The sequence below is a fragment of the Thamnophis elegans genome, chromosome 4 (genome assembly GCF_009769535.1).
Source record: "Thamnophis elegans isolate rThaEle1 chromosome 4, rThaEle1.pri, whole genome shotgun sequence".
NCBI classification, from domain to species: domain Eukaryota; kingdom Metazoa; phylum Chordata; class Lepidosauria; order Squamata; family Colubridae; genus Thamnophis; species Thamnophis elegans.
Window position 1 is genome coordinate 8,009,655 of NC_045544.1, and position 72,089 is coordinate 8,081,743.

Consider the following 72,089-nt stretch of genomic DNA (forward strand, 5'->3'; position numbering starts at 1 on the left):
CGAAGGCTTACATATTTGTGTCGGGCACTGTGACGCAACTATCTAAGAGTGAATGTTGTGTTATGATGTCAAATATGATGCAATTTTAGTTTGCTGAGAATGCTAAGAAAAGGCCTGTCTCTGATCTTAGAAGAATAAATCTCTGAATTAAAGATGGCTAATGTGGATTAACAAAGATTCAAAATCTTTAGTGATTTTGTTAGTTGTTTAGAATTAAAAAGCAGTATCACAAAGGTGTGGATTTTATTCATATTTTCAAGAGAAGGTATGTTTCCTGAAAGGAAAGAAGATTTGAGGTGGAACATCAAATTCATTGTGATATGTAACCTTTTCCCATATTACAATGAAGAAGCCTACCACAAATTAAAACAGCTCAGGAAAAGCAATAAAATGGAGTGAAACCATTTAAAAATATTATTTAAACACAACTAACAATACAAGTGCTAAATTAAACAGATGAGTCTCAATTTTATTCCAAAATGGTTAGAGGATGGGGACTATCTTTTGTTTTGAAAAAGAGTAGTAAACTACCGTGGCACGACAAAACCGCGGTCCACTAAAGCGCGCCCGATTAAAGCGCGTACCTGACGTCATCAGCAGCGTGACAAATACGACCGCGGAGAAAAAAGGGCGCTTTAAAAAGCGCTTTTAAAGCAAGCCGCTTCATGTTAAGGTAAGGGTTAGGTTTAGGTTTAGGGTTAGGGTTAGGGTTAGGGTTAGGTTAAGGGTTAGGTTAAGCGTTAGGGTTAGGTTTAGGGTTAGGTTAAGGGTTAGCGTTAGGTTTAGCGTTAGGTTAAGGGTTAGGTTTAGGGTTAGGTTAAGGGTTAGGTTTAGCGTTAGGTTTAGGGTTAGGTTTCGCGGGGTTAGGTTTAGGTTTACCTGTTAATTTTAGCTTTACAGCTCACAGCGTGCTTTTTTTGTCGCGCTGTGATGATGTCAGGTACGCGGTTTCATCTAGCGCGCTTTAGTTGACTGCGGTTTTGTGGTGGAACCGTAAACTACAGCATGAAAAAATGTCTTTCCAAAACGTAGAGAGTTGGGATTCTTCCAGGAACTGCTTCCCATTTCGATGTAAAGAAATACTAAATTAGCAGTGTAATGCTACTTCTTTGTCCATAACTCTAAGATTGAGGGACGTTTCTACATTTAAAACTGCTTGAAACTACAGCCGTGTGAGATAGAGGGAATAACTATAGGCCAAAGTCATCCAGCTGGCTTTCATGGCTAAGATCGGAATAGAACAGGGGTGTCAAACTCGCGTCATCATGGCAGCGTCATGTGATGTGTCAGGACTTTTTTCCCCTTGGTTAAACTGGATGGGGGGGGTCAACAGGGTTCCACCACAAATCCGCGAAGCCCTTATCCGCGGAGACATAAGCGCGAAGACTAATTTGCGCCGTTCTAAGCGCTAAGGAAAAACGCGACCCTACTGCGATGACATAATCGCGGAGGGCAAATTCGCGCATTCCCAAGCACTCAGTACCCTAAACCTAACCCTAAACCTAACCCTAAACCTAACCCTAAACCTAACCCTAAACCTAACCCTAAACCTAACCCTAAACCTAACCCTAACCCTAACCCTAACCCTAACCCTAAACCTAACCCTAACCCTAACCCTAACCCTAACCCTAACCCTAACCCTAAACCTAACCCTAAACCTAACCCTAAACCTAACCGTAACCCTAAACCTAACCCTAAACCTAACCCTAAACCTAACCCTAAACCTAACCCTAAACCTAACCCTAAACCTAACCCTAAACCTAACGCTAAACCTAACGCTAAACCTAACCCTAAACCTAACCCTAAACCTAACCCTAAACCTAACCCTAACCCTAACCCTAAACCTAAACCTAAACCTAAACCTAACCCTAACCCTAACCCTAAACCTAACCATAAACCTAACCCTAACCCTAAACCTAACCCTAAACCTAACCCTAAAACAAACCCCTAAACCTAATCCTAACGCTTACCTTAATTGAAGTCGGCTTTCTGCCGCGGCGCCATTTTAAAGCGCCCTTCTGTTGCCGCGCTGTTGTCGTGGCGGTGATGACGCGCGGTGATGACGTCGTGGCTTTAGCGCTGCGATTTTATCACCGCGATTTTGGCGAGCGCGGTTTTGTCGTGCCACGGGTCAGCAGGTGACGCATCCTTCCCACAAGTTTGACAGTCCTGGAGTAGAACTTACAGTCTCCTGGTTTCTAGACCAGCACCTTCAATCAACTCTATGAAATTGCATGTTAATATTGATGTTAACCCACATGTACATCATTTGACCACCTATTCTTAATAATGGACCAGATATTTTTTTTTTTCAATATTTCATGTATTTGTTGCATATGGCTCTGGATAAAAGAGATTCAGTGTTTAACAGGTAACAACCATGGTATTTTATGAAAACATTAAAACATTAAATGAGTTTGGAAAGCACAGTGTAAAGAAAAAAAAACCAGATGTGTTGTGAATGCACTTCGTGCATGTGTTTACAAAAGGGGGGAAAAAACATCAAATACTCAAGTGTGATATAAATATTAAATAGCCATTATTAACCAAATTTGTGCAGTTGAACAACAAAAAGGACTTTGCTATGCAAAACAGTTGAGCATTTCATGCTTCAAAAATGATTTAGAAAAGATAGGTCAGCCCTTAAACAGAAGCCATGGTAAAGATGCTGCTGCTTTAAGAGTTGCATTAATTTTAATGGAGCTGGATCTATGGACAAGAGCTATTTTATCCTGTATGGTTGCTAGGAGTTGAAAATATCTTGATGGCACTTAATCAATCAATCAGCTAAAGATGCTGCTGCATTAAGGTTACATTAACTTTAATGAGTGACCTTCTTAGGGAAGAGAATTCTTTTCAAGCTCTGGGGAAAGGCTGAAACCATCACATCTCACTGAGAAAGAGGTTCTGAACACATGCAAGATCCAAAGCACATTCTTCCAACCACCTTCAAGCTGTGCACAACCAAATAAAATACAAAATATGTTTTGCACATTTCCCTACAGCAGGTGGCACCAGCAGCACAGATTAATGCCTCATTTCTTTCCCCAAAGACATATGTTTTACAGACAATACAGAGGCATCAGGCAGGAATGACTCACAGAAAAATCAGAGCAGGAGGGGAAAAAATAGAGAGAATACAAAACCTTTTATCGATTCGATACTTTTTATAGGCTCCAACTAAAATGGCTCAGAAGTGGACACAGCCTTCTGAGGTTCTCCAGAATTTTTCACAGGTGAGAAAAGACAAAACAGCAAAAACACCAGGAAGCAGTGAAGGTGTCCCAATAATTGAGAGGGCAGGCAGTCGGAAGATTTGCTGTTTAGATTCATTCTCAGAACATAGATCACAGACAGAATGCATTAATAATTATAACAGGCAGATTACAACTTAATACAGTAATCTACAACTAAGAAATAGGAGCTGACTTCCCATTTCTTTAAATGAAAAATCTGTTCGCTCTTAAAGATGGGACACACTGGCTGTGGCCTAGTAGAAACAGAAATAAAGAAAAACATAGAAGGCTGTATATTAAAACCTGAATATGTGTGTGTGTGTGTGTGTGTGTGTGCGTGTGTGTGTGTGTATGTCAGTGGTGGGTTTCAAATTTTTTTGGAACCTACTCTGTGGGTGTGACCTCCTTTGTGGGAGTGGCTTGCCAGCCATGTGACCTGGTGGGAGTGGCTTGCCGGCCATGTGTTTTCTTTCTTTCTCTCTCTCTCTCTCTCTTTCCTTCCTTTTGTCTCTCTGTCCCTTTTTTCTTTTTTTCTTTCATCTCTCTCTCACTCTTTTTCTTTCTTTTTTCTTTTTTTATTTATTTATTTCTTCCTTTCTTTCTCTCTCTCTCTGTGTCTGTCTGTCTGTCTGTCTGTGTAGCAGTGATGGGTTTCAAAAAATTTTGGAACCTCTTCTGTAGGTGTGGCCTGCTTTCCGGGTCCACTGGTGGAACCTCTTCTAACCGGTTCGGTAGATTTGACGAACCGGTTCTACCAAATAGGTGCGAACTGGTAGGAACCCACCTTTGGTGTATGTGTATGTATGTATGTGTATGTGTATGTGTATGTGTATGTGTATGTATATGTATATGTATATGTATATGTATATGTATATGTATATGTATGTATATGTATTTTGTGTCACAACCCCTGGTATGCCCAAATATGGGAGGAAGCATACTGCTTCCTTTCTCTGTCTATCGGCTCATCCCAAGAGACCATCCAGACAGAAACGCAATATTTTTACTAATATTCGAATCCCAGTAAGGGTATGGCTAGCTGATGAGAGCTAAATAGCTTGAAATAGATCTATACTAGTCTCCCTTTATTTATTTATCAGCACAAATGCAACACACACAGAGAGAGACATACACACACACACACTTACATATATATATTTATGAATAAAACATGAACTCAAAGGAGTACTTTATATGATAAAAGAATTAAGCTAACTTGTAAAGCATTACCTAATAGCTGTACTGGTTGAAATCTTCCAAATGGAAAATCCATTTTCAGATTGTAGAAAACTAACTCAGGAGCTGAAATCTCCCTATAGGGTTCAGATTGGCTGCTGAGATTTTCAGTATATCTCTGATTAAATTAGGAGCAGATGCCTATGTTTCAATGAAGAGTAGCTGCTGATAATATTTTTTTCCCCTTTAATGCCAAGGATCTTTGGGACATTATGAAAAAAAGTAGAACTACTAGCTGCTTTGATAAGTCCTAAAGGACCTGGGGAAAAATCAATCTCCATCTGCCAATGTGAACAATTGCTTTTGTGTTAATAAATTAGTTTGGAATTGTTTTTAATGTGTGCATTCATTTCACCTGTTTGCAAATCCACATTCACAGGTAGGAAATGCCACGTGGCAAACTATGCTACTTCAGCCACACTGGCGTATTAATCCCATTTGCTGGGACTGTATGATACACTTATCTTTAAAGTACTAGATGATGGTAACAAAATAATAACCACAACAACTTTAACAATAAGCAGCAATAGGAGCTTGAAAGCTGTTTCAGAATTAGCCACTCAGTGGCAATTTCTTCTTCTTCAGTAAGCATTAAGGGCTGTCAAATGGCTTTTCTTTCTATTTAAGGCTGTAAAACATTCTTCAGAAGAACAGTTTGTCCTTAGCTTGGCATAATGTTATAATAAACACTTGCCACTTACTGTTCTGCAAGCTGTTGTGCTCCCTGGGAAAGCAAGGAGAGACAGCAGAGGCATTCCTCACTTAAGCAGCATGTCACTTGGGAGTCTGCTGGCTATTCTCTGCCTGAGAAAAATAGGTCTTGCGGAGCTGTTTTAACAGTCAAGGTATAACAACATCCATCCAATGCCCGCAAGGCCAAAAGAGCCTGTCGTTTTCAATTGTGAAGGGTTTTTGTATGTATGTATGTATGTATGTATGCATGCATGTTTTCTGAGGTTTTCGCGGGTGTTAGTATGTAGGTCTTTGGTTATTCGGGTTTTGTCCCGCGTAAAATTAGAAGAGTGTGTGTGTGTGTGTGTATATATATATATATACATATACATATACATATACATATACATAAACAGTGGTGGGTTTCAGAAATTGTTCGAACCTACTCTGTGGGTGTGGCCTCCTTTGTGGGAGTGGCTTGCCACCCATGTGACCGGATGGGAGTGGCTTGCCGCCCATGTGACCGGATATGAAGATGCCGACGACACTTGTCAGAGCCACCTTAAATTACCTCACACACAGCACTGGCATGCATAAGAATAGGATGTAAACTTGTTTCTTAAAAGGCATCTTTGGTTTACGTTAAAACAACTTCAACACACACAGTGTTCTGATTGCACCACAAACGCAGTAGTCATCTTTACCTTTCACAGAGGCACTCAGTTTCATAAACATGAGCATGATAGTGTAGAATAATCATATCCAAGGACCAGTGGTGGGTTTCAACATTTTTTGGAACCTCTTCTGTAGGTGTGGCCTGCTTTCCGGGTCCACTGGTGGAACCTCTTCTAACTGGTTCGGTAGATTTGACGAACCGGTTCTACTGAATAGGTGCGAACTGGTAGGAACCCACCTCTGATATACATACATACATACATACATACATACAAAAAGGAGCTAGGCAGTTAATAGCATAGGCACAAGGAACTGAACAAAGTTTACACACCAACTGACACCTGCTAAGCCACAGGTGTCAAACTTGCACCATCATGTTGCCATCACATGATGTATCGTGATGATTTTTTTTCCTTTTGCAGAGCTGGAGTGGGCGTGGCCTGCATGCGATGCATCCAGCCCAAGGGCCTCCAATTTAACACCCCTGTAAGCTGAATACAATGCATTGATAGTGGTCCACCATTGGTTTGAAAATTCTGTGGTCTGGAGAAAAAAAAAGAGGAGACAAGTTTGGTTTTGCACATATCAGCCTTTCAAGGTACCCCAGGAAACAAAGATTAAGAATACTAATTCCTAAGAATACTACTCTGATTGGAAGGTTAAAGTAACAGAAACTTACAAGTCTGAAAGCATTCCCCCCCACCCGCTCCCCTGCCTTTCCAATCCAGAAACGAGAGAGAGTCAATTCTGAGATGCTTTCTCAAATTACATTTCTGGTTTGGACTCAGATTTTGTTTAGCAGACATTTCTCTAGGCTGCTGCCCTTCCTCCTCTCTCTCAATGATACTCTAGGCCAGTGTTGCAGAACTGAAAATAGAGCATGGGGGCAGGGGGGAGCGCTGGAAACCAGAAGAGCAGCTCCCCGGTGTGCATGCGCGGGAACATTGGAAACCAGAAGAGCAGTTTCCCAGCATGCATGCACGCACCAAGAACCTGTGATTTCGGTTTCTGGCATGCTCATGCACATGCACACCAGTCACCTGGTCTTCTCATTTCTGGCACACATGGATGTATGAAGATCATCTGGTCAGCGTGCATCAGTGGTGGGTTTCAAAAAAATTTAGAACCTCTTCTGTAGGTGTGGCCTGCTTTGTGGGAGTAGCTTGCCAGCCAAGTGACTGGGTGGGAGTGGCTTGCCAACCATGTGACTGGGTGGGAGTGGCTTGATGACCATGTGACTGGGTGGGAGTGGCTTGCCAGCCATGTGACTGGGTGGGCGTGGCCAACTTCTAAAATGTGGTGAAACTCACTTAACAACGTTCTTACTTAGCAATCAAAATGTTGGCTCAGAAACTCTGGCTTTGAAGTGTGCAAGTCTTAAAGCTGTCAAGTTACAAGGCCTTTGCATCCCTAACCCTTTAGAAAAAAAACCCAGGAGTGTTGAAACTTGAGAGCTTTAAGACTTGTGGACTTCAACTCCCAGAATTCCCCCTCCAGTCATGTTGGCTCAGGAACTCTGGCATTGAAGTGTGCAAGTCTTAAAGCTGTCAAGTTACAAGACCCTTTCACTCCTAACCCTTTAAAAAAAACCAGGAGTGTTCAAACCTGACAGCTTTAAGACTTGTGGACTTCAACTCCCAGAATTCCTTCTCAAGTCATGTTGGCTCAGGAACTCTGGCATTGAAGTGTGCAAGTCTTAAAGTGTCAAGTTACAAGATGCTTGCACCCCTAACCCTTTAGAAAAAATCCCCCAGGGGTGTTCAAACTTGACAGCTTTAAGACTTGTGGACTTCAGTCTTCTTACCTCCATTCCAGTGGTGGGATTCAAATAATTTAACAACTGGTTCTCTGCCCTAATGACCATCTGGGTATGTGGGGCTCAGTGGTCATGTGACTTGGTGGGCGTGGCCAACTCAAGGTCACTCGGGTCGATGGGCGCTTCGCCTTAGCTGTTATAATGTAATTAGGGTTAATTGGAGAAGCAGTTTCTGTAAGCAGGTCAATAAAGATTAGGCTAGAAACAACACCAGAATGTTTCCTTCCTGCCTTCCTTACAGGATTAGCCCTGTAAAGCGGGAAAAAACCAAAAGAAGATTTCTTCCAACAACCGGTTCTCTGAACTACTTAGAAAGTTGCCAACCGGTTCTCCCAAATAGGTGCGAACTGGCTGAATCCCACCACTGCTCCATTCCCCCATTTGGTGTCGTTAAAGGTGCTGGCCTAGAAATCGGGAGACTTGAGTTTTAGTCCTGCCTTAACCCTGAAAGCCAGCTGGGTGAATTTAGGCCATTCACTAGGAGACTGTGAGTTCTAGTCTGCTTTAGGAATGAAACTTGGCTGGGTGACCTTAGGCCAGTCAGTGTCTGTAAGCCCAGTTTACTGCACAGGGTTGTTGTTTTGGGGAAGTGAGGAGAAGGGAAATTTGGTATGCTCACCACCTAGAGTTCCTTATAAAGCAATATGGTAGGATAAAAAATTTAATAAATAGTTGCCTCTGTGTATTTGATATTTCTTAATAAAAACAAATTAAAAAGGTGCAATGAAAATCAAAATGAATAATAACTAATAAATGAGATGCCAAATAAATTATATTCTTTCCCTAGTTTACATTTTCAGGACATACTGGTAATACGTGCCTTTGTATGGTAGTTTTCTCCCTCCCTCCTTCCCACTTAGGAGGACTGGAATCTCAGAAGGTGGCTGAGAAATGTATGAAATAAATGAATGAAATGTAAACAAAAATCCTCATCAAATATGTCAAGAAGTCTTAGGCCAGTTCAAAGCTGAATCCACAGAGGAGACACTGTGTACCTTCTCTATAACACCCTTAGATATTCTTCTACAAACATAAGCCAGATGCACCAGAGGTCTTTTTTCAGTATACTTTATGTAAGGTTTTTAAAATAGACTAAGATCATTCAAAGTTCAGGTAAATCATGTCCAGTACTGTCAAGAGATTTCTGCTTCTGGACTTCGTGCCACGTACTACAGTAATAATTTTAGGCAACGATATAAACAGACAAGAGATTTAAGAAAAAAAATTAAAAAATAGTTTTGAAATTATGAATGATCATGATTTTAACCAGGTGACAAGAGTATGCCGAAAAGTATTGTGGGAAGTTATCACCCAGCCCTCTCCCAGAAAAATGAAATATCCTAGGAAATATTGAAAAGGAAGAATATTTCTCTGGATATGAAAAGAAAGAAACATGTTTTAAAAGACAGAATAGTTGCCTGTAGCTTCCTGCCCATCCCCACTGTTAATGGGCCATTAAGAAGGCCAAGCTAGTCCCTTTACATAATAAAGACTTCTCCACTGCAGCCCCAGGGGGATGGGAGTAAAGGCATGATAATATTGGCCCTTTACTCAACTGACCACATGGTATCTGAGAACTCAACTAAACCTGGATTCAAAACACAGCCCAGAGAGTTCCCCTGCATGGCCCTATGGGAGTCTGACAACCAATCAGAATATATTTCTTACACAGGAACAGGAAACAGATAGGTGGGACTGAACAGGTTATAAAAAGCCTAGCAAGCCCCTCCCTCAGCCCTTCTCTTCTTCTCCACCAACATTGAAGCATGTGGTCACCTTTTCTGTTCAGGGCTCAAGCCATGTGGTCCTGTCCACCATTAAAACCATCTTTCCAAGAAGCCTCCATGTCTCCAGTGTCTTTTTCCCCTCTTGGAGCTGAACCCAGAAGGACATTTCTTTCATCGGTATCATATTTAAAAAAAAGGATTTCTGATGGGATTTGATTCCGGGATGTTGTGATTTAAAGGTTAAGCAAAGTTTAAGAGGCAAAAATTATTTCTAAATATGAGATTTTGTGAAGGAGGTGATCCTGCCCATTAAAGGGAGGTCAATTCTTGCAACTGGGATTTGGAAAAGAAAACTGTCTTTGTAAGTGATTAGAAAGTGCAAGTTCTAAACTATCCTCGTCAAAGGTCATTAAGCAATGGCCAGTTACTTTATTCGTGTCTACTCAGAGGCAAATCCCACCAAGTTCAATAGGACTTACTTCCTGAGTTTTATGGAGAGAAGGGTTATTAATAGCTGACTCTCAAGAGTTATTGCAGGTACAAAGTACATTTCGCAATCCATTACAGAAGATAGAATTACCGCGGAGAAAAGTGCTAGAAAGTCTTGAGGAAAACTCCATTATTAGAGGCCACTTGACTCTGAAATCCGTACGCTGGCAAAACATTAGCATGAAATGTACTATTGCATTCAGGTCCTGCTTATGGGCTTTTCATACTGTACATATCTAATTGACCACTCTGGCTGATCTAAGCAGCCTTTATTTTAAAAAAGAAATACACTGGTTGCTTTATCTGCTTTTCCAAAAGAATAGAATACACGGAAAACCTAAAATCATGATGATGCACCAAATGTGAAATTGTCAGATGAACTTCAAGCACTCACTGCTCAGATTGAGCTAGCCAGTCACCTTATAAACACACACACACACACACACACACACACACACACAAACAAACACAAACACACAGCAGGAGTGGGTTCCTGCCAGTTCTAATCTCTTCTATAGAAGAGGTTCCACAAATCTGCAGTGCCGTTTAGAACCGGTTCCAGCTCCCTCCCCCCACCCGTCCGCACATCATCAAGATGAAGAGCGAGAGGAGGAATTCTGGGAATTGAAGTCCACAAGTCTTAAAGCTGTCAAGTTTGAACACCCCTGGGGGTTTTTTTTTCCTAAAGGGTTAGGGGTGCAAGGGTCTTGTAACTCCCAGAAAAATGAAATATCCTAGGAAATATTGAAAAGGCAGAATATTTCTCTGGGTGTGAAAAGAAAGAAACATGCTTTAAAAGACAGAATAGTTGCCTGTAGCTTCCTGCCCATCCACACTTTGTCAATAGGCCATTGAGAAGGCCAGGCTAGCCCACTTTACATAATAAAGACTTTTCCACTGCAGCCGCAGGGGGAAGGGATATTGGAACGTTGCTCAACTCTCCACATGGCATCTGAGAACTCACCACAGCCTAGAGAGTACCCCTGCATGGCACCATGGGAGTCTGACAACCAATCAGAATACATTTCTTACACAGGAACAGGAAACCGAGAGGTGGGACTGAACAGGTTATAAAAAAGCCTAGCAAGCCCCTCCCTCAGCCCTTTTTCTTCTTCTCCGGCAACATTGAAACATGTGGTCACCTTTTCTGTTCAGGGCTCAAGCCATGTGGTCCTGTCCACCATTAAAACCATCTTTCCAAGCAGCCTCCATGTCTCTCCAGTGTCTTTTTCCCCACTTGGAGCCGAGCCCAGAAGGACATTTCTTCCAACATACCAACCACCAAATGTGCAGTGTCAGATCACACTAACGTCCTCTGAAGCGTCACTATTAAAATAGATAAAATGCCACGTTCTTGTTTTGAATGAAGTCGTATCTGAAATAATAATGTAGCAAGGAATTAATCCATGAAAGGACTACCAGGTAGCTCTCAACTTACAGCCATTCAATTCATGACTTTTCAAAGATACAACGGCACTGAAAAAAGGGACTTATTTTTCACACATACAGCCACTGCAGCATCCCCAGTCATGTGATCAAAATTTGGCAACTGACTCCTATTTATGACAGTTGCAATGTCCTGGGGTCATGTGATCACCTTGACAAGCAAAGTCAATGGGGAAGCCAGATTCACTTACTAAATTCAAGGTACTAATTATGACCTTTAAAGCGCTCCATGGCTTAGGCCCAGGGTACCTGCGAGACCACCTACTGCCACCGGTAGCCTCCCACCGTCCAGCGCGATCCCACAGAGTTGGCCTCCTCAGGATGCCGTCGGCCAGACAGTGTCGGCTAGCGACCCCCAGGGGGAGAGCCTTCTCTGTGGGAGCCCCTTCCCTCTGGAATGAGCTGCCCCCAGAGCTTCGTATAATCCCCGACCTCCGGTCCTTCCGACGCGCCCTAAAATGTTGGCTTTTCCAGCAAGCCAGCCTGGCCTGAACAAAACAAAATAAATTATTGGTCACTGTTAATTTTAATTCGAATTTCTTTTAAAAAAATGTTATTGTCAATTCTAATTGGGCTTGTTTGGGATATTCTATTTAATTTTTTTTTAACTTTTGTATTATGTGTTTCTTTTAATGTTGTACTCCGCCCTGAGTCCTTGGGAGAAAGGCGGCATATAAATCGAATAAACCTAAACCTAAACTAAATTAACAACCGCAGCGATTCACTTAAAACTGTAGCAAGAAAGCTCATAAAACGGGGCAAAAAATTAACCACTGTCTTACTTAGCAATGGAAATTGAGGTTCAATTGTGGGTTTTAAGTCCAGGACTCACTGCATATTGTTAGTAACATTACATTATTTAAACCCTTGGGAACTTCTGAAAAAAAACCACTTGGCTACAGTGGTGTACGGGCTACAGCTAAGGAACCCCCACAATAAAATAATATATGGATAAGGCCACTATAGCTTTTTAACTATTTAGCTCACTCTGACCAAAACTAGGGAGAAGGCACCATTTTCCAATATTTTGTTTTCTAGATGTGGAAATGGAAAACTGCCATATTGTTATCCACAAAGTTCACTATTGGATTTATGTTGCAATACACAGAGAACAAGATACTACGAGTAGATGTGCCAGTACAAATTGTGATGATAAAAATGTTACCAAATGTCATTTGCCATGTCATGACCCATCTTTTATACTTGTGCCCTGAAGTTGGATGTATATTCAGAAGCTGCATGGTTTGTTCTACAACAAGTGTGGCTTCTTTTTTTCATTCACACCCCTCTTGTATTGTGTCTTAACATTCCTAGGAAAGTTACGCTTAAGGTTAAACATTCCTACGCAAAGCTTGTTCTGTATGTAGAAATAGACACCATTCCCTTGGGTACAATCATCTTCACAAATCTTTTCCACAGCCATGAAACACTATTCCATGCCTTGACAATGTTTTTTCTTCTCCTAGTTTTCAGCTGCAATACCGTCTTCTGAATCAATCATTCTGACATCTATATTTCCTTCCAGTTGTTTTCATCTCAAAAACAATGGAAAGATGAACAGTGAAGACGGCTGTTCCTATTTTGGTTCAAGAGATCAAAGAATTCTTTTGAAGTCTTCACGTTGTTGTTGTTTGTTAAGTCATCTTTGCCTTTGTCTTTACAGAGCTGAGAACACTTCCGTATTATCCTCCCCATTACCATCAGAAAGCAGTTTAAAGAGAAGAAAGAGAAGAAAGGGGGGGTAAGAAGGAGGGAGGGAAGGAGGGAGGGAAGGAGGGAAGCAAGGAGAGAAGGAGAGAAGAAAGGAGGGAAGGAAGGAGGGAAGGAGAGAAGAAAGGAGAGAAGGAAGGGGGGAAGGAAGGAGGAAAGGAAGGGGGAAAGGAAGGAGAGAAGGAGAGAAGAAAGGAGGGAAGGAAGGAAGGAAGGAGGGAAGGAAGGAGGGAAGGAGGGAAGGGGGAGGGAGGGAGGGAAGGAAGGAGAGAAGGAAGGAGAGCAGGAGAGAAGAAACGAGGGAAGGAAAGAGGGAGGGAGGGAAGAAGAAGTAGGACCGTTGTAAGATATGATGGATCTATGGGATGGTAAGAAAGCAATCTTCAAGTATATTGTCAACTGTAGGGAAAAAATTGTTATAAATACATATTATTAATAACAGTTATGAGATCATATAATTGTGAATGTATATATGAAATTGATAAAATAAAAATTAAAAAAGAAAGAAAGCAGTTTAAAACTGCACTTGGTTTAGCTTCTGCTGGCCTTGAAATGAAAAGATCAGTGATAAAGACAATGAAAGCCTTAGATAGGCTTGGTGGAAATGAAGGCCAGGTAAAGTTCCCAATGTACAGACATTTGTTCAGCAACTATTTGAAGTCCCAAAGACACTGAAAAAAAGTAACTTATTACTACTCCTCACCACTTACGACTGTTGCAGCATCCACAATGTCATGTGATCAAAATTTGGGACCTTGGTAACTGGCAGGGACGTGCAGTCAGGGGAAGCAGGGGAGGCAGAGCCTCACCACTGTCATCATGAAAAGAAAAGAAAAATGTAAAAGGAAAAAGGCAAGAGCTGAGGTCAGGCTGAGCTAGTTGCTGCCGGAGTCACCATGGATGACTCTGCTTAGTGCTTAACTGTTTAAAAAAAGTATCTAAAAAAGTGCCCTCTACAGGAGGAGGCAGGAGAACGACATGCCTCATCTAGTCTGACTTTTTATGATCACTCGAGCAGAGTTAAGCAAGGGTTAAAAGCCAAAAAAATCCTGACGTAGGTGAGGCACGTTGTTCTCCTGCCTCCTCCTGTAGAGGGCGCTTTTTAAGAGGCTTTTTTAAACAGTTAAGCAGAGTCATCCACGGTGACTCTGGCAGCAACTAGCTCAGCCTGACCTCAGCAGCTCTTGCCTTTTTCCTTTTACATTTTTTTTTCTTCTCATGATGGCAGGCAAGAGCAGAGTTGAAATCCTCTCTGAAATAGCTGGAAAAGGTACGTGTGGGTCGGACGTATGGGGAGGAATTCAAACTTCATCCTCCTGGTGCAACTTTGTGTGTGTGTGTTTTAGAGAGGGGGAGGGAGGGAGAGAGGGAGGAAGGAGGGGAAGGGAGAAGAAAAAGAAAAAGAAAGAAGGAAACTTATTTAGCAAAGGAGAAAAACAAATGCTGTCACTTTAAATCAGAACTGAACGGTTGTTAAGAGACTTGGGCTTCACTGACTTTGTTCATCAGAAGGTCACAAGATATGACCACATGACCCCACGACACCGCAACCGTCATATGAACCAGGTGTCCAGTGGATGAATTTTGATCACATGAACCATGCAGCACGCTGCAAAGTTCGTAAGGCTGAGAAACCATCTTGTCACTTTTTTCAGTGCTGTTGAAACTTTGAATGGTCCCAAATGGTTGTATGTCGAGTTAGGGTTGATGTACCTGTAGTTCAATGATGAGATTCAGCCGGATGGCACCTATTCGGGAGAACTGGTTCGTAACTTTCTAAGCAGTTCGGAGAACTGGTTGTTGGAAGAAATCTCCTTTTGTTTTTTCTCCACTTTACAGGGCTAATCCTGTAAGGAAGGCAGGAAGGAAACATTCTGGTGTTGTTTCTTAGTTTTTATCTTAGTTTTATTAGAATTTGTAGGCCGCCCTTTTCCCTGAGGGGACTCAGGGCGGCTCACATAAAACCGGGAAGGGGGAATACAAACATTGAGATACAACATATAATAAAACAATAAGCAACATACACTCATCATTCGGGAGGGGTGACTATCCTTATCCCCAGGCCTGACGGGCGAGCCAGTTCTTCAAGGCTATGCGGAAGGCCTGGACGGTGGAGAGGGTACGAATCTCCACGGGGAGCTCGTTCCAAAGGGTCGGGGCTACTGCTGAGAAGGCCCTCCTCCTTGTAGTTGCCAGCCGACACTGGCTGGCCGATGGAATGCGGAGGAGGCCTAACCTATGAGATCTTATTGGTCGCAGGGATGTAATTGGCAGGAGGCGGTCTCTCAAGTATCCAGATCCACTGCCATGTAGGGCTTTATGGGTGACTAATAGCACCTTGAAGCGCATCCGGAGATCGACAGGTAGCCAGCGCAGCTCGCGGAGGATAGGTGTTATGCGGGTGAATCGAGGTGCACCCGCGATCACTCGCGCGGCTGCGTTCTGCACTAACTGAAGTCGCCGGATGCTCTTCAAGGGCAGCCCCATGTAGAGCACATTGCAGTATTCCAGCCTTGAGGTCACAAGGGCCCGAGTGACTGTTGTGAGAGCCTCCCGATTCAGGTAGGGTCGCAACTGGCGCACCAGGCGAACCTGGGCGAATGCCCCCCTGGTCACAGCCGTTAAGTGGTGGTCGAATGTCAGCTGTGGATCCAGGAGGACTCCCAAGTTGCGAACCCTCTCTGAGGGGTATAAAATTTGGCCCCCCAGCCTGAGTGTTGGAATATCAGTCAAATCTTTGGGAGGGAAACACAACAGCCACTCGGTCTTTTCCGGGTTGAGTACAAGCTTGTTAACCCTCATCCAGTCCATAACGGCCTCAAGGCCCCGGCTCATCACGTCTACCGCTTCATTGAGTTGGCACGGGGCGGACAGATACAATTGAGTATCGTCCGCATATTGATGGTATCTAATCCCGTGCCTGCGGATGATCTCTCCCAGCGGTTTCATGTAGATGTTGAATAGTAGGGGGGATAAGACCGAGCCCTGAGGCACCCCAAAATTTAGGGGCCTAGGGGACGACCTCTGCCCCCCCACTAACACCGACTGCGACCTGTCCGAGAGGTAGGAGGAGAACCACCGTAACACGGTGCCTCCCACCCCCACCTCCCGCAGTCGTCGCAGAAGGATACCATGGTCGATGGTATCGAAAGCCGCTGAGAGGTCAAGGAGGACCAGGATGGAGGAATGTCCTTCATCCCTGGCTCTCCAGAGATCATCAATCAATGCGACCAAAGCGGTTTCTGTGCTGTAACCGGGTCTGAAGCCTGACTGGAAGGGGTCAAGGTAGTTTGCTTCCTCCAAGGACCGTTGGAGCTGGAAGGCCACCACCTTCTCAACAACCTTCCCCAGGAAGGGAAGGTTGGAGACTGGACGGTAGCTATTAAGAACAGCTGGATCCAAGGATGGTTTCTTCAGGAGGGGTCTCACCACCGCCGCTTTCAGTGCGGCGGGGAAGTTCCCCTCCCGAAGGGAGGCGGTTACTACCGCCTGGATCCAGCCTCGTGTCACCTCACTGCAGTTAGTAACCAGCCATGAGGGACACGGATCCAGAACACAGGTGGAGGTACTTACAGCTCTCATGGCCTTGTCCACATCCCCGGGGGTAACCTCCTGAAACTCAACCCAGAGCTGTTCTACTTGATCCCCCTGTGCCTCGGCTGGAACTGCGGGTGTGGAGTCCAAGTCCGACCGAAACCGAGCAATTTTATCCGCTAAGAATTGGGCATATTCTTCAGCTCTGCCCTGCAAGGGTTCCCCCGCCTCCCTTTTGTTCAACAGGGAGCGGGTTATCCTAAACAGGGCGGCTGGACGGGACTCAGCGGATGCAACCAGGGTGGCTATGTGTGATCTTTTTGCTGCCCTAAGTGCCCTGGTGTATTCCCTGGTGCAGGTGGTTACCATTGCTCGGTTCGATTCGGACTTATCGGACCTCCAACGGTGCTCTAGGCATCTCCTCCGGCGCTTCATCTCCCGGAGCTCCTCGGTGAACCAAGGAGGTCTCCGGGATCCGCCGCCTCGGAGGAGCCGCAGTGGCGCAATCCGGTCGAGGGCCTCCGACGCTGCCGAGTGCCACGCAGCAGCCAGAGTCTCAACCGGACTGTGGGCGAAAGTGTCAGGAATAACCCCAAGCTCTGTCTGGAACCTTGACGGCTCCATAAGGCGCCTGGGGCGGAACCACCTGGTCGGCTCCTCCTCCCTACAGTGGGGGTTTGGCCTCCGGAAGTCGAGCCTCAGTAGGCAGTGGTCTGACCACGACAGGGGTATGATGTCATTCCCCCTCAGACCAAGATCATAAATCCACTGCTCCGAGAGAAATACGAGGTCAAGCATGTGTCCCGCTGAATGGGTTGGGCCCCGAATTACTTGGGTCAAGCCCATGGCTGTCATGGAAGCCATGAACTCCTGCGCCCCATCAGAGTTTTCACCGAGCGACGGCAAATTAAAGTCCCCTAGGACCATCAACCTAGGGAACTCAATTGCCAGCTCGGCTACCGACTCGAGGAGCGAGGGGAGGGCCGCTGCAACGCTGTGGGGAGGCAGGTACGTTAGCAGCAAACCCACTTGACCCTTGAGGTCCAACTTTAACAGCAAAGACTCACACCCGACAATCTCCGGAGCAGGGACCCTACGAGGAGCTAACGACTCCCGGATAACAGCGGCCACACCCCCACCCCTTCCCTGGGCTCTCGGCTGATGCAGCACCTGAAATCCTTCTGGGCACAGCTCTACAAGGGGGACTCCTCCCTCTGGGCCCAGCCAGGTCTCAGTAATACATGCCAGGTCTGCCCTCTCGTCTAAAATTAAGTCCTGGACGAGAGGAGCTTTATGAACTACAGACCTGGCATTTAGCAGCAACAGCCTGAGACCAGGGTCCTGACTACTTGCGCCATCTGGTCTTGGAGTGGGACTCCTAGGGCCGGAAGGAGGGATCTCTGTAATGTAGCGAACCCTCCTTCCCCGGTAATGGCCTGCCCTAAAGTCCCCGCCATATCTGCCCCTCCCTGTTACGACCGCAATACCCCGACCCTCTCCCGTGTCTCTGGTCCCCTCAACCACCCCCGTGGCCCCCGCAGCTCCCGGCAGGTCCTCCGAATCACACATACTCATACACTCCCTCAAGCAGTCCCCACGTAAGGATTAAAACACAAAAAATCTACAACAATATGGTTATAAAAAGTGGGACATTCATTCATCTCATACGAATCTCATACATATCCCATACAAAGAAAGAAGAGAAAGATGAAAGAAAAGCAAGAAATTACAATAATTGCGCAGTTGTTTGAAATTTCAAGTGCGGGTTCAGCTGGCGAATTAGCTGTTAATGATCAAAATTAAGATGGCTAGGGGCCGATTATAGTTCGAATAAAATATACGGGGGAGAGTCTTGTTACCCCTCTTTTCTTTTGTAAAGTTGCTGGTCAGAAGGTCCTGTGGGGGTTCGGTATAATCACACCATATTGTCACCGTCTGTCCACCCGCGACCCAGGTCCGAAATTTCTTTTTGGGAGTAAAGCCAATATAATGGTGGTGGTAACAGTCTAGGTCAAGAAAAACCGGGTCACAAGCTCTGAATGTATGGGCAGGGGAAGTCAAGCAGTCAAAGTCCAGAGTGGCAGGCAACCAGTATCGGTTAAAAGAATAACGTTGAAACCAATGATGGTAGAAAAGGCAGCGTTGGAAAAGGGGGCAGTGTCGGTAAAAGCAGCAGTACTGGTGGGGGGGGCTATATTGCTGACAAAGAGCAGCGATGGTCGCAAAGGCAGTGTTGGTAAAAAGAGCAGCATTGGTGAGAAAAACAGCTCTGTTAGAGAAAGTGACATCGATGGAAGAGCCAAGCCAAGTGTAAGGGGGGGGGGCCTCCGGAAAAGGCTCCGGCCACGGCGCACACAGCCAGCCGCCCGGTTCGCCTAATCCGAAAAGGAGCCCTGTTTGAATCCCCCAGGTCTAAATAATGGCAGTCGCTAATCAGCGCGATTAATACAGTCGCTGTAGGCTCACCACGTTGAAGAGATTTTAGGAAGAGGGTTAAAAAACCCCACAGCTGCTGGAGCCGCCGCAAGACGCTTTCGCTCGCCTCCGCCCCCACTATAAGGCCGCCGCTCCCGTCGCCGCTCCCGCTGCCGAGGCCGCCAAGCCACGCCGGAGAATCCGAGGCCCCAGGTCGACGAAAAGCACCGGTTTCTCTCAGCCGTTGGATCGTACACGTCCCCCGAATCTCCATCATCCTGGGGGACCTTCCCAAAAGCAGCAAGCAGTCGGTCCCACAAGCTCCCAGCGCTTTTTCGCTAGATCGTCTAACGCGGAAAAGCCCTGGCCGCCATTCCGAATCTCCGCACATGCGCGCGTTTCTAGCCTAATCCCTATTGCCCTGCCTCCAGTTAACCCTTATTACATTGTAACAGCTAAGGCGAAGCGCCAATTGACGTGAGTTGGCCACAACCACATTGTCACATGACCACCAAGCTATGCCTACCCAGCTGGTCATTATGGCAGAGAACCGGTTGTTAAATTATTTGAATCCCACCACTGCTGTAGTTAGAAGGAAAGACGCATGCCCTGAAGTCAAATACTGCCATTTAATGCTATCTGAAGCATTCAGAGTACTTCATGTCCCTTAGAAATATTGACAGTACGATAGTTACACATTAACCTTTCCCAACCTGGCATTCTCCAGTTGTGTTAAGACTCCAACTCTCCTAATTTCAAACTCTTCTGGGAGAGCACAAGGTTCAGAGAGTCTGCTCTCTGTGATTGTATTTCAGGTGGGTGGGAGTTATTGCAGGGGATCAGCAATTGTCTTAAAGGCAGTGGTGGGATTCAGCCAGTTCGCACCTAATTCGGGAGAACCGGTTGTTAACTTTTTAAGCAATTCGGAGCGTGGCACAACAAAACCGCGCTCCACTAAAGAGCGCCCGATTAAACCGCGTCGCTGATGTCATCAGCAGGGTGACAACAGCGACCACGGAAAAAAGGGGCGCTTTAAATAGCGCTTTGAAAGCAAGCTGATTCAAGTTAAGGTAAGGGTTAGGTTTAGGGTTAGGTTTAGGGTTAGGTTAAGGGTTAGGGTTAGGGTTAGGGTAAGGGTTAGGGTTAGGGTTAGGGTTAGGGTTAGGGTTAGGGTTAGGGTTAGGGTTAGGGTTAGGGTTAGGGTTAGGGTTAGGGTTAGGGTTAGGGTTAGGGTTAGGGTTAGGGTTAGGGTTAGGGTTAGGTTAAGGGTTAGGGTTAGGGTTAGGTTTAGGGTTAGGTTTAGGGTTAGGTTAAGGGTTAGGTTTAGGGCTAGGTTTAGGATTAGATTTAGGGGGGTTAGGTTTAGGTTTAGGGGTTAATTTTAGCTTTAGCGTTTACAGCGTGCTTTTTTCGTCGCGCTGTGATGACGTCAGCTACCCGGTTTCGTCAAGCGCGCTTTAGTCAAACACGGTTTTGTGGTGGAACCAATTCGGAGAACTAGTTGTTGGAAAAAAAATCTCCTTTTGTTTTTTTCTACTTTATGAGGCTAATTCCTGTAAGGAAGACAGGAAGGAAACATTCTGGTGTTGTTTCTAGCCTAATCTTTATTGCCCTGCTTAGAGAAACTGCCTCTCCCGTTAACCCTTCTTACATTGTAACTGCTAAGGCGAAGCGCCCATTGACGTGAGTGACGTTGAGTTGGCCACGCCGACTCAGTCACATGACCACTGAGCCACGCCCACCCAGCCATTCATTAGGAACAGAGAACCGGTTGTTAAATTATTTGAACCCCACCACTGCTTAAAGGCCATCATGAGATTTTTCTAATTTATTGCCTTCACTTTCATCAATTTGCTGCCACCAGCTTGCATTCCAGCAACTTTAAGAATCAGCCACACAGGCCTGATAGCAATGCTGCCCCAATCTATATTTTTTTCTCCCAAAATTGTGCAGAGTTTCTGTGGGGTTGACTCCGTATGGCATAATAAAATATAATGCCCAGTGAAGAATTGTACATGTTGTTGTTTTTTTGCTGTAGTTATTACTAAACATATGTTAATATCTTTGGCACAAGGGCCTTTCCCAAGTCATCGATGGTCTGACCCATGTTAGGTCTGGTTTTTGTCTTAGGATGCTTGAGATGTGGTCTGGCAGGGCAGGATATTAATAGCAGTATGTTGTCATGGTTGCCTTTTAGCTCCCGATGTCACCCCTCCCTGCAAGGAGAAAGGATCCTTTTGATCAGCCCATCTCAGGCAATTGATGGACCCAGTCAGAGGTGGGTTCCTCCCAGTTCGCACCTATTCGGTAGAACCGGTTCGTCAAATCTACCGAACCGGTTAGAAGAGGTTCCACCAGTGGACCCGGATAGCAGGCCACACCTACAGAAGAGGTTCCAAAAATTTTTGAAACCCACCACACACACACACACACACACACACACACACACACACACACACAGGCTCACACAGAGAGAGAAAGAGAAAGAAAGGAAGAAAGGAATAAATAAAAAAAGAAAAAAGAAAGAAAAAGTTAGAGAGTGATGAAAGAAAAAAAGGAAAAAGGGACAGAGAGACAAAAGGAAAGAAAGGAAGAGAGAGAGAAAGAGAGAGAGAGAGAGAGAGAGAACATATGGCTGGCAAGGCACTCCCACCAGGTCACATGGCCGGCAAGCCACTCCCACAAAAGAGGCCACACCCACAGAGTAGGTTCAAAAAAATTTTGAAACCCACCACTGGACCCAGTGAAATTCCAGACTGATCTTGAGGATCTGATGGGCATCTCAGCTGAGGACCTAGTCCAGTGTTTCTCAACCTTGGCAACTTGAAGATGTCCGGACTTCAACTCCCAGAATTCCCCAGCCAGCGAACGCTGGCTGGGGAATTCTGGGAGTTGAAGTCCGGACATCTTCAAGTTGCCAAGGTTGAGAAACACTGTCCTAGTCACTGCCTGCAATGGAGAGATGGCTGGGGCCTTAGATTGCATTATTCTTTTTTTTTAATTGAAAATTTTAAAAAAGCTTTTACAAATATTTACCTCCCCTCCCCACCCTCCCCACCCGAACCCATCCCCCCCAACCTCCCCCCCCCCGACTTCCCAGAGCAAATACAGGGTATAAATCTTTAACAATCATATTCTAAAATAAACTAATAGAAACTTAGTCTCATCTTTCATTTGTGCTTTAACTCCTCTTTTGTTAAGCTAATTCTAAACGAATTATGTCACTCCTTGCTTTTTCAGCCATAAACTATCTGGGATTTCTTAGTCCCGTATTTATTTTGAATATAATCAATCCATCTTCTCTAGTTTATATTTCTCATCTGAATGATCCTTAAGGTATGCTGATATTTTAGCCACCTCTGCTAAGTTTGTTACTTTGAATGTCCATTCAGATTGCATTATTCTTCTGTGTTCTCTCCTTCGGCACCGATCCCTAGGTGCATCTTGATTTACTGAACTGAAAGATGAAATAAGTGCCTGGAAGGTTGCTAAAAGATGACTCAAAATGATTCCGACTGGAGATGGTTAAGAGCTCGTTTTAGGGATTACCTGACGTATGAGGGTGAAACAGCCATACTTCTCTTTCTTACACCTGCTGATAGCTAGCCAAAGACTGTTTTTTTTTCATTTTTCATTTTATTAATTTCATATATACATTCACAATTATATGATCTCATAACTGTTATTAATAATATGTGTTTATAACAATTTTTCCCCTACAGTTGACAATATACTTGAAATTACTTTCTTACCATCCCATAACTCCATCTTATCTTACAACATTCCTACTTCTTCCTTCCTTCCTTCCCTCCTTCCTTCCCTTTCTTCTCTCCTACTCTCCTTCCTTCCCTCCTTCCTTCCCTCCCCCCTTTCTTCTCTCCTTCTCTCCTTCCCTCCTCCTTCCCTGCTTCCTTCCCTCCTTCCTTCCCTCCTTTCTTCTCTCCTACTCTCCTTCCTTCCCTCCTTCCTTCCCTCCCTCCTTCCCCCTTCCCTCCTTCCCTCCCCCCTTTCTTCTCTCCTTCTCTCCTTCCATCCTCCTTCCCTGCTTCCTTCCCTCCTTCCTTCCCTCTTTTCTTCTCTCCTCCTCTCCTTCCTTTCCCCCTTCCTTTCCTCCTACCTTCCCCCCTTCCTTCTCTCCTACATTCCCTCCTAGCCAAAGACTGTTTAGGTTGACCCATTCCCTATTTCAACATCTGTGGGCCATTGTGAAGGTTATTCAGATTATCTAGTGAACACACAACTGCTGGTGAGAGAGAAAGGATTATTTTGCTACTGGAAAGACACTGGCTGATAATGCCAATTGATGTTAAAAATTAGCTAATTTTTGATGGTTAATAAGTAGGGATTTTAGTATTTTGTAGACTCTTATACATTATCATTGAATGTTTAGTCGCTAACATATAATATATCATGATATTAACAATGAAAGGATAACCTTAATTAGGATAAATAACCAGGCCACAAATTGCAACTGAGTTTTGGTGGAATGATAAAACCTATAAATTTGTGTTTCAAACCTTGTTATGAAGCTACAAATAATTTGGATTAGAATAAGAGGTGATGTGACGTAAATAGCAAACAATTGTTTTATTTTCTTCTCTTTCTCTAATTACAATAATAAAAGGGAATGTTAATGCATATCTTGGAGATTATCAACTAGAAATTTTAATTTGGATTAGAAATGGCAAACAATCGTGTTTTTTTTTTAATCTGTCTTTCAGGTATAAAAACAAAAGGGAAGGTTAACATATAATTTGGTGATTATTAACTAGAAATGTCAACCTTTTTCCTTTTTTCTTTAGATTGTCTTAGATCTTAAATGGTCATTTTGTTAACACATATTAATAGATTGTTGTTTAGAGATTGTTGCTTTTTGCGTTTGTGGAGAGAAGGGGAGAGAAAAATGTAAATAACCTCTAGTTAACTATAATAATAATAAAGATATGTTGGAGAGAGGAAATGTTAGATGTCCTACTAATTCACTTTTTTTTTCTTAGAATATGTTATAAAGATATAAAGATATGGCAGATTGACTGAAACTGGGGGAAGGGGGAAAAAATGCCAGCAGGTGGCTGTGTTTTTGAAATCTTTAACTAAATGAAAATTGTGGTATTGTGAGAGTAAAATATATAAATTTTTAACATGTACAATTTAAACTGAATGGAATATATGTGATTGTGGACAGAACGCACGAAATGTACTTGTGACCAATGGATACGCTTTCTACAAGATGTAGTGAAAGATGATGCCTTTCTTTTCGTGTTTTTTTCTGTAATAAAACTAATTTTTAAAAATTATTTTTAAAAAATTATCTGGTGAATAAAGACCCTCAAGTTTACTCCGTCTGGGACTCTGGGCAGAACAGGTTGAGGTATCTGAAGTATAATCTGGTGGTGTGGTCTGGGATGGATTTGAGCCATCCTTATATCCATCATAGCTCATTTTCATATAATGGAATCTCAAGATGAGCCGAGGTGGCGCAGTGGTTAAATGCAGCACTGCAGGCTACTTCAGCTGACTGCAGTTCTGCAGTTCGGCTGTTCAAATCTCACAGGCTCAAGGTTGACTCAGCCTTCCATCCTTCCGAGGTGGGTAAAATGAGGACCCGGATTGTTGTTGGGGGCAATATGCTGACTCTGTAAACCGCTTAGAGAGGGCTGAAAGCCCTATGAAGCGGTATATAAGTCTAACTGCTATTGCTATTGCTATAAGTCCTATAGCAAATAAAATCGCCACTGGTTGGGTGAATTATGAGAAGGAATGTCCAATTACTTGGAGGGTAACAGATTGGAAAGGCTGTACTAAATTATGATTAAGCACTACAGTGCGTATATTCAAATTTTGTTCCTTTTATTTTATTGACTACAGTATGTTCTTTTTGAAGATGCAGTGTACTTTTTCTACATCTGGAAGCTGTTAAATTACTAAGCAAAGTAATCACTGTATCTTATTACTAACCTCAAAGGTCAAGGTTTCCAGAATGGTTTAGTTTTAAAGCTACCTACCATTGACAAATGCATTAAAAACAGGAACCTTGGCATTTTAGACTGAAGTTTCACTGAAGTAAATGCACACTTTGCAAATCTCTAAGGTAATAATGGCAAGGCAGAAGTACTGCATTTATTCATCAGAACTGTGGCATTTTGGTGTGAGGTTTATATTGTTGTAAAGAGTGTGTGGGAAAATACATTTTATGACTTAATATAATGATTATCTTAGTAATGTATCTAAGTCGAATGATTGGCTGGATTTTTTTCAGCCCACATATGGTAGTCTGTTGTGGCCCAGCAGGAGTCGTTGGAGCTGCCACCAGACTCTGACAGCGAGGGGCCCTATGAGTCGGCTTTGGAGGACCCTGGACAGGGTTCCGACTCCAAGCAGGGTGCAGAGAGGCTGGTTGGCCACCAGGAGGTGCCTGAGCCTTGGACCAGTTGGGAGGAGACAAGGGAGTGTGATCCGGACATCAGCAGTGGTGAGGAGTCAAGGGAGTTGTTCCTAGATGCCCGGCACCGGAGAGCTAATAGGCGTAAAGAACAGTTGCGCAGTTACAGGAGGTAATTGCACTCAGCTGGTGGTAATTAGGCTCCTCTCCAGACTATAAAAGGAATGCTTGTGCACATGCCCCTCTTGCAGAAGTCAACGCATTTACGAAAGTTGGAGAACTATGGTATTAGCTTGGCAGGCTGGATTGCTGCCAAGGCTTGTCTGTGCTGGATTTCTGCCAAGGCTTGTCTATGCTGAATTGCTGCCAAGGACCTGTCTGTCTGTTAATAAATTCCGTAAAGTATCTTTGGCTCGGAGTGCTTTGGTGTGGGACAAGCGGGGTCAGAACAGTAGTCCTATACTTTTTTTTTGCTTTCAAAATTAGTAGGGAGTGTAACAAACCTATGTTTTCATCTCATTCATTATTTATTCCACAGGTAGTCCTTGTCTTACAACCATTCATTCAGTGACTGTTCAAAGTTACGCCACTGAAAAAATGACGTATGAATATTTTTCACACTTACGACCATCAAAGCATCCCCATGGCCTCATGATTCAGACACTTGGTTGCTGACAAATATTTATGACAGTGTCCAGGTATCATGTGATCATCTTTTACAACCTCCTGACAAGCAAAGTCAATGGAGAAGCCAGATTCACTTCACAACTGTTGGAAGAAGAGGTCATAAAATGAGGCAAACTCATTTAACAACCATCTTGTTTAGCAATGGAAAATTTGGGCTCAGTTGTGGTCATATGTCAAGATTACTTGTACAGATAGGAGATGACAATAAAGAAGGTTTCAAGTTCTTACAAAGTTGTCACACAGAAGGTTCCAAATTCTTAGCAAGAGATTTCAAAGAAATGACTTTCCTGACATCAAATGAACATCCAAGTTTATATAATTTCATTCTTACCTATTTCTATTCAAACAAGAACAAATCATTTAGTATCCGTGAGAATTTTGAGGCAGCTATAAGACAATATAATGTTTGAATTAGTAACAGATTATCTTCAACCTCCAAGAAAGTTTTAGAAGTCAAATAGCTAAATAGGGAGATAGAAGTAGGGGTGATACACCTCTACATGTGACATGTAGATTGTTCTTTAATTCACTCCACACTTCCATCACACTATGGCATGGCTTCATCTTTGCTCAACCGTTGAGCCAATTGATTTTCTTCACTGTTGTGACTCAAGAGGAAACACTGGATTTGGTTTTCATTAGAGAAGTACCAGAAACTATTTAGGGATGTCTTGGATATAGAGTAACCACAGGAATTTCTTGTGGTTTACAAGGTAGCATCGCTCCTTGTAGAGTGTGCGGTCAATCTATCTGGAACTGGAACAGAATGGGAATGATAAGCTGCACTATACAGGCCTGTAACCATCTGCCAATGGTGGTGGACAAAACCTTCCTGCCCAGGGACATCAGCTGGAAGGATACAAAAAGAGACTCTGATGTTCAAAAGGGCCGGGTCCTTTTCAAATAAATCTTGAGAGCCCTCCACGGTGTGTCGTTTCCTTAAGGGAGGGTCCAATCTTAAGCCACCAGCAGTGCACAGATATCCCTCATGGGATTTTCCCAGAGTTCTTACAACAGCCCCATTCAAACCACTACGAGAGGTTTCACTTAGGTTCTTAACTTTGAAAGTATCCTTTCTGGTAACCATCACCTCCGCCAGGAGGATCTCAGAACTTGCAAGCGCTCTCGGTAAGAGAAGATCTGTGCGTATTCCATCAGGACCGTGTGGTGCTACGGCTGGATCCCTCCTTCATTCCCAAGGTGTGCTTCTGCTTCCATCGCGCACAGGAACTTGCGTTACCCAATTTCTGCCCCCAGCCTTCTCACCCTTTGGAGCACAAGTGGCACACCTTGGGCACAAATCCAATATTTAGAAAGCCAGAAAATTCCTCTCAGAACGGAACAAAGCAATGATATATCTATCCTCGTTGAGGGACTGAATCGGAACTGGGCTTTGCCTAGCGACAGGGGCGTGGATTCAACAACTGTCAGGCTCATTCCTCGCAATGAGTTGATGAAGGTCAATCCAGTCTGGATGCTACCTCCACCACGATGGAGAATTCCTCTATCACACTCCTGTTAACCATGCTTTGAGGTTTCTTTGGTTGAGATCAGTGGTTATTCTTCTGCCAGCAGGGGACACTTGCATCACAGTGGGTAAGGCATCACCCTTTGACAGCTGTTGCAGAATAGTGACAAACAATAAAGGCAGCATAATTTAGGCTGGCCTATGTTTCTGCTGGCTCAAGGGTAGGTGAATCATACTTTAATACTGTCTTGAAGAATTTTAAATGTGTAACCATAAGTGATTTAATAGACATTATGGTTATTGAATAAACAACAACTGGCTGAGTTCCCGCGTGTTAATCTGACACTAATGTTAGAGCTTAGTACATGTTAACTAAATCCTTTTCTCAGTGACAAAATGTAACACATGGAGACACACACACACACACACACACACACACACACACACACATCCTCCACTGCCTCACTGGCTCTGCCCAAACTCAGTCCCGCTATGTCAATGACACTATCTAACCATCTCGCCCTCTGCCCTGCTCTTCTCCTTTTGCCTTCAATCTCTCCCAACATCACAGTCTTTTCCAATGAGGCGAGAGTGCTCTGAGGGTCCAATACATTGTCCTAAAGAATTCCCATGAGAAAACTGTAATTTGGCTAAGAACGAATGGTGGTGGGAGTGTTTAATTCAAATAGAATATTCCATATTACTTAAGATGCACAAAAAGTCCTTTAACTGAGCACTCTCATTTTCTTCACAAATAGTTCTTAAACTGTTTTTAAGCATTAAAAATATGTGTAGACTAAAGGGATTGTTTGGACAATGTAATTTCCTCCCCCCCCCCTCAATTTTATGTAGAAAGGTTATTAAGAGTACATTACCACTAGTGCTGCTAACTTATAGCATAATACCAAACGTTCTCCCTAATCTACTAGCCACCATAGCTTTCATCTTTTAATGAAAAATAATGTGTAAAATGTGAACTGCGTTCCTCAGACGACTGTTTTGCCCTCTTAATTCAGTGATACTCTTGAATTGCATCATTTGCAAGATTTCTCAATCATAGGCAATGTGAAAGGGCTAGAATGGAGATCTTTCACACCATTAACATTTGTGCTCCCAATACCCTCAAGTGAACTGTAAATGCAATCCACAATGATCTTCATTTCAGCTGTCTGAAAAATGTCAAGATGTGAAAATCTTTCTATGTTGACCTGCCTCATATCCCGACAGGACTGATACATAGAAAGAAAAGAAAAATCCTTGCTCCCAACCCTCCACATTCAAGGGAAGTATAGTTCATTACTTGCATTAATTTGCTTGGCTTGCGGTGGGGAAGGGGGGTGGTTCTTATTGGGGGCTGTGGAGAGCCATAAATGTAATTAATTTTTTAATTTATTATATTTGTATGCCGCCCTTTTCCCCCCCGAAGGGGACTCAGGGCGGCTCACAATTCAAATCAGGGAAGAGGGGTACAGACAAAAAATAAAACAAAACATAACAATGCATAATTTAAAAACACACAACAGTCATACCATTCGAGATGGGGGCAACAGCTCTTTAGCCCCAGATAAAGTCATATTTGCTTTAAAAATATTTTGTGCAGGTATCATTGCAGAATTTTACATGTTGCAAGGTTTGTAAATCCTCTGCGAGGGAGGATTGGTGAGGCAAGAGTTTTGGCAAACAAAGAAACACCCCTCTACCAACTGTTACTGTACAGTAACATCTCAACAATTTCACAATACTTTCAAGGACACTGGGTTGAGCTGGAAGTAAAGAACTTTATGAGCCAATCAATCTTCCCACTGGCTGATCAAATTCTCAGGAGGCTGAAGAAAAAAGAAGGAACAAAGTAGATATGGGCCAATTTCTGCCAATGAAAGAACATACCACTTTTTAAAAAATCAGCTTTCCTTATAATGTTTTTAATCATGTTTATTCCTTTTTCTTTGGGGGTAGTTTGATTTATCTTTAAATAATATAATAGTGGAGCTATTGGCATTCAGATCAGAGATCCAAAAAGATCTTAAAATTTTCACCCTGTTAAAAATGAAGTGTTTGGGTTTTTAAATTATTTTTACATCAATGTATTTATTTATTTATTACTACCCTGCCTCTACTACTTTTTATAAAGAACTTAGAGCAGCAAACCAACATAATATCCATAACTAGATGAGTTTCCACAGCATGCAAAACCCATAAATCATGATTGGCAAATTGTAATAGATGGGTTCACACAACGCACACTATCACATTATGGTGATATACGAATCTTGTTATATTCTGGCTGTGAAATTCTCATGCATTCACTATTGTACGGTGTGTTGTCAGGTTAGTTATCTGAACTGCAAAAATCTGGATGGCCCTCAAACTCATTCCTCAATAGAGGAATACATTTTGCAGCTCAGATATAAATACAGATATTCACATCACACCATTCTGTTACAAAGAAAGCAACTTTATTCCAAGCACAGAAAAGGAATAAGGAAGAATAAATGAAAGAAATTAAGAATGTGAGATGAAGAAAGGAAACATAGCTAAAATTAGTTTACACCTGATGAAAGGAATGTCCTTCTGGGTTCGGCTCCAAGTGGGGAAAAAGACACTGGAGACATGGAGGCTGCTTGGAAAGATGGTTTTAATGGTGGACAGGACCACATGGCTTGAGCCCTGAACAGAAAAGGGGGGATCACAGGCTTCAATGTTGGTGGAGAAGAAGAGAAGGGCTGAGGGAGGGGCTTGCTAGGCTTTTTATAACCTGTTTAGTCCCACCTCTCTGTTTCCTGTTCCTGTATAAGAAATGTGTTCTGATTAGTCGTCAGACTCCCATGGGGCCATGCAGGGGCTACTCTCTAGGCTGTGTTTTGAATCCAGGTATGGATGAGTTCTCAGATGCCATGTGGTCAGTTGGGGCCAATATTATCATGCTTTTAATCCCATCCCACTCTGGAGCTGAAGTGGTGAAGTCTTTATTATGTAAAGTGGATTAGCTTGGCCATCTTAATGGCCCATTAACAGTGGGGATGGGCAGGAAGCTACAGGCAACTATTCTGTCTTTTAAAACATGTTTCTTTCTTTTCACATCCAGAGAAATATTCTGCCTTTTCAATATTTCCTAGGATATTTCGTTTTTCTGGGAGAGGGCTGATTGATAACTTCCCACACACCAATAGAATTCACTGTATGTTTTGATACGTTTCTAACTTTAGAAACAACCTCTAGTTCTATTGCAAGAAACTCTTGATCAAGGTATTGAAATTTCAAAAGAAAGAGTTATTCCCCCCCCCCCCGATTCTCATCTCTAGGCTAAAAGTCAACCCAAGAAGTAATTGTACCGAAAATGCCTATCTAATGAGTGAGAATTTCAAAGTGGAGAGCATATCAAGCTGGAGATAACAAACACCTGTGGAATAAAAGACAGAGGAAAACAGCAAACGTCCGATAAAAAGCTTTTTACAGAAATAGGGATGCACAGATCACTTGAAGTGTTAATACCACTTTATAATGGCTTGGTAAGGCCACACTTGGAATACGGCATTCAGTTTTGGTCACCACGATGTAGAAAAGATGTGGAGACTCTAGAAAGAGTGCAGAGAAGAGCAACAAAGATGATTAGGAGACTGGAGACTAAAACATATGAAGAACAGTTGCAGGAACTGGGTATGTCTAGTTTAATGAAAAGAAGGACTAAGGGAGACATGATAGCAGTGTTCTGATATCTCAGGGGTTGCCCCAAAGAAGAGGGAGTCAAGCTATTCTCCAAAGCACCTGAGGGTAGAACAAGAAGCAATGGGTGGAAGCTCATCAAGGAGAGAAGCAACTTAGAACTGAGGAGAAATTTCCTGACAGTTAGAACAATTAATCAGTGGAACAGCTTGCCTTCAGAAGTTGTGAATGCCCCAACACTGGAAGTCTTTAAGAAGATGTTGGATAGCCATTTGTCTGAAACGGTATAGGGTTTCCTACCTAGGCAGGGGGTTGGACTAGAAGACCTCCAAGGTCCCTTCCAACTCTGCTATTGTAACTTGTAACAGATAATCCTTGACTAACAACTGTTTGTTTAGGGCCTATTCAAAGTTCCAACAGCACTGAAAAAACTCAACAGAGGTTGAAAAAAGCAACTTATTGTTTTTCAGCCTTATGACCACCCTATAGTTACATAATCAAAATTCAAATGCTTGGCAAATGACTCCTATTTATGATGGTTGCAGATGATTATCCTTTTGTGACCTTACAACAAGCAAAGTCAATGATGAAGACAGATTCACTTAATAACCATGTTGCTAATTTAACAATGGAGGTGATTCACTTAAGAACCATGGCAGGAAAGGCCGTAAAATGGGGCAGAACTTACTTAGCAACAGGAATTTTTGGTCTCGGTTGTGGTCATAAGTCAAGAACTATTTATTTATTTATTTATTTATTTATTTATTTATTTATTTATTTATTTATTTGACTTATATACCGCTTCATAGGGCTTTCAGCCCTCTCTAAGCGGTTTACAAATTTTTTTAGCAAATTGAGTCAGCAACTTGCCCCTACTGTCCAGGTCCTCATTTCACCCACCTCGGAAGGATGGAAGGCTGAGTCGACCTTGAGCCAGTGAGATTTGAACAGCCGAACTGCAGATCACAGTCAGCTAAAGTGGCCTGCAGTACTGCACTCTAACCACTGCGCCACCTCGGCTCTTCACTACCTGTATTAATATATTAGTAGGCACTAGTATAGTGCTTGCTAAGCTAAAGTTATGGTATACAGGTTGCAGAGGTGGGTTCCTACCAGTTCGCACCTATTCAGTAGAACCGGTTCCTCAAGTCTACCGAACCGGTTAGAAGAGGTTCCACCAGTGGACCCGGAAAGCAGGCCACACCTACAGAAAAGGTTCCAAACTTTTTTGAAACCCACCACTGGTCCTTGGATATGATTATTCTACACTATCATGCTCCTATTTATAAAACTCAGTGCCTCTGTGAAAGGTAAGGATGACTACTGCGTTTGTGGTGCAATCAGAACATTGGGTGTGTTGAAGTTGTTTTAACCCAAACCAAAGATGCCTTTTAAAAAACAAGTTTACATCCTATTCTTATGCATGCCAGTGCTGTGTGTAAGGTAATTTAAGGTGGTTCTGACAAGTGTCGTCGGCATCTTCATATGCGGTCACATGGGTGGCAAGCCACTCCCATACGGTCACATGGGCGGCAAGCCACTCCCACAAAGGAGGCCACACCCACAGAGTAGGTTCCAAAAATTTTTGAAACCCACCACTGGTATACAGGTTGTCCTCAACTTGCAACAGTTAATTTAGTGGCTGTTCAAAGTTACAATGGCACTGAAAAAATGTGACTTATGACCATTTTTCACTGTTACGCCCTGTGCAGCATCCCCATGATTGTGAGATCAAAATTCAGATGCTTGGCAACTGGTTCACATTTATGATCGTTGCTGTGTCCCAAGGACATACGATCAACTTTTGCAACCTTCTCACAAGCAAATTCAATGAGGAAGCTAGGACCATTTAACAATCAGGTTACTAACTTATCAACTGCAGTGATTCACTTAACAACCATGGCTGGAAAAGTCATAAAATGGGGGGAAACTCACTTAACAAATGTCTCACTTAACAGCAGAAAGTTTGGGCTCAACCGTGGCCGTACGTTGAGGATTATCTATATAACAATTAGCAGAGCTTATAAAATAGACCTTACTGTAATACGGAGAAAAACCATTTGTAGATCTGGAAAGTTCTCGTCCTTTTTCCAACCCGGCTGGGAATTCTGGTTGCCAGACTAAAGAAGGCTATGTTACATTGGAGCAGAAGGTCAGTTTGCTTGTTCACACGGATTACTGACTGATCTGCGGTTGATCAGTATGATGAAAATTCTATTTTCTTCTTCCCCTAATCCAGTCTTTCTCATGGTTTGGTCTTACAGAAGCTAAATAAATAAGGTGAGGATATACAATCTTGGAATATTTGTTTACTGCTTTTCAACCAATTCATTGGTCTAGATTCCATTCTAACTCTTGCCCCCTGGTCTACATACACCTTCTTCAGTAAACAGGAGGTAACCTAGTGTCATTATATCCCAAAGGTGCAGTTGTTAAGTGAGCTTTGCTCCATTTTACGACCTTTCTTGCCACAGTTTTAGCTCCATCACTGCAGTTGTTAATTAGTAACAGCTGTTAAGTGAATCTGGTTTCCCCACTGACTTTGCTTGTCAGAAGTTCACAAAAGTTGATCACTAGGACACTGCAACCATCCTAAATACATGCCAGTTGTCAAGCATCCAAATGTTGATCATGTGAATTTGAGGGTATTGCAATGGTTGTGGGGAAACGGTCATAAGCAACTTTTTTCAGTGCCATTACAACTTTGAATGGTCATTAAAATGAAGAGTAGTAGTTCAAGAACTACCTGTAGCTATTTGCACATATCTTGCAGGACATTTAAAAGGAATACACAAATGTGTTCTGAAGGCCATTCATGAAAATAGCCCAAATCAGTATGTTCACAATCTCTAGAATAAATTTATCTAGTTGAAACAGCTGGGAAATTCAAGCTAGCTACACTGCAGAATTGCAGCACGGTGCAATTATATAATTTATATTTATGTCTGAATTACTGCTCCCACACATCTCAGACTGATCACAGGATTAGGGACAAGTGTCTATAATTGTGGCTTATTCATTCATGATCTCTTGACTTGCCTCTACAAGAGCTGTCAGGTTTCCATTCAGTATTAACATGAATTTAAAAAAGAAAAATGATGTCGCTAATAATATGCTTCAGTTGTGTTGGCATAACAAATTAACCTGATTTGCCAAAATAACCATTAGATTCATATTGCACAATTGTGTGTATACACTTATTTATTTATTTCTATCTCTATCTTAAAATATTAAATTGCAAATAGTTATTCTGGTTAATATATCACATAAGAAAAGAGTCACTTTAGTCTAGTGGTTAAGGTGCTAGCCTAGGAACCAGGAGACTGTGAGTTCTAGTCCCACCTTAGCAGAGGTGGGTTCCTACCAGTTCGCACCTATTTGGTAGAACCGGTTCGTCAAATCTACCAAACCAGTTAGAAGAGGTTCCACCAGTGGACCCGGAAAGCAGGCCACACCTACAGAAGTGGTTCCAAAAATTTTTGAAACCCACCACTGGTAGGTGTGTAATGTCCCGCAGTTATCTACGCATTAATAATGATCTAGTAATATTTCCTTATACATTTTAGGGACCTCTCCTTACATAATTGGTGTTTTCTTTCATACTTTTGGATTTCTAATTTCTGTTTCCGTTAGTTGGCAATTGCTAAAACCAATCCCACGCGAAAAAGTATTCAAAGCCTTCTTGATTTTAATTGTCAATTTATTTATTCCTGCACATTGTAATATTTATTCATTTACATATCTCTGTTTTTCCACTGTTGTGCAAACACAATTCCAGCAGCTGCTAACATGTGTAAAATTAAATATATATTATATTCCCTTTCAAATAGCCAGCAAAATATTTCTGGTTTTAATTCCATATCTTGCTTTACGATTGTTTCTAACCACTAACTTCTGAATAGCTACTTGGACCGACCTAAGTACTAATTCATAATTTCATATCCGGTCACATGGGCGGCAAGCCACTCCCATCTGGTCACATGGGCGGCAAGCCACTCCCATCCGGTCACATGGATGGCAAGCCACTCCCACAAAGGAAGCCACACCCACAGAGTAGGTTCCAACAATTTTTGAAACCCACCACTGCACCTTAGACATGAAAGCCAGCTAGCTGACTTTGGGCCAGTCACTCACGCTCAACCCAATTCACTTCCACAGGATTATTGTGGTAAAAGTAGGAGGAGGAAGGAGTTATTAGGTATGGAGTACTTATAAAGTAATAAAGGCAGGATAAATATTCAATGAATAAGAATCTAGGATTGGTCTCAGAATGGATAGAAATACCTACGACATATGCTCATTGCTCAAAAGGGATTCAAGCTCTCTAGTTTCTGGTTTTTTTTTTTTTTTTTTAATCCATGCCGGAAACCAGCAGGAGGTGATTGTGTATTTTATTAATTGGTGTGTTTGAACTATGCTGGGATTTAATATCTTCTCCTACTTGTTTGTGGTGCTAAACTTTAACTACTGAACATATAGGTTTCACATATTTCATTTTGGTTTAGTCTGTTTTGCAAATCTAGTTTCACTGTTTGTAAATCATGGTTTATGGCAGTGGTTCCCAAACTTGGCAACTTTAAGACTTGTGGACTTCAACTCCCAGAATTCTCCAGCCAGCTGGAGAATTCTGGGAGTTGAAGTCCACAGGTCTTAAAGTTGCCAAGTTTGGGAACCACTGGTTTATGGAGATGGGTAACTAAAGACTTCAGACAATACGCAGATCCTAAATCTTATCTTGGTTGTCTTGGAATCCTCACCACCCAGAGCCCTGAAAAATGAAGACATTTTAAAGCAAGAAACAGGCCATTACTGAAGAACATTTTTAAAAATATATTTATGTTTTTGAAAAACAACATGAAAAACAACATAAACCTATCCAGATTTCATTGATCCCAGAAAAAATTAAAAATCCAGGTTTGCCCATTATATATTATCAGTCTGCCAGCCGCAGGTTATTTTTAAGGAGGGGGAAAAGGATGAGAATTGTTTCTGGCTAGGAAAAAAAATCTATAACTGCTTTATGGCTTAATTTACTATACGGCTACTACATGGGTTTCCTACCTGTTCGGTCTGGTTGAGGCGAACTGGTAGTGGTATGGCAGCCTGGGTCGCTGGAACGAGGTCTGCCATGCCCCAGAACCAGTTCCCCAGTTTCTTTTGCTGTCGCTGGCATGTGCAAAACAGTTTTCAGTCAACTGCGCATGCGCAGCAATGCGCGGCGGGCACGGTGGCAAGCAAAACAAGCAGCACTTGCGCAAAAAGCCCTCTCAGCAAACCGGTAGTAAACCGGTTAGGAAAACCCCCCCATTGTACTAGATACAAATTCAACACTCTGCAAAAGCATTAAGTGCCAATAATTTATTTCTATCTTTATCATCTAGTAGGTATCTGTATTTTTGCAACTCTGCACTATTGTGCAAATATAGACAACTGTGGCTTAAGTGGAGCCCTGGTAGCACAATGGTTAAAGTGCAATATGGCAGCTAAAACTCAGCCCGCAGCCAGGAGTTCAATCCTGACCGGCTCAAGGTTTACTCAGCCTTCCATCCTTACGTTGTGGTAAAATGAGAATTCATATTGTTGGGGGCAATATGCTGACATTTCTAAACTGCTCAGAGACTGCTGCAAAGCACTATAGAGCAGTATACGAGTCTAAGTGCTAGTACTATTGCTTAAACAATAAGCCACAATAAAAAATAACTCCTGGCTTAGTAAAAATGCAAAACCTAGCTGTGTAGTACGAAAAGATTGAGTTGCCTGATACTTTAATGCATTCCTTTCACTGTCAAGGGTTCCCAGGTGTTAGTCCTGAGGTGAGAAACCGAAGCACCTCCCATTTTTACACCACTGCAACTCCCAGCATTCTTTCCTTTGGCTGTTCTAATTGAGGCTCTTAAAACCTGTAGTTCTGCAACGCCTAATCTACAAGCTCCCTCAACTTAAAACTCAATTTAAACTAAACTAAAGTTGAGTTCTCCTCAACTGAAACAATCAGAGCTTGAGGTGTCTCAAGCAGATGTTGCCAATAGGTTAGCTGGTGCTTTAAATAGGATCTTGACAATTATTGCAATGCGCTCTACATGGGGCTACCCCTGAAAAGCGTTCAGAGACTACAGCTAGTCCAAAATGCAGCCGCGCAAGCGATATTGGGAGTACCAAGATACACCCATATTACACCTATCCTCCGCGAGCTGCACTGGCTGCCAATTGGTCTCTGAACGCACTTCAAGGTGTTGGTCATTGCCTTTAAAGCCCTACATGGCTCAGGACCAGCGTATTTGCGAGACCGCCTACTGCCGCATACCTCCCAACGGCCGATAAGATCCCACAGGGTGGGCCTCCTTAGGACGCCGTCATCCGGACAGTGCCGGCTGGCGGGGCCTCGGAGGAGAGCCTTCTCTGTGGCTGCTCCGACCCTGTGGAATCAGCTACCCCCAGAGGTCCGGACCTCACCCACCCTCATGGCCTTCAGAAAAGCTGTTAAAACCTGGCTGTTCTGGCAGGCCTGGGGCTGTTGACCTTATTATGTAGGGTCCAGCCCCGATCAGAACGTATGCGTGTTGGTGAATTTTTAAATTATTTTTTATTTTTATTTTGTTTTCTTTTCTTGTTCTTTGTAAGCCACCCGGAGTCCTCCGGGATTGGGCGGCCTATAAATCTAATAAATTGAATTGAATTGAATGGAGTTAAAATAATGTCCTCTGCTGTGCATCACTTTTAATGCCCAACTAAGGAAAACACAGACAGTTATATAAGGAGGCAGAGGGGACTGGAAGTTTTATTTTGTTCTGCCAAGCAGGCGTTCTTCAGAGCTTCCCTTGCATTATCTGGTTGTTGTCCATGCGCTTGATGCAGAACAGACCTGTCATCTTACGATTTAGTCTCTGAAAAGCCAGGTGCTATGATGGAGTTCACCTCCTGTATTTATTTCCATTGCTCGGTTTCTACTTGTAGCATCATGTGCGGTCCAGGAGGGTGTCAAGGCTGGTGTGACTTCTATGTTTGTGTTTGGATGCTACCATGGCAACGCAGGCCTACGGGAGCAAAATGTCCTACCAGTTCTCTTGGCACTAGCTTTCCCCGCGGACACAGTGTTTGTGTGTTATTCGGCAGAGTTGTGTTGTGAGGAATATTCTAATTCCTGAGTCCTTCTTCCAAGAAACAGCGATTTTTTTTTTCCTGTCAGGGAATATAGCGGGGATATTAATTAGGGAAATGTTTTCAAATCTGCTTGCTCAAATTATCTTGCTGTAGTGTAGGTGGATCTGTTTCTGGTGAAGAAGAGGAAGGGGAAAAAATATGTAAATATTTTTATAGCTATTCTCTGTTTTTAACCACCAGATAGCTAGAATCAGATTCTGGCATGATAGCTATCAGTTTTGCTGAAGGACAGAAACCAGCGTGATTTGTGGAATTAAACACATGAGCGGCAGTACCATTCATAAATTATTGTATGCCAGGCTGCAAGAAAGCCATATTTACTGCCAACTAATGGCCATCAGGATTTCTGTCTGCCACAGATATGGTTGGCCTATTTCAGTGGTGGGTTTCAAAAATTGTTCGAACCTACTCTGTGGGTGTGGCCTCCTTTGTGGGGGTGGCTTGCTGCTGATGTGACCGGATAGGAGTGGCTTGCCGCCCATGTTATCGGATATGAAGATGCCGACGACACTTGTCAGAACCACCTTAAATTACCTCACACACAGCATTGGCATGCATAAGAATAGGATGTAAACTTGTTTTTTAAAAGGCATCTTTGGTTTGCATTAAAACAACTTCAACACACGCAATGTTCTGATTGCACCACAAACGCAGTAGTCATCCTTACCTTTCACAGAGGCCCTGAGTTTTATAAATGTGAGCATGATAGTGTAGAATAATCATATCCAAGGACTAGTGGTGGGTTTCAAAAAATTTTGGAACCTCTTCTGTAAGTGTGGCCTGCTTTCCGGGTCCATTGGTGGAACCTCTTCTAACCGGTTCGGTAGATTTGACGAACCGGTTCTACCGAATAGGTGCGAAGTGGTAGGAACCCACCTCTGGCCTATTTATATTGAGTTTTAAGCGCATTCTGTAAACACGTTCAGGCTCTGTACTCCCAGTACTCCCCAGAGTTTAATCTAGCCAATAATCTCTCATACACTAGCTTCCATCATGTTTCACAGCAACTACTACATTATGAAAAGCTCAAGGGACACAAACCATTAATGTGTGGGTGCCTTTAGCTTCTCTCCCTCCCTTTCTCTCTCTGCCACTTTATTTCACTTGGTATTGAGAAAGAGAGGGAAAAAGTAAAAAGTTTATTTGTTTGATTAGCACCTGGGGCTCTCTAGATATGTTGAAACAATTACAGATACAACATTCAATCATTCCATCCTATCAACAGCTCACCAAATGAAAACAGAACTGCCAGCCTCCAAAGACCAAATCTGGTGTGCACCCCGAAGTTCTTGATTCCAGAGGCTTCAGATAGATCTTTGCTTTAAAAGTAGGACTACAGGCAGCTGTTTCACTTCCTGAAAGTTCCTTAAGTGACTAATTTTGCAGTATACAGGATTATTCTTCTGATGATTCCCAGCAGTTTTCTCGCCAAGGTTTTTCAGAAGTGGTTTGGCACATGGGAAGAAGGCGGGGCTTAGCAGTGAGAAGATGGAGTTTTAGGCTACTCCTGAAATTCCTCTATACCAAAGGATTTTTGGACGGGTTCTTTGAACCCCAGCTGTCCCGAAGACGACAGTGGAGGTGGGGAGGGACCCAGGACCCCAGAGATAATCGCAAATCTCTGGGGGAGGGTATTAACTCCCCGTGCCAATTCCTTTTTGGATTAGCTGCGTGCTAACTGAAACTGCAGTTGCCCCTAAGAATGGAAGAAGTGATATCATCTGGTAAGCTGATTTTATTATCCAAGAGAGATTGCTCGTGTTAAAAATTAAGCTAATTGAAAACCAAACAACAAGAGGATCAGCGGCGAATTAGCGTTTCTAATGGATTTATGACTGGTGGTTACTTTACCTCTTAAACGCTTCAAGAAACTCCGCGATACCCTCCCCCCTCTGAATCTCCCTAAGTGGATCGTAAAACTTATCTCCTACTAATTAGCTCGTCACGATTCGACATTTTTATTACTTTACTATCCAGCTCTGTTTACAACTAGATAAGATTGACGGCCGGTGAGAGACTAAAAAAAAAAAAAAAGTAAAAAGTGCTTCGAAGCCTCTGGGGAAAAAAAAAAAAAAGAGAGCCTCTATTTTAACTACGACACATCATGGCGTCCCAAGACACCTCTAAGACTTCATTTCAGACTCTTTTCTCTGCGTGTAGAGGACTTTTTCATTCTTACCAAAGATTGGAAAGAAAACTGGATCAATTGATTCTAAAATATGAAGCTAAAACTGAGAACGTTGAATGCTTAAATGTTCCTGAAACACAAACGGAAAATATGAGAAATGGTGTCTGGTCTATCTCAGAGGAAGAGAAAGGGGGGGAAGCCATAAAGACAATTCTTTTAAAGAAACAGTGTGCAGAAGGAATGGAGAATCCACCCTTGAGAATTAAAGTTAAATTGGGAAGCTTTATAAGCCAAGAACAACTTTATTATTTCATTACTGACATTCAGAATCCAAAGGTGCCGAAATATTTTTCTTTGGACTTGCTTATGGAAACATTTGGTAAATTTATTCAACGAATGGTTACTGGACGGAGGAAACCTTGTGGCTGGAGGGACACAGGCTGACAGATGGGACAATATAATTTAAAATTAGCTAGATTGGATTACTTTAATTTGTAATAGATATAGCTGAATAATGACTGATATGGATAGCAATATACATAATTTGGAACTGGCTGATAGATTGCTGAATACAATTGAAAACTAGTTAAACCTAATTGCTTTTCTGTGTAACAAATATTGTTGAATAATAATTGATATTGATAGCAATGTATATAATGTGGAGTTGATATGATAATTAACAATTGGATATGAGAAAATACTTTTAGATTACACATAAAGAGTATTAACTATAATAATTAGCACTATTAAAAAACTGAATAGAATCCGTACAATCAAATGTTAATTAATACTGGGAAAATGTTATGATATATGATACAATTGAATATTATGGATGTTTAGCTAAAATAATTGCTTTTTTGTGTAACAGATATTGCTGAATAATAATTGATATTAATAGTAATGTATATAATGTGGAGTTGATATGATAACTAACAATTGGATATGAGAAAACACCTTTAGGTTATACATAAAGAGTATTAACTATAATAATTAGCACTATTAAAAAACTAAATAAAACCCATATAATTAAATGTTAATCAATATTGGGAAAATGTTAGGATATATGATATAATTGAATATTATGGATGTTTAGTTAAAATAGAATATGAGGATTTGATGATAATAGAGGATTTTACAAATAAGTAAATGAACTGCCAGCATGTGTTATGGACTAATCCCTTAGCATAACTAAGGATGAAGGATGTTTAAATAATTATAATAATTAAAACCGGAGGTATAATGATGTTGATATGGCAAATATTCGAGTTAAGATACTTGAATTAATAGGAGTCAATGGAAGAGAAGCACCAAAATATGTTGTAACCAGTTGATATACTTCTTATTTTTTTTTCATAATAGACACCTGTGTTTGTTTTGTCTTTCTGATTGTTGTTTTTGTCTTTTTCTGTATTATCTGTAATTGATTGATATATTAAGAAAGATGTTGTACCAGTTTTAAACTAAAACTAAAAAAACATTTAATAAAAAAAAAAAAGAAGAAGAAGTGGTTTGGCATTGCCAGCTTCCTAAGGCTGAGAGACAGAGATTGATCCAAGAAGCACCCAGATGGCTTCATGCCCAAGGCAGGACTAGAACTCATGGCTTCCCAATTCTAGCCTGATGCCTGAATCACTATATCAAACTGGCTCTCGTGCAAGCTCATGTTCAAAGTCAGTTCTTCCACAGACAAACAATTTCAGCGGTAAAGGCTTTACCCTAAAGCTACTTCCCTACTTTACATAAAACACAGTGGTGGATTTTGCCTCGTTATATATGCTCTTTCTATGCGGAAAATCCATCTTCTTGACACAACAACTTCATATATACAGGTCATTTCTTTTTCTTGGGGACAGAAAATTCTCTTTCTTGTACAATCCAGCAAGCAATAAAAAAAATGATACAACCCAGTACGAAATGTTTTACAGATGGCACCTGGCACCATCAAGGTTAGCTAAAATCTCAACAAATACCTCCCCAAAATGCTGGAAATGTGAATCAGTACATGGAACATGTTATAATTTATGGTGGACCTGTGAGGAGGCAAAAATATTTTGGAAAAGGATCAAAAATTGGCTGGAGGCAATAACAGGGGTTAAAATAGAATGGAAATTATTACGAATTATGTCGGTGAAATACAAAAAAGAAACCCAATATTTAATACTACATATACTTACAGCGCCAAGGATCGCCTTTGCCCAGAAATGAAAAAACAAACTAACCCCAAATGAAGATGAAATAATAAGAAAGATTATGGACTGTGCCGAAATGGATAAACTAACGAAAGAAATCCAGGGAAAGGAAGAATCAGAATTCTACCAGATATGGGATAAATGGTATAGGTGAATGGAGGAAAGAAACAAAAATCAATGAAAGAATATAACAACACTCAAAAATAATAGTTATGAGTAAAATAAGAGGGTTAAGAATGGTGAAATGTAAATGAAATACAATAGAAGGGGAAATAATATAATGTGAGCGATATCGATTGATGATTGCTAAGATAAAAATCAGGAAGTTCCTGTTCGTATTGTATTGTATAAATGTGGTGTACATCTAATTTTTGTGTGTGTGTATTTTACATGTTTGTTAATAAAAATCTTTTAAAAAAATGATACAACCCAGAATATTAGTACATTCAATCAATTTATCAACAATGGTTTTATTTGTCAGAAGGCCTTAATGCACAGCTAAGCCATCATCTAATTGTAGGATGTTCTCTGTTCCTTTTCGCCCCTGTCACTCTATGCAATGTACTTTAAGTTATGACTTAAGCCATGTTCTAGCATTCTAAAATTTGGAAAGCCTGTCTTCTATTCATGTGGCTACATTATATCAGCATCCTATATTTAGCCAAATGTCTGCTGGAAAAAACAAGTTTGTATGTAAGATTGGCTCCCTGGAAGCAAAAATGCAGAAAGTTGCATCCATAATAGCTTTTCTTTTAAAAATGCTTGTGATAAACAAAACAAATGTGAATGTTATCTCGGTGTTAGCCTTTTGGGGCAGCCCAATCAAAAAATACAATAATGACTACTGTCTTTATGGTAAGATTAATGTCAGTGTTCCAAGTATCATGTAGAATTAAATCAGAGTCCAAGGCAAAATGATCCTTAAAGTTCCAATTTAATAAACAGACATCTTAGCACATCTGTGTTAATCCCAATTCTGGAAATGACATCAGAATTCCACCCAGTTAAAAGTTCATGATCTTGTTTCCACACACACAATCCATCACATGGTCCAATCTTCTTCTTCCACGCTGGTGTCTCCACCCAGCTGCTTCCGGTCAGGTGTAAAAGTGCGGAGACAAAAGACAACCTTGGCTTCTAGAAAAGAATGATAACAATACATTCCACGATCCTACTCCTGTCTATTCCCCCCTCCCATCAACTATACTAATGAAACAGCATAATGAAATAAGAGAAAGTGTGGCAGGCCAAAATTCTAAAAAGAATATAATTGCAGGCCTGACAATTACATTAAGAGAAACTTGCAAGTCTACAGTAATCCTCGTAACCCTCACTTTTCCTCTCTTAAAAACTAGGAAGGGCCTCTTCTGAGATACTTTTCTACCCTTCCTGCTTTGGACTCAAATTCTGTTTAGTAGACCACTAAATAAAGTAGACCACTAAATAAGAGATGTGGTGGCTCAGTGGCTAAGACGCTGAGCTTGTCGATCAGAAAGGTTGGCAGTTCGAATCTCTAGCGCCGCATAACAGAGTGAGCTCCTGTTACTTGTCCCAGCTTCTGCCAACCTAGCAGTTTGAAAGCATGTAAAAATGCAAGTAGAAAAATAGGAACCACCTTTGGTGGGAAGGTAACAGCGTTCCGTGTGCCTTTGGCATTTAGTCATGCCGGCCACATGACCACGGAGACGTCTTCGGATAGCACTGGCTCTTCGGCTTAGAAATGGAGATTAGCACCGCCCCCTAGAGTTGGGAACACTAGCACATATGTGCAAGAGGAACCTTTACCTCTTAGCCCATTAAGCTGTGATTCTTCCTCCTGGCTCTCAAGGTCATTTTCACACAGCGTTACAGATGGTCAGAGAACTGAAGCTTCTTGGAACATTCACATGACTAGCATCCTGGATTTAAAAATATTCTAACTATTTAGTTACAAATGCATTCACTGGTTCTAATAGGATTTAATAACACGTGAGTATGCTTAAATGTATTTGAACTACAACACTGAGAATTCCCACTTCTGGCTAGGCCATGTTATGGTTGAACAAGCATGCTAATCCTCAATCCAGAGTCACATTAGTTGTAACATGTTTTTCACTATGATGAAACACTGCTACAAATATAAAATGCATTCTCTAATTGCTTAATTTACTTAGTTCCCCAATGTTGGAGTAATCAGTGCTTAATAGATTAAGTGAATTAAATTGGCTATTAGTGCAGTGACAAAACAGTCACATAGAGACTTAAAACTATGTATTGAAATGATGTCATGTTTTCATTCATGCAAATAGCCAATATAGTTCCACATTACCATTTGTGAAGAGCGTAGTGCCTTCAATCTATAGAATTCATAAAATTAAGCACCCACATGAAAAAGGCAGGATATAGAAAATGTGTGCAGTAAAAAAACTATGTCTTTTGACCTCTAACAGGATTTCCTGATTTCATGAAAATTAAAATTATCTATCAACATGAATCATTTGGAGTTCCCCACATTCCAGATTCTCTCACAAGATACCAAGAAGATGGAACCAGAATGACATTAAAATACTAACAGGACTTAACCTCTAAGGGGAGCAAACTCAAAGCAAATTGCATAAGTGGTTCCTGATGAGAAGGTATCCTTGGGATTTAAAATTGTGAAACCATTGTTTTTGTTTTTTTAAATCACATTTTTGTGGGTTGTTTTTTTTTTTTTTTACTTCTGCTAATTTGTCAATATTTTTCCATATAGTTTTAGAACTTCTAGAGCAATGGTGTTCCAACTTTAAAACTTGTGGACTTCAACTCCCTTCATACTGGTTGGGGAATTCTGGGAATTGAGCTGCTTTAAACAGACAGACAACAATGGAACAATTCTGGAGAGAGCTATTTTCTGACTCAGTACTGTGTCCTAAGGAAATCAGGCAAATGATTATAGGAACATGGATTTAATTATATTCCTAGGAACATATTCTGAAGCAAGTGTTAAGGACTGTACTGTAGTTTATCTAAATCTCATGATTAAATATATGTTAAGCAAAATATGTGAGCTATGCATCAAATTGATTTTTTTTTCTTTTCAATACATTAGGCTAACCATTTGTTTTAAGAAATATTAAAGGGTAGCATCAGAGGTGGGTTCCTACCAGTTCGCACCTATTCGTATAACTGGTTCATCAATCTACCGAACCGGTTAGAAGAGGTTCCACCATTGGACCCGGAAAGCAGTCACACTACAGAAGAGGTTCCAAACTTTTTTGAAAATGTAAATTGGTCCTTGGATATGATTATTCTACACTATCATGCTCCTATTTATAAACTCAGTGCCTCTGTGAAAGGTTAAGGAGGACTACTGCATTTGTGGTGCAATCAGAACATTGCAGTGTTGAAGTGTTTTAACGCAAACCAAAGATGCCTTTAAAAAACAAGTTGACATCCTATTCTGATGCATGCCAGTGCTGTGTGTGAGGTAATTTAAGGTAGTTCTGACAAGTGTTGTCGGCATCTTCATATCCGGTCACATGGGCGGCAAGCCACTCCCATCTGGTCACATGGGCGGCAAGCCACTCCCACAAAGAGGCCACACCCACAGAGTAGGTTCGAACAATTTTTGAAACCCACCACTGGGTAGCATGTACTTAAGTCAAACTGAATGTCAGTGACTTTATGAACAGGCCTACATAGTTTCCTTAAGCAAAATTATGGAAGTATTTGGATGGCTTACTCCTCCCATAGGGAACATCCAATCATCTGAATTAAATATAGAACATACTTTTTTGACTATATAAGCATTAAAGGTGGCCTACACCGATAATAGAAAGCACAAATATAAACCCAAGAAAATTTAAAAGCAAGAGAATACCGTCCCAGAAAAGGAGAGGAAAAAAAGCTTTTTCCTGCCCAATAGCCAGACCTCTGTCTTGGTGGGGTTCTTTTAGGGCTGGCGCTCTTTCAGACCATCGGGCTTAAGCATTTAAAATAATACCTTGAAAAGTGGTAAGAGGGAATTGACAAAGTCAGAACTAGTCTTTCATAGAACTAGTATTTTATGATTCCTGTTGTGGCCCGCAGGAGTCGTTGGAGCTGCCACCAGACTCCGACAGCGAGGGGCCCTATGAGTCGGCTCTGGAGGATGTGGAGGACCCTGGACAGGGTTCTGACTCCGAGCAGGGCGCAGAGAGGCTGGTTGGCCACCAGGAAGCACCTGAGCCTTGGACCAGTGGGGTGGAGACAAGGGAGAGTGATCCAGAAGCCAGCAGTGAGTTTGTTCCTGGATGCACACCATCGAAGAGCTAATAGGCATCAGGAACAATTATGCAATTACAGGAGGTGATTGCACTCAGCTGATGGTCATTAGGCTCCTCTCCAGACTATAAAAAGGCTACTTGTGCACACGCCCCTCTTTGCAGAAGTCAACACAGAATCGAATGTCGGAGAACTTTGTATGAGCTTGCAGGCTGGATTGCTGCCAAGCCTTATCTGTGTTTATTGCTGCCCAAGCTTGTCTGTGCTGGGTTGCTGCCAAGGACCTATTTGTCTGTTAATTAAATTGCCGTAGATTATCTCTGGCTCGGAGTGTGCTTTGGTGTGGACGAGGGGGGTCAGAACAGATTCTATACCTTGCATTTGAGTAGTACGATAGCTCAATGATTAGATGCTGGGCTTGTTGGCTGACAGGATACGTTCAAGACTGAAGCATCAAGCAACAGGGTGAGCACCCATCTTTGTCTAGCTCCCATCCACCTAGCAGTTCAAAAGCATGCAAATATGAATAGATAAATAAGTACCACTTCAGTGGGGAGGAAACATCGTTCTGCAATATAATGCTGGCCAGGTGACCATGGAAACATTCTTCATATAGCACTGGCTCAACGACCTTAAGAGGAGATGAGTGCCACCCCCTGCAGTCAGCAACAACTAATGGACTAAATCCGCAAGATGGCTATAGAGATCTCAGTCATCCAATTCATGGTTGTCCCAAAGGTGCTTTTTCAGGAGGCAACAGGAATTCCTTGTTTTTCTTGGAAGAGGTTTCACTTCTCATCCAAGAAGCTTCTTCCGCTCTGACTTGATAGCGATCCTTCCATTTCCCACCATCCAATGAGAGCTGAAGAAGCTTCTTGGATGAGAAGCGAAATGTCTTCCAAGAAATAACAGGAAAGTCCATTTGCCTCCTGAAAAAGCACCTTTGGGGAAACCCACAAGAACTCTTCTTTTTTTAGACTTTATATGCTAAACTGGACCCAGGCCAATGTCTGAATAATTTTCAGGAAAACCACACGTGAGCCATGATGCAGTGGATAAAGCAGGCTGCTAATAAGATGCTGACAATTGTCACAATAAGTTCAGGACCATTGTAATTAATGAAGGAAAATATTTGCAGCTCAATAAAGGGTCCTTCTTGCCGTCTGAGCTTGGTTGTTTCCTTGTGTTGCATCATCATCATCATCATCATCAGTGGTGGGTTTCAAAAAAAATTTGAACCTACTCTGTGGGTGTGGCCTCCTTTGTGGGAGTGGCTTGCCGGCCATGTGTTCTCTCTCTCTCTCTCTCTCCCTTCTTCTTCTTCCTTTTGTCTCTCTGTCCCTTTTTGTAACGTTCCCGTGGTTCGTCCATGAGGCCAATGTGGAGAAAAGACAGGACACAACCTTTCTCGGGATGGAGCGACCCAGATTGGGGTCTGAGAGCCCCTTTTATTGAGATAGGACAAAGGCAGAGGAGCAATAGCATGTGAGTAAAAACAGCCTGTAAAAGTACAATTTCTAATCTACTGCTCAGTCTATATATGGTCAAATCCTGGACGTCAATGGTAGGGCACATCTCAGAATGTTATGTTATGCACTATCAGGATGTTATGGCGTTTTAGGAGTTTGTTTTCTCCTGTGTGGTTCAGCGTGACTCTGCATGCCCTGGTATGAACTGGGCACGGGGGACACACACCTACACAAGGAACTATATTACAACACCTTTTTTCTTTTTTTCTTTCATCTCTCTCTCACTTTTTCTTCTTTTTTTCTTTTCTTTCCTTTCTTTCTTCTTTCTTCCTTTCTTTCTCTTTCTCTCTCTGTGAGTCTGTCTGTCTCTCTGTGTGTGTGTGAGTGTGTGGCTCTTTGCCTCTCCCTCCCTCCCTCCCTTCCTCCCTCTGTGTCTCTCTATGTGATTCTCTCTCTGTGTCTGTCTGTTTGTCTATCTCTCTCTCTCTTCCTGTGTATCTCTCTCCTCCAGTGGTGGGTTTCAAAAAAGTTTGAAGCCTCTTCTATAGGGGTGTGGCCTGCTTTCCGGGTCCACTGGTGGAGCCTCTTCTAACCGGTTGGGGAGATTTGACGAACCGGTTCTACCGAATAGGTGCGAACTGATAGGAACCCACCTCCTGATCATCATCATCTATACACTAATTATACCCATGCAATTGTGCTCTTTGCCACAATCACTGGCTGCAAATCCAGTGACAGCTGGTGGGGGTCCAAGAAGCACTTCCGGAATTCCAAAGCTGTTCCCTCTGGAGGAGTGGAAACCCATGCAAAACTTTCCTTCCCTGCAAATCCAGGTATTTCCTTAGCAATAGCACCCTTCTCTCATCTGGATTTAATTTCAGCTTCTTCTCCTGCATTGATATGTGCCCATCTATATCCGCCCAATTACTTACTTACTTTATTATTTATCTATCAAGAAGTACAAGGAAATGCTTTAGGTTTAAAGCATTTTGGATAAAAATATGGTGATTATGCAAAATGTTCTTAAAAAGAGGATAAAGTTTATCCTCAGTTATTCCTGTTAGGTATAACTACTGATTGTACGGTTATAGAGACTAACTTGATTTTGTACTTAATAAGGGCAGACAAGACTGTTGGTGGCGCAATACTGGAAGAAGGAAGATTTTGCCTACTATTCACAGGATGGACATTAAAAGTAACAAATTTAGCAGACACGGCTAAAATATCAGCATATCTTCAGGACACTCAGATGAGAAATAAAACTGGAGTGGAGAAGATGGATTGACTATACTCAAAATAAATACGGGGGTAAGAAATTCCAGGTAGTTTATGACTGAAGAAGCGAAGAATGATATAATCTGTTTAGAGTTAGCCTAGCAAAGAGGAGTTAAAGCTCAAATGAAAGATGATACTAATTTTTTTAAAAGTTTATTTTAGAACATCTTTGTTTAAGATTTATACCCTGTATTTGTTCTGGGAAGTCGGGAGGGGGAAGGTGGGGGGGTGGGGTTGGGTTCGGGGTGGGGGAGGGGAGGTAAATATTGGTAAAAGCCTTTTTTTTTAAAAATTCAATAAAATAAAAAAAATAAATAAACAAGTACAAGGAAACCAAGTATGAAAACACATGAAAAAATGACACAAATGAGTGAATATACATAAGTAAAACATAGCCATAAACACATAGAAAGAGTGCATATAAATGGGACAGTAGTACAGGGATGGTAGGCACGCTGGTGTGCTTATTGCATGCCCACTTAGGGACCTCTTAAGAAATGGGTAAGGTTCATGGTAGACAGCTTAAGTAAAAGGTGTGTGGGTGTTAGAGGAACTAACAACAGGACCGGGTAGGTGTGCTCCATACATTTACTACTCTATTGTTGAGGATTGAGGATGTGTATCTTGGATTGCCACTGTTTGCTTGGCCTCCGCAACTTCAATGGGAGAAATGTGGGAGAAGGAACTTATACGCTTACAGTAAATAAATGCCTGCTTGGCCTTGCAAGCTCAGAGAGAGACATATTTTTATGCATTTATTTATCATAGCTGTTTACCTCTCCTTCTCTCTAAAGGGTGAGTTGATTTGAATTTGAAAAGCATGGTCTGCTGTCTCATCCTGACTAGCAATTATAGACCGGGACCGGGAGGCACTTCAAATGGTCACTCGTGCCCTCTCGTCACCTCTAGGCTTGATTACTGCAATGCGCTTTACATGGGACTGCCCTGAAGAGTGTCAGAGACTACAGTTGGTCCAGAATGCAGCCGCGCGAGCGATATCGGGTGTACCTAGATACACCCATGTTACACCTATCCTCTGCGAACTGCACTGGCTTCCCATCGGTCTCCAGAGTGCTTCAAGGTGCTGGTCATGACCTTTAAAGCCCTCCATGGCTTGGGACCTGGATACTTGTGCCTCCTGCCACATACCTCCCAATGACCCATAAGATCTCACAGGCTGGGCCTCCTCCGGGTCCCGTCGACTGGGCAATGCCGGTTGGCGACCACTCGGGGAGGTCTTTCTCTGTAGCTGCTCCAGCCCTGTGGAACGATCTCCCCGCAGAGATCCGGACCCTTCCCATTCTCTCGGCCTTCCGAAAAGCCACCAAAACCTGGCTGTTCCGGCAGGTCTGGGGCTGTTGACTCCAAAATACGGTCCAGCCCCATCTAGAACTGAGTGCATGGAGTGTTGTTTTTAAATCTATCTTTTCTTTTCCTTATATTTTTGTTTTGATTTTATTTTGTATTGTAAGCCGCCCGAGTCCTACGGGATTGGGCGGCCTATAAATGTTATTAAATTCAATTCAAATTCAATAGATTGCCTTATCACCAAACTCTTCTGAAAAGACTTCCCATGCTTCTTTGCATACCTTTTAACTGTATTTGAATGATCACATTGTCCTTTACTCTGCTTTTAAATTCTTCTCCTTTAAATACCATCACGATCTTCTAGGTTGTGACTGCAAACGTCCTCCTCAAAAAGATTGCTGCGATTGTCCAATTTAAGAGAATCCTGTTAGAAAGCAAAACCTCCATGGAAGCTTATAATTATGCCTGTGGTTCCCAAAGCTCTTTCGGAACTGGCCACTGAACTGTGATTTTGGATGAGATAGAATGATTGAAGGCAAGTAGTCATAGTCGTGATTAAGTTATTTTAACTTGAACCAAATGTCAATTAAATCAGTATTTACGGTTGCCCCCCCCCCCTTTCTGGGCTGCTTACTTTTTTGTTCTATTCCTTCACATTTTTTAAGAGTGAATTCCCATGCTCTGTTAGAATTCATGGAATTGTACTTTTAGGAGGGAAAAAGCAATCCTCCGTGACATTTTCTAGCCCACACTAATCTTGGCCATGCTTGACCCGAGAAACACTTGAGACTTTCAGCCTAGTTTGACACTTGAAATCAATAGGAAGGTGGCAGACATCAGTAACTCAATCAAAACCATTAGAAATCCCTTCAGGATATGGAAATCCTTTGCCCGACCCATCACCCAGGGCCACGCCAGTGCACCAAGAGGGTAAAATTGGCCAACGGTGGCACATTAAGGAAGGTCAAGTGTGACCCGCAGAAAAAGATTGCACGCTTCTGTTTAATGCTGCAGTAAATTATCTTTAAGATGCCGCAAGATATCATGTGATTCGGTCTTGAGGTCTCAATGGTTTTGCTGCAACAGACTACACGAAAATTCTTCCCTTGTGGAGGCTACATAACAAGGAGTGGGCTTCAAAGATTTTAGCAACGGGTTCACTGATTGGTTGCTGGTGGGCGTGGCCATGGTGGGTGTGGCCTAGTTGGCCTCCTGCACCACGGTGGTGGTGGGGGTTGCCCTCCCCAGAATCCAGAGGCTTTTCTTGAGCCTCTGGGAGGGCAAAAACATGCATGTGGGCGACTCCGGGGCCGTTCCAACTGTTCTGGAACCCACCACTGGACGAGTGGGGCGGGGTAGAGTGGGAGGGGCCAGCTGGGGGTAGGATTTGCGGGTTCGCTGAAATTGGCAGATCCTTAGCTAGAGGATCATCCGAACCGTGTGAACCCAGCAGCCCACACCTATACATAACAGAACCCAACTAATGCCTGCCTCACATTGACTTTTAATCAGCTGATAAATACTCCATATCCACACAAGTCCAAATCTTAACATGAATGTGGCTGTGTTCACCAAACTCCCTGGGCACCGGAGGCCCTCTAAAGGCGTGAAACAGAACTTCCGGGAGGCCCGTTTTTCGCACTCCCCAGGCTGCGCGCGGGCCCTGTACTTACCTGGCATCCCAAATGGGCTGTGTGGAGACTCCTGGGAGGAGAGGAATGGGGCAGGTGGGAGGGATGCAGTGGTGGGTTGTAGGCGGTATGCCCCGGTAGGGGCGTACTGGATCCTGCCTGGATCACAGGTTCCGTTCCGGTATGGTGCTCCGGAGGGCCCACCCGCCCGCCTGCGCTCCTTACCTGTGCTTTAAGCTTTTGGTGCTTCTGCGCACACTATGACGCATATGGCACCTGCGCAATGCTCCACCATGCAGCTGGAGCATTGCGGAGGCTTGCGAAAGCATCATTTGATGCTACAACGCATGTGTGCCGCGCACGTGTATGTGGGGTGGCTCTGAGGCCGTTCCAACTGGTCTGGAACCCATCACTGGAAGAGTGGGGTGGGGTAGGGTGAGAGGGGCCAGTCATGGGTAGTTGTGGGTTCACTGAACTGGGCAGATCCTTAGCTAGAGGATCGTCCGAATCTGTGTGAACCCACAGCAGCCCAGCCCTATACATAACAGAACTCAACTAATGCCTGCCTCATATTAACTTTTAAACAGCTGATAAATACTCCATATCCACACAAGTCCTAATCTTAACATGAACGTGGCTGTGTTCACCAAACATAGTAAGCCACGCTTGCCTAATCATGGTTTATTAAAAAGCCACCATTTATTTTTACAAAATTTACTGCTGGAAACCATGATTCAGTTCATTTAACACATTCAATCCCAAATGAATACCGTTTTTTTGGTTTAGTGTCTGTTGTGTAAATGCAGCCAGTATGTTTCTGTTAGAACCCAAAATGTGCTACCCCCCAAAAAGACAAAATGATATCTTCATCTGGATTCACAGGAAACTAAAACATTATTAAAAAAATATTGTTTAAATTTTTAAAATGATTTGAATAGATTTTTTTTCCCGGCTTCTTGCTACAGCATCGGTTAGCTTTCCGTTATTGTTAGTTTCACTGCCTAAATAGTTTAAAGATAGTATCCTTGATTGAAAGATGGTCAGACGCTTAGTAGATAATAACATGGGCAGAAAACTGAAATATGTGCCTACGGTTTTTCACTGCTATTCATATGACGTCCGGAGGTTTTTGGCACATTATGTCACAGGCGTGTACAAAACCGAAATTATACTGGGAAAGGAAGTTAGGCACTTATACTGAACAGCCAACATTCTCACAGAAGCGTGTCATAAATTAATGTCTTCATTTAAATGTATGGTATAAATAAACAGCTAAAGGCATTTCTGATTTCAGAGCTATTACCATTGCTAATGAGACACTACTTAAAAATGGTACACCACTGAATGCAAATCAAAACGTATAGCTTGTCCAAGGAAGAATAGCTCAATATTTTCTCATGGCAGCTGGTCAAACAGCGGCATTGGCCTTTGCTGTCTGTGGAAGGAATCCCTACACAAACACCAGATTTTCTGGGAGCAGAGAGTAGTGGCATGGACATAGAAAGAAGCAACTTCCAGTAGTTTGGAGTTTTCTGTGGAGACATTGCAGTTCTCAAATGTTTCAAGTGGTCCCTCTAGAAGAGCTATCATAAAATGCTATTAATATTATTTTAAAAAAATTTTTGTAAATATGTTTTATTTTCATTTCATTTCGTACAGTCACATATATACTGTGCATAACCGGGGCCATATAACATTGAACAATAAACACAGCCATTCCTCTTATCAGCAATACCCCCAAAAGTAAAAACCCAATGTACCTCTTCGACCCTCCATTCACCCTTTCTTTCACCCACCTCCAACTTTCCTTCTTCCCTCCATCATTCCCCTCTACCCTAATTCTCCTCCCGCTCTACCACTCCTCTCTCCCGGCACACTCCCTCCCTTCCTTCTCACCCTCCTCCAATCCTCTCTCCCACCCTCTCTACCCCTCTTTCTTCTTTCCCTCTACTCCTCCCTTCGGTGTATTTCTACTATCTATCAATATATTCAGCTTGTCCTATTTTTACACTAGAATTAAAGAGCAACAGTATACAAGTGCAATCGTGTTACTTTAAAATCTAACACATACTATTTCCCCCCTCCCCCCCTCCCCCCCTCCCCCCCTCCCCCCTAAGACCCCACCTCCCTTCCCCCCCCGACTTCCCAGAGCCCGTACACGGTGTAGCTTTTTAACAACACAGTCTAAAATTTGTTAAAACAAAGGAGATTAAAGAAAAAAAAAGAGAGTCAATAAGATCTCTACGTTGAACTCAGAATATTATTTTAAAAAATATTGTCTCCAATCACTATTTCATTCATTCTTCGGGAAACACCGTGTCTTAAATTCAGGTAGTCCTCGAGTTACAACCATTTGTTCAGTGAGTGTTCGAAGCTACAATGCCACCGAAAAAAGTAATTATGACCATTTTTCACACTTATACCATTGCAATGTCCCAGGGGCATGTCGTGTTGGACTGGTTCCTGAAGTTTTCTTGGCAAGGTGTTTCAGAAGTGGCTTGTCCTTGCCTCCTTCCTAAGGCTGAAGGAGAGGGACTGGCCTGAAGTCACCCTGGCTTTGGGCCCAAGGGCAGGATTAGAATGTGTGGTCTTATGATTTCTGGCTTGGTGCCTTAATCACCCCACCAAACTGGTTTCCCTTAGTTACCTGTACTATGCTTTCAACTGCCTTAATTTGTTTTTAATTAAATATAAGGAAACACCAGGGTTCTTTTGCCTTGAAGATATTTCGGACATTAGAACATTAGAGAGGGTCCAGAATATTTTGCGAGATGAATACTCAACTCCTCTGCTCATAGTAAAATTCCGTATACCACCAGGCTTGAAATCTTAGACTTGGATAACATTGAACTACGCTGTCTACATTTCGACCTGAGCTTTGTGCACAAGATAACCTACCATAACGTCCCACCTGTTAATGACCACTTTTACTTCAACCGCAATAACACAAGGGCTATCAATATACAAACTAAATGTAATCTGTTCTAATCTTGATTGCAGGAAAAACGATTTCGGCAATAGAGTAGTAAAGAGAAAGTGAAGATCTTGTTGGACTTTCGAATACATACAGGTCGTCATTTGGAGCACAACACGCCAGATATCATGGTTGTAGAGGGCCAAAGTGTACAGTTTATTGATATCGCTGTTCCTGGAGATGCCAGAGTCGAAGAAAACGACTAGAAAAATAATGAATATTGCAACCTGGCCATCAAAACTACACGCTATGGAAGCATGTAACAGTGATAGCCATTGTCATCGGGCACTTGGCACCATGTCCAAGAATTTTACAGATACATCACCAATTGCCGCTTCCTGTAATAAAAGCTAAAAAAAGCATATAACACCAGCGAACTGCAAAAACTGCGCTACTCGGAACATCTGATATTTAAGAAGGTCCTGGTGTACCTAGACGCTGGCAGCAAACCGTATCAACCATTAGCACCAGTCACTGGTATTTGTAATGCATTTTTGAATGTTCAGTGGCTGAGTTTCATGTTAATGAATAATAATATAATTTTACATCATTGGATGGATGCAGATTATTTAACAACCACTACTTGAGCCCAAGTGGATTCAGGCAGTACATCTAGAGAACTACAGCCCCTAGATATAGTGCCTTTGAGGTATTGTTGACGCTTAGTAACTGCCTTTTCTTTGCAAGATTTCAAAAGTGCCCTTGCCCTTGCCACCTTCTGAGGGCTGAGAGGGGCTGGCCCAGTGGTGGGTTTCAAAATTTTTGGAACCTCTTCTGTAGGTGTGGCCTGCTTTCCGGGTCCACTGGTGGAACCTCTTCTAACCGGTTCAGTAGATTTGACGAACCGTTCTACCGAACTGGTGCGAACCGGTAGGAACCCACCTCTGGGCTGGCCCAAGTCATCTCACTTGCTTTGTGTCCAAAGTGGGACTAGAACTCATTGTCTCAATGCCTTAACCACTTGGTACATGTATGTATATATGCATGTATATACACACATACCATCACAGGTAGTCTTCGACGTACAATGACAATGGAGCCGAAAAATTCCATTGCTGACAAGACAGTTGAATTTTGCCCTTTTAAAACCTTTCTTGCCACAGTTCTTAAATGAATCACTGCCGTTGTTAAGCGAATCTGGCTTCCCCCTTTGACTTTGCTTGTCAGAAGATGGGTGCGAATGGTGATCATAATACTGCAACCATCATAAATATGAGCCAGTTGCCAAGCACCCGAATTTGCTTTCATGACCACGGGGATGCTGCAACAGTCATAAGTGTGAAAACCAATCATAAGTCCTTGTTTCAGTGCCGCAGTACCAACTTCGAACAGTTGCTAAAAAAAACCATTTATAAGTCAAGGACTACCTGTATTAGCCCTGCGCGTAAGAAAACAAGAAGTCTTTAAAGCTTGCATCAGTTTTCCATGATTTGGGTAACAGCCTCTGCTCTGTCTAATCCTTGGACTTTAACCCAGCAGTCCAGTGAACTGGAGCAAATAGTTTGTCCTTCTTGCCAATAAAGGCTCAAGCTGGGCCTCCAGCCTTTGTCAACTGAGCTACCTACTCATCAAACCTAATACTTTGCCGACTGCTTCTTTTTTTTTTTTTTAACAACCCTGCTTTTTAAGGAAGTTTTTTTTTAGTAAGGCAGGAGAATGAAATTACAGTTTTAGAGCTAAATAGGAGACTGTGTGCTTCCTAAGATATCCAATGACATGTTAAGTGGAGGAAATCAAGGTTTTCTTGAACGCCAGAAGTCTTCAACTACAACATTATTTTACTATCCTTAGATACAGCAAAGATGGCCTGAGTTTTGCTCATCCGGTTTCCAGTTCTCTTACCAAATATTTCAGGCCTGGCTCAAACAGGTATGATTGTCAGGTATCATTAATGATTGTTTATGCACACCACTGCTTTCTGAATGCATGGATTCAAAACGTTGTTTTCCTCCCACGGATGTTGTGGTAGCACCACATGATAGTTAAAGGGAAATTTAAATCAGATTAAGCTTGCGCCACCTTTCCACTTAATGCTCGTCTTTGAAGTTTTACTTGTGTGTTTGTTTGTTTCCCTGCAGAGAAACTGCACAACAGTAGCCTGCTAGTAACTTCTTCTGAACAAGCAAGTCACAGCTACCAGAGCAGGTTAACCTTCTGCTACTTAGAAAATGATGAGATTGGGACCTTCAGTGTTGCATTTACAGCCCCACAGATTTCATAAGCATTGCGTCTCTCTTCTTGCGCAGCATAATTTTATGCCAATGTGACAGTCAGCAGTAGAAAGAGGAGATAAGCAATCTGATGTTTGCCCGATTGGTCCAGATGTTTGGGATTTCAGATCCAGCTAGCAAAGTCAGTGATAAGAAATTACGAGAGTTGCAGTTTCAATTATTTAGCAAATGTCATGTTGTTGCATACTCCGAGTTTAAAGCCATGCTACGGATAAAATGGATGCCAATCACAGCATACTGTTTCAAACAATCATCTCATGAATATATAACAATCTACATTTACAGAGTAGGTCTCACGAGGAATGAGTAATGATTATTGAGTAACTGTCTGCAAAATTGGAAGGCAAAAAAAAAAAATTCAGCCCAGGCTGCATTTTTGCCTGTCACATGGTTATTTTTTTTAAAAGAAATAATGGATCAGATGAGCTCTAAGTATGACAACACGCTTAAAAATGAGGAACATTTCAATTGAGGTAGCTGCTCATAACACTCAGTTTGTCCCAAATAATACTATGATACAAACAAGGAAATATTTCCCTTTTTCCAACAATATTTTTAAAAACATTAATTAGTAAAAGACATATTAGAGATTGGTATGATGCACATTGTGGGATTCTTAAACATAGAAAGATTCTTCAGACTGCTCTCTTACTTCATTCGATCCAATTTGGGTCCTGTTTAAGCAACAAGGGTATAAAGTTCCATTTATATGCACCTTCGCTGCTTCCCCCCCCCCCCCAGTTAACACTTAGACATATGATATTTCAAATTGCACTGATGGTGATAGTTTTGGGTAGGGAAACGTCTGCAAGAACACAATCAAGTTCAGAAAGCACCAAGGACCTCTTATTTCAAATCTAAATGCCATAAAAAAGCAGAAGGGAAATGAGAAAAGATCAGTGAAATAAAACTGTACTAGAAGTAGGATCTCTTTAACATCTTCTGTCTCCAAAGGTGAAGTAAGGACCTCTCTGTTAGTTCCAACAAACAGATTGCTCAGTACAAGTGAAAAAATAAATCACAAGATGAATTCTAAAAAGTACGGTGCTCCATTATTCTTAGTTAGAAAGGATTTAAATCTAACTACAGGAGACAACCTTAATTACCTCTTCGTGTTGTTGTAAAAATGAGGAATAAATGCTTATTACGCTAATAGCGATACAAAATCTGTTTTTCCAGTCTGGATGTATTGCCCTCAAATGTTTTAGAAAGTCAGTCAAGAATTTTGGATTAAGACCTAATTCAAAAATAAATGATTAGAATGTTCAATACAATATACAGCACTGTTGATTAAATAAAGAAAACTGTTGATTAAATAAAAAAAATAACTGCTGCTTTACGTTTCCCTTTAGCCAATCAATTCAGTTAAAATCCATCTGAAAATGATCCAAATCACAGTGTCAATAAGATTTGATACAGGGAGAAAATAGTCTTGAATAAAAAGTGTCCATAATTGTGAAAAAGAAAGACTAATAACATTTTTTTGTTATATTTATAAAAACAATTTAGATTTCATTAAAAACTAAGATGCCCTGAACATTCATCACTTGATGATTATTGATTACTAATGTTACTATCATTGTTATCTTACCAAATAAACCTATTAAACGTACAGCTGTGATCAAGTCTTTTCCTGTTTGATTCTTTCCCTGGCCTGGCATTCTCCAGATACGTTAGAAATGCAACTCCAATAATTCCTAACCCACATCAGTTAGATATCCAACTAAAGAAGGCTGGTTTATATTATATGAGGAAACATTTTTAGAAAATGAGGGGATTAAGGGTACTGGAAAGAAAGGCACAACTTTTAAAATTCCAGATCCAGATTTAATGTTCCTGACCACTCCACTAAAACTGGATCAGTCAAGAGATGACATGAAGGCTCTAGAAAGCTTTTGCTAGTTAGGGTGAAAGGCACTGGACTCCATAGACAAAGATTTTAATATAGGTGAAGGAAACAGTAATCAGATTAACACCCTTCACTATCCTGTTCACTGAATTGGATCACATGAGGTAAATAAAGACTGTGGTTCAGTCAAATATAGAATGTAATCTCCAATTCTCAGATTTTTTTTTAGTTGTAGCTAATCTGAGAATTTTATACATCTGGAACAGTGATGGGATTCAGCCGGTTCGGACCTATTCGGGAGAACCGGTTTGTAACTTTCTAAGCAGTTCGGAGAACCGGTTGTTGGAAGAAATCTTATTTTATTTTTTTCCCACTTTACAGGGCTAATCATGTGAAGGCAGGAAGGAAAATTATGGTGTCATTTCTAGCCTCATCTTTATTGCCCTGCTTACAGAAACTGCTTCTCTGGTTAACCCTTATTACATTATAACAGCTAAGGCGAAGCGCCCATCGACCTGAGTGACCTTGAGTTGACCACGCCCACATGGTCACCTGACCACTGAGCCCCGCCTACCCAGTTGGTCATTAGGGCAGAGAACTGGTTGTTAAATTATTTGAATCCCACCACTGATCTGGAAGTCCTCCTGACTGGGAAACATTGCTCCAGAGCATTTATTTTTGTATGCAAAAAGCCCTAAATTGAATTCCCTTCAAATGTAACTTACTCCCCAGGAACGGCAAAAGATTTTGAAACCATAGAGTGCTGCTGTCAATCCCCAGCTAAGCTTGCCGATCCTGCTCAGCCATCAGATGGTTTTGCATGTTTTGACTCAGCATGCCTGGAAAGCAGAAGTCTGAGTTGTGACATTTTATGGGAATCTCAGGATTTGGGTTTTATTTAGTAAGTTAGGGCTTAGCATACGGTATGAATTCATTGCAGACAATACAGGCAGCCCTCAACTTACAACATTTTGTTTAATAACTGTTCAAAGTTATAACAACACTGAAAAATAATGTGACTTATGACCATTTTTCGCAGTTACAACCTTTGCAGGTGGCGCAGTGGTTAGGGTGCAATACTGCAGGCCACTTCAGCTGACTGTTATCTGCAGTTCAGCGGTTCTAATCTCACCGGCTCAAGGTCGACTCAGCCTTTCATCCTTCTGAGGTGGGTGAAATGAGGACCCAGACTGTGGGGGCGATATGCTGACTCTGTAAACCGCTTAGAGAGGGCTGAAAGTCCTATGAAGCGGTATATAAGTCTAACTGCTATTGCTATTGCAGCATCCCCATGATCATCTGATCAAAATGCAGATGCCTGGCAACTGGTTCGTATTTATGACCGTTGCTGTGTCCCAAAGGTGATCGTGATCACCTTTTGCGATCTTCTGACCAAAAAAATTAATGGGGAAGCCAGATTCACTTACAACCGGGTTACTTTCTTACCAACTGCAGCGATTCACTTAACAACTGTGGCAAGGAAGGTCATAAAGTGGGGCAAACCTCACTTAACAAATGTCTTACTTTACAACAGAAAGGTTGAGCTCAGTTGTGGTAGTAAGTCGAGGAGTACATCTATAGTGTATGTAGAATAGGCTGCATTGAAGATCCCAGCTTCTTTGTGGGTCTCAAAGCACCCTTGGAGTGGGCAAGCCTAAAACATTTGGCCATTTTTAGTTCACCGTAGATGGGTTTGAGAAGGAAAATCAACTCACACAGGGGGGCATCATAAAGTCATTGGCCTTATTCGTTGCAGCCATATAGCACCAACAATCTGGTATTATCCGGTTGCTTCTACATGCAAGTTTTGCATCAGTTTAAAATCAGCTGTATAACCATTTGATATCACATGAAAGATGTGCGGAAGCTAAACCAATTGCTTTCGGGCAGAACAGCAGTATATTTGAAATAGCACCAAAAGTGACGTTTTTGTTTCCATTATTAGGATCTGCAGATCTCGTGGACAGGCTGATTTCTTACTGGTTGCGATCTTGTCTCACTGTGATCTGGGCTCCTGTTTCTTTGCTTTTCAGTGGACAAAAATTGTGGTTTGGCAGCTTTGGAAATACTGCTTCGTACCAACTGGGACATCAATAAAAACGTGGCTGACCAAACTGTACTAAGATACTTTTTCTCCAATCTGTTGAGGAAGAACGAGAAGGTCCAGGTAGTTCTCAAGTTACAACAGTGACAGTTCGAGGTTACAATGGCACTGAAAAAAGTGACTTATTTTTTCACACACAATTGTCCCAGCATCTCCACAGTCACGTAATCAAATTTCAGGCGCTTGGGAACCAAACTCACATTTATGACTCGCCGTGTCCCAGGGTCATGTCGAGGTGGCGCAGTGGTTAGGGTGCAGTACTGCAGGCCACTTCAGCTGACTGTTATCTGCAGTTCAGCAGTTCTAATCTCACCGGCTCAAGGTTGACTCAGCCTTCCATCCTTCCGAGGTGGGTGAAATGAGGACCCAGACTGTGGGGGCAATATGCTGACTCTGTAAACCGCTTAGAGAGGGCTGAAAGCCCTATGAAGGTATATAAGTCTAACTGCTATTGCTATTGCTATGTCCCTTTTGCACCTTCTGACAAACAAAATCAATGGAGAAGCCAGATACACTTAAACACCTGGGCTACCAGTTTAACAACTGCAGTGATTCACTTAACAATCGTGGCAAGAAAGACGGTAAAATGGAGCAAAATTCACTGAGCAAATGTTGGCAACAAATAATTTTGGGCTCGGTTGTGGTCACAAGCCGAGGACTACCTGTAATTCTTTAACCTTGCCTTGCGTTTGGGAAGAACTCCACCTGGATACCGTTCTTTCTTTCCTTCTGCACTTTATTCATCGTGAGGTAGACTATCATTGGTTGGCATCAAACTCTTTTCGGCAAATCGTGGCTTGAGATTGTTTTCTGATTGCATTTGTTTTCATTAGTGGGCACATGTGGCTCTTCTCTTTTCAAATCTGAGCTTTCCAGGAAGGCAAATGAACTGGACAATATCTAGAGATATTGCTGCACTGGCAGGAACACTAATTGCTCTACTATTTTCAGCCTATTTCCTTTCAACTCCGAATGCCCAAGTATCCAATACATATCAAGGTAAAACAGGAAGCCTATTAATCTATAATCAGATTTTCTTTTCTTTTGATAAAAGCAAGGATATACGGCGTGTCAGTTTCGCCCATTCTCACTGTGGAGCTTCTAAAAGAAATCTAATTGCCTCTTTTCTTTTGTTAAAATGTTTTGTTTCTTTGGAGGTTTAGAGTGATTGAAAATATAATGTTGTGCAGTGCTTTTAAAGATTGTTTTTTTTTTTCTCCTGTTTTTAATTTGTTTCAGTGGTGGGTTCCTACCGGTTCAACCGAACTGGTAGTGGTTTGACGGCCTGGGTCGCTGGAACTAACAGCGACCCGGGCCTGCCACACCCCTGAACTGGTTCTCCGGGCAGCGCCTACGGCGCCATCTTGTTTTTGGCTTCTGTGCATACCATTTTTTATTGCACTGTGCATGTATGCGCAGCACGCATCATCTCTCTCTCACACATGCACTGCAGCCACAAGCAAACTGGCAGTTGTGACTGCTGGAACCCACCCCTGGGTTTTTTTTTTTTTTTGTATTTTCTTTACTGTATTCTTCTGCAGTTTAATTTTTTGATGCCATCAGGACGCTTTCTGACTGAAAAGTAACACCCTTTGTATGACATATTATCTTAGATAATAAGATAATAGATAAGCAGATAAGCAATAATGGTTACTGCTTAGGGGAAAGAATCTAATCCCACAGATTTATATAAGTACCACTATTTTAATTATTGAGCTTGGAAGATGACTATCCACATTTCAGGAGACATTTATTTACTCTTCATTCAATTTGTACGGCTGCCTGTCTCAACAAGCAACTCTGGGCAATGAACAAAATTAAGCCAAAACCTAATTACGGTTACACAAAAATCAAAATACATTGCGGGGAAAAGGAAGGAGAGAGGGTAGGAAGGGAAAGAGGGAGAGTAAGAGCAAAGGAGAGGTAAGGGAAGAAGGAAGGGGAAAGAGAGGAGGAAGGAAGTAAGAGAGAGAGGGTGAAAAGAAAGAGGTAAGGAGAGGAGGATGGAAAGGAGAGAAAGAGGAGAGAGGGTAGGAAGGGAAAGAGGAAGAGCAGGAGTAGGAGAAAGGTACAGGAAGAAGGAAGGGGAAGGAGAGGAGGAAGGAAGAAGTAGAGAAGGGAGAGAGGGTGGAAAGAAAGGGAAAATAAGGCGGTGTTATAACAGGAGGAAGGGATGGTAAACAAAGCAATCCAAACTGTATATTATAACCTATTAAATGAAATAATAAATGTATAAGAATGATAAATGTTAAAACACTTGTAACCAAACAACATGCTGTATGTGATGATGGGTTTTTTTTGGGGGGGGGGTGTTTCTTTCTGTTTTGTTTTTGTTTTATTGTTGTGGGTATGTGTTGTCTATGTAACAAAATAAAAAAAATATTTAAAAAAAATCAAAATACATTGCTGAGAAAAACAGTCATACACTAAAATCACTAATATAGCCAAGAAACAGGATCACACTTGGTGTCTCAGGCCTGGCCACAGAATCAGGTCCTTAAGGACTTAATGAAGAGACAGTGGGGTGAGGGCCATCTTGATATCCGGAGGGAGAATGGTCTACGGGATGAGGCTAGGGTACAAAAGCCACATCTTCTAGGGTCTCACCAAGTGGCATTCCTTAGCTGATTGGACCTAATCAGTGGTGGGTTTCAAAAATTGTTCGAACCTACTCTGTGGGTGTGGCCTCCTTTGTGGGAGTGGCTTGCTGCCCATGTGGCCGGATATGAAGATGCCGACGACACTTGTCAGAACCACCTTAAATCACCTCACACACAGCCTGGCATGCATAAGAATAGATGTAAACTTGTTTTTTAAAAGGCATCTTTAGTTTGCGTTAAAACAACTTCAACACACGCAATGTTCTGATTGCACCACAAACGCAGTAGTCATCTTACCTTTCACAGAGGCACTGAGTTTTATAAATATGAGCATGATAGTGTAGAACAATCATATCCAAGGACCAGTGGTGGGTTTCAAAAAATTTTTGGAACCTCTTCTGTAGGTGTGGCCTGCTTTCCGGGTCCACTGGTGGAACCTCTTCTAACCGGTTCGGTAGACTTGACGAACCGGTTCTACCGAATAGGTGCAAACTGGTAGGAACCCACCTCTGGACTAATGCCCATCTGCTTGACCAGATTGGACAGTTGGAATCAACTGGGGAAAGACAGTCCACAAATAATCCATCCCAAGCCATGAAATGGTATAAAGGTGACAAACCTTGAACTGTAGCTGGAAGCACATTGGTAACTAATGCAGCTCAGAGTAGTGGTGTTACATATGCCGAGGACCAAGTGCCATTTACTACCCATGCTGCTGCATGTGTAGTAAACATCTGAATGCTCTTCAAGGACATCCCCAAGCTGAGCATATTGCAGTAGTTCAGATGTGATGTCGTGATTTCCAGATTTTTATGGAAAGCTTTCCTTCTAGAGCAGTGTTTCTCAACCTTGACGAGTTTAAAGTCCTGTGGACTTCAACTCCCAGAATCCCCCAGCCACCTGGGGGAGTTGAATTCTGGGAGTTGAAGTCCACAGGACTTAAAACTCGTCAAGGTTGAGGAACACTGTTCTAGAGGTACAAGCGAAAAGTTCATAACACAGTTTTCTTTCAGTGAGCCTGTGGTTGGCTAAAAGTGCCTGCATTATTTGTTGTTATTTGCTATTATTGGTTTTGTTGTTTGGATTATTCTAATGGTTATATACTTCAGGTTTTGCCGGAGTTGGTTGATCTGGAAATAGTATTGTTTTTGAAAATCAGAAACTTTGTATTATAGTATTTTTAAACTTCAGTGGATAAAACCTTTGAGAACATTCTCTCAGCTAACCATGGCTTGTTGGGCTGCAAACCAGCGAACACGGTGAAAAGAACACATGACTTTTATTATATTCTCCAGAGAAGTCCTGAACTGATTCTCTTGTAGATGATCTCAGTGGTGTATAACAGTGTTTCTCAACCTTGGCAACTTGAAGATGTCTGGACTTCAACTCCCAGAATTCCCAGCCAGCATTCGCTGGCTGGGGAATTCTGGGAGTTGAAGTCCAGACATCTTCAAGTTGCCAAGGTTGAGAAACACTGGTGTTTATAATGCCTTTCTCGGTCTATTGATAACAACAGATAACAACAGCCCCACTATAGTGTTCTCAGAAAACAATTTCATTTTAACTCAACTACTTCTGTAAAAGTCACCCCGAACGAGTCTCATTTTAAAGATAACAACACCAACAACAAGCTAGGTGATTCATTCTTTCTATAAGCCGCTGTTGTGCAAGAATAAATAAGAGTCTTTTTAAAAAAAATGATTCTGTGGTTTACAGGAAAACAATAGCATTCTCAATACATGAATTTCTATTATAGGATTTGTGGCAAGTTCCCTAAACAGCAACTTGTTTACTATGGGTTAGAAATTCTGACCTGTGCTTTATTTGCACTGGAGGGAGCTTATGATACCTTTTGTTTGGCTAAATAAAACACAAACTAAGTGCCAATCAGTTGAGGCTGTCAGTCTCTGATGAAAACTGAACTGCAAGGCTCCTATAAGAGCCACCCCAAATTATATGCCTCACGTGATTTCTATAAGAGCATCTGCATTCACTGTCACACGTCTAAAGCGTTTGCCGTCACTGAATTGTATGAGCTGGATCTGAAATTTCAGTCCTGTCAAGGTTTGTAAATGTATCTCTTCTCTCCGGATGTAGCCTGGATATATATGGATTTGAAGTACTTTTGAATATGCAGTTGCTTTTCTTGCTAACAGCTTGCCGTTCTTAACCTAACACGATTCGTCAGTAACTGAATGGTAAGCATTGTGGAAGGTTGAGTAATTGGTGCAGCCTTGCTCCTTTTCCTTCAAAACTATAGATCAAATGGTGTAATTTACGTGACCCGTCAAACCGCGGTCCACTAAAGCGCGCCTGATCAAAGCGCGTACGTGACGTCATCAGCAGCGCGACAAATAAAATTAAAAATAAATTAAATTAAAATTAAAATAAAATTAAAGCAAGCCGATTCACATAAAGGTAAGGGTTAGGTTTAGGGTTAGGGTTAGATTTAGGGTTACGTTAAGCGTTAGGATTAGGTTTAGGGTTAGGTTAAGGGTTAGGCTTAGGGTTAGGTTTAGGGTTAGGTTTGGGGGGGTTAGGGTAAGGTTTTCGCGTTAATTTTAAATTTACCGCTCACAGCATGCCGTTTTCGTCGCGCTGTGATGACGTCACGTACGAGCTTTCGTCGAGCACGCTTTAGTCTACCGCGGATTTGTGGTGGAACCGTAATTTAATGTACATTAAAATATTTAGATGAAATGATTACTAAATGGTTAGTATCCAGTTGAATCCAATGTAATAGCCTAATAGCCTAATCCGATGTAATAGCCTATAGCCTAATCAGATGTAAGCGCAATTGAATTCAGTGGATTTACTCCCCCCCAAATGATTTTAATTGTCTTCTTATAGATATTTAGTCTGGTTAGTTATGGAATGGCTAAGCACAGAAGATTTTAAAAATTGCCTATGTATATACTAATAAGGAAACTGGGTGGGTATGTTTCTGTTTCTGTGAAAGTTTTATTTCCTTGCACAGTAAGTTTTTGGAACAAATAACTTCCTTCTTAAGAACCAACTTTAACGTAGTTATGAGAACCTTTAATTCTCACCTAATAAAGCAGCAAGAGGCCGTGTTTTGGTTTAACAGCTACTTTAACTACTGAAATCCAGAAAATTATGAAATAGGCAACATTGTATTCACAAAAATGAAATGTAAGAATGGGAACCACCCCCCACAAATATAAATTAATTATTGCACAAAAGTTCACTATTGGAAAGAATGGTGTTATGTTTGAAGATGCCAGTATGTTGTTAATGGTGGGGAAAATTTAAACTGCATGTAAAACATTACCAAAAAGATACTTCTGCATCATAGGTAGTACAAAAGTGATGCATCAGGGGTGAGAGATGAGGAGTTTTAAGTCCTTATTTACCCTAGACTATGACTTAGTGAAGACCATCTAATGAGCAGTCTATGGAAGAGGCATATTGAACAGAGGTGGGTTCCTACTAGTTCTCACCTATTCGGTAGAACCAGTTCATTAAATCTACCGAGCTTAGAAGAGGTTCCACCAGTGGACCCGGAAAGCAGGCCACACCTACAGAAGAGGCTCCAAAATTTTTTGAAACCCACCACTGGTCCTTGGATATGATTATTCTACACTATCATGCTCCTATTTATAAAACTCAGTGCCTCTGTGAAAGGTAAGGATGACTACTGCGTTTGTGGTGCAATCAGAACATTGCGTGTATTGAAGTTGTTTTAACGCAAACCAAAGATGCCTTTAAAAAAACAAGTTTACATCATATTCTTATGCATGCCAGTGCTGTGTGTGAGGGAATTTAAGGTGGTTCTGATAAGTGTCGTCGGCATCTTCATATCTGGTCACATGGGCGGCAAGCCACTCCCATCCCATGGGCAGCAAGCCACTCCCACAAAGGAGGCCACACCCACAGAGTAGGTTTGAACTATTTTTGAAACCCGCCACTGATATTGAAAACCTGAACCCAAATAGCAATAAGGCTTATATATTGCCCCATAGTGCTTTATAACACTCTCTGAGCAGTTTACAATTCAGTATATTGCCCACAACTGGCTGGCTTCTCATTTTGCCGACCTCAGAAGGATGGAAGGCTGAGTCAACCTTAAGGCGGTCAGGATGAACTCCTGGTTGTGGGCAGTTTGCCTGCAATACTGCATTCTAACCACGATGCCACTACAGCTTAATGGGGTATCTCCAGCATATATCTAAAGGACCAAATATTTACTGATAGGAGAATAATTGTTTAGAACAGGTGGTCAAGTGTGCTGGAAAGAGAGCTTAAGATTTATTCTTATAGATTGTAAATCTGATCTTTTTCCACCTCTTTTGGATCAGTATTATGGTATGCGAAGGGCAGCCTGCGGGACTGAGCTGGGGTGGGTGGGAGTGGCCGAAGACAGCCATACTTTGACCTAAATTATTATCTGAAATCAAGTTCTGCTATTTTTTCCCTCCAGGCCCTAAGACAAAAATGTTTTCCATGCTATCCGGTTCCGCTCCTCCACCCTCCGGTTCAGTTATGTCCAATTCTCAGAGACTGCTTGAACAAGTCCCTGCAGTTTTCTTGGCAAAGTTTTTCAGAAGTGCCTTGCCGTGTCTTTCTTACGGCTGAGGGGTGGTGACTGGCCTAAGGTCATCTGGCTCAGAGTCTAAGGTGGAGCTCATGGTCTCCAAGTTTCTAACATGATACCTTAAATCAGTGATGGCTAACCTTTTTGCCGTCGCGTGCCAAAAGCGGGGGGAACGCAGGGGGGGTCATGCGTGGGTGTGCCACACTCATAATTCTATGCACGTAACCCCCTGCCCATGTGTGCGTGACCCCTGCCCTCCCTCTTTCTTGCCGCACGATGGACCCATTTTTCGCTTTCTTCAGGTTCCCGAGGATTTCTAAGCGCCTGGGGAAGGTGTAAATGGCCTCTCCCACCTCCCAGAGGACCTCAGGAAGCTTCAAGCGGTTCCACCACAAAACCGCGTTCGACTAAAGCGCGCTTGACGAAACCACGTAGCTGACGTCATCACAGCGCGACGAAAAAAGCACGCTGTGAACGCTAAAGCTAAAATTAACCCCTAAACCTAAACCTAACCCCCCTAAACCTAACCCTAAACCTAACCCTTAACCTAACCCTAAACCTAACCCTAAACCTAACCCTAACCCTAACCCTTAACCTAACGCTAAACCTAACCCTAACCCTTAACCTAACCCTAAACCTAACCCTAAACCTAACCCTTAACCTAACCCTAACCCTTAACCTAACGCTAAACCTAACCCTAACCCTTAACCTAACCCTAAACCTAACCCTAAACCTAACCCTAAACCTAACCCTAACCCTTAACCTAACCCTAAACCTAACCCTTACCTTTATGTGACCTAACCCTAACCCTAAACCTAACCCTTAACCTAACCCTAACCCTAAACCTAAACCTAACCCTTACTTAACTTGAATCGGCTTGCTTTCAAAGCGCTTTTTAAAGCGCCCTTTTTTCTCTCCGCGGTCGCTGTTGTCGCGCTGCTGATGACGTCAGCGACGCGATTTAATCGGGCGCAATTTAGTGGAGCGCGGTTTTGTCGTGCCACGGCTTCAAGCTTCCTTGAAGCCTTCAGAGGGTGAAAAACGGCCCTACGGGCAACCCGGAAATCCAGGAACTGCCATAGGTTCACCATCACAGCCTTAACCGCTACCACAAAGTGGTTCCATCTTTCTTTTACAGCTAACATGAAACGGGGTAAGAGGGTTGTATCTGCTATAGACTATCTTAAGTTACTTTTTCCTGAAGGGGATTGCCACCTGTCTCTTTTCTTTCAAGGTTACACCTAATGAAATTAACAGCTTCTTAACCAACACCTTCTATTGTGTTGCAGAAAAATCAGATTAACAACAAGCTGGTTTCCTGAATTAGCTCTGAACCCTTTTGTTTATTTTTTTTTAAACGAGTGTCATTCAAAACATCACATTGCTAATTAAATCATATTTTCCGGTTCTACGCTATCAGTTTAGTTAAATTCACAAAGTAGGCGGATAATTTAGGCTTTGGGCAAGAGGTTCTTTTGTTTGAAAGAATTTACAGCTCAAATTGCATTCCATCCTTCCTTATGCATATAGCATTCTCAGAATATTTTGATTATGGAAAGAGTGCAATTGATTTAAAAAAAAACACAGTTAACAATCATCTTGGACCTATATTTCCACTGAAGTAATATCTTAAATTTGATATTGCACAAAATGTGGAGTTTTGGGGCAACATGGATAGCAAAGAAGCAGAAAAACAAACCAATCATAAAAAATGAGGAAGAATTAGGAATAAAAAGAATGAGCTGTGATGAAACCTTATCTGCATCAGCTACAGATGGAATGAGGAAGAATACAAATATACAAAATAGGTCTGTCAGGTGCAGAAATGATATTAAGTTTAACCCAAGTTTTCCCAAAGAATAAGGAAATACAGCTGAAACTTTTTAAACAATAAATTGTTCTTTTAGTATTTGCTTCAGTGGTGGGATTCAGCCAGTTCGCACCTATTCGGGAGAACCGGGAACCGTTGGTAACTTTCTAAGCAGTTCGGAGAACCGGTTGTTGGAAGAAATCTCATTTGTTTTTTCCACTTTACAGGGCTAATCCTGTAAGGAAGGCAGGAAGGAAACATTCTGGTGTTGTTTCTAGCCTATCTTTATTGACCTGCTTACAGAAACTGCCTCTCCGGTTAACCCTTATTACATTGTAACAGCTAAGGCGAAGCGCCCATCAACGTGAGTGACGTTGAGTTGGCCATGCCCACTTAGTCATATGACCACCGAGCCCCACCTACCCAGATAGTCATTAGGGCAGAGAACCGGTTGTTAAATTATTTGAATCCCACCACTGATTTGCTTCATGTCCAGTAACCTACTTCACCCCTCTCTGACGGTTAAAGTTTAATGCAGTGAATAAGGTGCTATCCCCTGAATTCACAGATCACACTGGAATGAAAACGAAATTGCAATTATGACTTAGCATAATATGTGACCTGGTTAGTATGTCAACATACGCCTGCTGTCAATTTCTTCACTATATAATATTTTCTATTGCAGAGATATAAATTATCACAGAACAATATCCTTAATGGTAGATGGTACATGGAGGCAAATAATGAAACATACATCAAGGTGCACAAGCTGAAATTCACATATTCGCTTTAGATTTGGACATAAAAGTATGCAACAGTGTTGTTATGAAGCTACTGCAAATGTCCTTATTTTTGCAACCTCAGACTGTTGTAAACATCTATGCCTATGTATTTTCTGGCGCAGTGGTTAAATGCAGCACTGCAGGCTACTTCAGCTGACTGTTAGCTGCAGTTCGGCTGTTCAAATCTCACCGGCTCAGGGTTGACTCAGCCTTCCATTCTTCCGAGGTGGGTGAAATGAGGACCCGGATTGTTGTTGGGGGCGATATGCTGACTCTGTAAACCGCTTAGAGAGGGCTGAAAGCCCCATGAAGTGGTATATAAGTCTAACTGCTATTGCTATTGCTACCTTGTGTTGGAAAACCTTTTTGGGAAAATCTACTTTTTATCTCGACATTTCATTTGTGGTTTTGTTTCTTCACCTCCCAAGTTTTTGTCATTCCCTCCATCCTTAATCCCCCAGTTTTTTAAATCCGTGCTTAAGGGAACAAAATAGTGATGGGAAACAAGCACAGCACAAAGAGGAAAATGGACCACCAACAACTATATCTTCACATCAACAAAACATTATTATCCAATAGATTTTCCAACTAAGGTTGAACTGTTTGGATTCCTTCCATTCTAAAGTTTAGGAACAACTGAACT

General features: G+C 42.1%; 1 long non-coding RNA gene across 1 annotated transcript; it reads left to right on the forward strand.

Moving 5' to 3' along the window:
* Positions 1-19,650: 19,650 nt before the first annotated feature.
* LOC116508112 lies at positions 19,651-22,620 on the forward strand. Its single transcript, XR_004255277.1, has 3 exons — positions 19,651-19,771; positions 21,154-21,234; positions 22,394-22,620. It is a non-coding gene; the product is annotated as an uncharacterized LOC116508112 (long non-coding RNA).
* Positions 22,621-72,089: the final 49,469 nt, after the last annotated feature.